Source organism: Hyperolius riggenbachi, chromosome 6 (assembly GCF_040937935.1).
Source record: "Hyperolius riggenbachi isolate aHypRig1 chromosome 6, aHypRig1.pri, whole genome shotgun sequence".
Taxonomy (NCBI): domain Eukaryota; kingdom Metazoa; phylum Chordata; class Amphibia; order Anura; family Hyperoliidae; genus Hyperolius; species Hyperolius riggenbachi.
Window position 1 is genome coordinate 177,580,644 of NC_090651.1, and position 72,089 is coordinate 177,652,732.

The following is a 72,089-nucleotide window of genomic DNA, read 5'->3' on the forward strand; positions in this document are numbered from 1 at the left end:
GTGTAGCCATGGCAGGTGGCAACCCCTGAGGGAATGCTTCCCTATTCCTGGTGATGCTGGTTGCGGGGTTCCATGAAGCACCCTTTCCGGAGTCCGGGAACCTTGCAACACGGGGTAAGTTGGGGCCCGCCTGGCCCTTTGGAGAGAGTAGATTTTCCACTACGTTATATCTCTCCACCAACTCCACCAGCCGCTCCGCTTTTTTGGGGTCTGCATGACTGACCCAGCGCTGTAGACCCACTGGCAAGGCACGCAGAAAACTATCCAGCACGAATCGCTCCACCATCTCAGGCCCGGTAAGTACCTCTGGTTGCAGCCACTTTGTCGCCAGTTGGATGAGGTCATACATCTGTGATCTGGCTGGATGATCCATCCGGTATTTCCAGCTGTACACCCTCTGTGCCCGGACCGCTGTTGTTACAGCTAGTCGGGCCAGGATCTCTGCCTGTAGTCGATCATAGTCGAGGCCGTCTGCAGCGTTGAGATCGTAGTAGGCCTTCTGGGGTTCTCCCGTCAGGAACGGTGCAAGGATACCAGCCCATTTGTCTTTCGGCCATCCTTCCCGCTCTGCTGTCCTTTCGAACGTTTTCAGAAAGGCTTCCACATCATCTGTGGGGGTTCGTTTCTGCAGAAAGTGACTGGCTCTCACCATCGCCTGGTTGCTAGGGGCAGCTCCTGCTGTCTCTCTCCCCTGGGCCAGCTTCTGCACCGCCTCAAGCAGTATTTTGGCTTGCGCTTCTGAGGCGACTCGCAGGGCTTCCGTGGCTTGCTGTTGAGTCACCATACACGCCTGCTGAGACACCATGCTCTGCTGTAGCTGCACAGTTGCTAAGGCCATTTGTTTCAGCACTTCCTCCATCATGCATACAAGGAGACTGGCCCTTTAAATGTCACTTTTTAAATGGAACTTTTCCTTTTCCTGCAGTGCTGCGCTGCCCGCATCCTCCACCAGTTGTGAAGTTTAGAGGGGGTCGCAGCCCGCACGCAGTACACAGATGTATAAAACAAAGTCCGTTTATTGTGCAGTAGAAATAAACAGCTTCAGTTCAGCAGTAATAAGTGGAAAATAACAGTTCAGCTTACTTCAGCTTGGTAAGATAAAGTCCAGCAGGTTCAAACAAAGTTCAGTTTTCATCAGGCCAACAGCATACAAACAACAGAGCAGGGTATGGCTTGGTTTCCATCAAATACTCCAATATTCCTTGTCAGGAGATTTTCATAGCATACATGCTACTCCTTCAACACCTCACCACACACTGCTTGTGAGGCTGCTTCTTAAGCATAAATTTGCATCTCATCAATACCATAATGAGTGAGACTCAGCCCCACTGACAACCAGGTGTGTACCTAGGTGGGATGGGAAGGCCCGCCCTTCCTTCCCTCCCATCCCAGGAGTCCGGCCCTGAAAAGAAAAAAACAAGCAGCAACTGCTTGCTGCTAAAATCCGGACTCCCTTCCTAGGACCACACAGGGTTTTAAAGTGACCACAGTCCAAATACCAGGGAAATATACCTCCCATCTATTACCCAGCCCCGATGGCCCCTACAATAGTTAATATTCATCAGACTAATTTCCACAAACACACTATACAGGAGTAGTAACAGTGTGCCTTCCAATATTAGGGAAAACACCCATTAGCACTTGGATTAAAGCAATTACTTGATTAAATACAATACCCTAATTATTTTAATGGGAAGTGTCAGTTGAACTAAGGATTAAAGGGACTCCGAGCTCACAAAAAAAGGAAAGTTGTACTCACCAGGGGCTTTCTCCAGCCCAGTGCTGGTCGGGAGGTCCCACGCCGGCGTCCTGGCTCCTCTCCTTCTCCCCGCTCCGGTATGGCTGACAGGCCGCAGCCCGGGCGACACTCGGTAGAGTGTCGGGCTGCAGCTTCCACGTATGACGCGGATTACGTCACACGCCGGCCGCCTCGCGTCATCACGGCGGCCGGCGTGAAAGTACTGCGCATGCGCGCTTTAATCGCGCATGCGCAGTACTTTCACGCCGGCCGCCGTGATGACGCGAGGCGGCCGGCGTGTGACGTAATCCGCGTCATACGTGGAAGCTGCAGCCCGACACTCTACCGAGTGTCGCCCGGGCTGCGGCCTGTCAGCCATACCGGAGCGGGGAGAAGGAGAGGAGCCAGGACGCTGGCGTGGGACCTCCCGACCAGCACTGGGCTGGAGAAAGCCCCTGGTGAGTACAACTTTCCTTTTTTTTGTGAGCTCGGAGTCCCTTTAAGTTCTCAGTCTCATAGCTCACTCAAATAATTCTATCAAATTAACATTGAAAATGTGGAGACCGATTTCTAATATTTAGAAAAAAAACTGTTTTGTCCTAAATTTACAGTCAATTGCACACACACAGCTAAGGCCCGGTTCACATTAGCGGTTGCTATCCGGAATCGCCGTGCCGGAGCCGTGCCGGAGCCGGACCGCATGCGGACCGGACGAAACGGACGCACGGCATAGCAATGAAAGTCTATGCGACCGTTCACATGCGTCCGTTTCGTCCGGACCGGAGCCGGACCGGATCCGGACTCCGGCGTCCGTTCCAACATGCGCTAATTTTTGGTCCGGCTGGTCCGGCTGACGTATCCGGACCGGAGCCGGAATGTTGCATCCGGCCAATGGAAACCAATGAGAACCGGAGAGCGCACAACACACTGGCTATAAAAACCGGATGTTATACCACACTTCCTATGCTGACTCTATGGTATGGTGGCCATTTTGGATGGGGACCACATGTCACCAGCATTCACAGAGTGGAGCAGCAGTGACTTCATGCTGGAGCTCTTTGGCAGCAACATGTCTGACGATATGTCTGATAACGAGGGGGTGAGGCCCTACACATCAGAAGACCTCATCCTACAGGTGCAGCAGGTACCAGCCCTGTGGGACAAGGGGGATGCGGACCACAGCAACATCAAAAAATGCAGAGGCCTGTGGAAAAAAATTGCCAAGCTGTATGTGGAGGACTTTGAGCACTTGAGCAAGAGACAGCAAGGCACAGAGGGTATGTTGACTAGAAGTTTTTGGGGGGGCTTGTGGTTAGCTTGTGATGTATTCCACTTTTGCTATGGATTTGTGTCACCCACGTGTTGCCCACCCACCCGTGGCCCACCCACCTGTTCCCCACCCACCTGTACCCCACCTGTGATGTATCCCACCCACCTGTGATGTATCCCACCCACCTGTACCCCACCTGTGATGTATCCCACCCACCTGTGATGTATCCCACCCACCTGTACCCCACCTGTGATGTATCCCACCCACCTGTGATGTATCCCACCCACCTGTACCCCACCTGTGATGTATCCCACCCACCTGTGATGTATCCCACCCACCTGTACCCCACCTGTGATGTATCCCACCCACCTGTGATGTATCCCACCCACCTGTACCCCACCTGTGATGTATCCCACCCACCTGTGATGTATCCCACCCACCTGTGATGTATCCCACCCACATGTACCCCACCTGTGATGTATCCCACCCACCTGTGATGTATCCCACCCACCTGTACCCCACCTGTGATGTATCCCACCCACCTGTGATGTATCCCACCCACCTGTACCCCACCTGTGATGTATCCCACCCACCTGTGATGTATCCCACCCACCTGTACCCCACCTGTGATGTATCCCACCCACCTGTACCCCACCTGTGATGTATCCCACCCACCTGTGATGTATCCCACCCACCTGTACCCCACCTGTGATGTATCCCACCCACCTGTGATGTATCCCACCCACCTGTACCCCACCTGTGATGTATCCCACCCGCCTGTGATGTATCCCACCCACCTGTACCCCACCTGTGATGTATCCTACCCACCTGTACCCAACCTGTGATGTATCCCACCCACCTGTGATGTATCCCACCCACCTGTACCCCACCTGTGATGTATCCCACCCACCTGTGATGTATCCCACCCACCTGTGATGTATCCCACCCACCTGTACCCCACCTGTGATGTATCCCACCCACCTGTGATGTATCCCACCCACCTGTGATGTATCCCACCCACCTGTACCCCACCTGTGATGTATCCCACCCACCTGTGATGTATCCCACCCACCTGTACCCCACCTGTGATGTATCCCACCCACCTGTGATGTATCCCACCCACCTGTGATGTATCCCACCCACCTGTACCCCACCTGTGATGTATCCCACCCACCTGTGATGTATCCCACCCACCTGTACCCCACCTGTGATGTATCCCACCCACCTGTGATGTATCCCACCCACCTGTGATGTATCCCACCCACCTGTACCCCACCTGTGATGTATCCCACCCACCTGTGATGTATCCCACCCACCTGTGATGTCTCCCACCCACCTGTGATGTCTCCCACCCACCTGCGATGTACCCCACCTGTGCACATAAAACATACACAATGACCAATTATTAAACATCAATTTATTGTAAAAAAATTAAGACATTTAAAATCACTTAAAAACTTGAAACTCCAAAATAAACACATTTCAACAAAACATATTAAAAACCAAACATTCACCCTCGTCCTGGTGGTGTGGTAAAATAAAGTCTCAGTTGGTCCCTGTTCCGCAGTGACACTACCCTTGGCCTGGTTGCATACCTCCGCAGGGGCATTAGTGGAAGCACATTCGGGGGTTCCGGAGTCTCTCTTTCCTCCTGCCGCACAAAGTTGTGGAGGATGCATGCTGCCTTCACCACGACAACTGCGTTGCCCGGTTTCAGCAGCATGGGCGTGTGGAACACCCTCCACTTTGACACCAGGATCCCAAATGTGCACTCCACCATTCTCCTTGCACGGCTCAACCGAGCATTGAAGTGTAGCTGGCTGGCATCAAGTCCCCTGTCTGGGTACGGACGCATTACATGGTCGGACAGGGCGAAGGCCTCGTCCCCCACAAACACATAGGGGTAGGCCGGTGCCCTTGTCCCAGGCCAGGGTCTGTCACGGGGGAGACGCAGTCTGCCTTCCTCCATCAGCCGGCAAAGGGTCGTACGCTGGAAAATTCCAGAGTCATTGGAACTACCGTACGACCCCACGTCCACGTACACAAACTTGTAGTCCGCATCTGCCACTGCCATTAGAACAATGCTGAAGTATTTTTTATAGTTGAAATAATGGCTGCCACTACCCACGGGTTTCTGAATCCGGATGTGTTTCCCATCCAGTGCGCCAACACAATTAGGAAACTTGCACTCGGTCCAGAAGCCCTGGGCGATCTCCTCCCATTTCGTGGTGTCCGGCACAGGCATGTATCTGGCCCTCAGTCGCGTCCAAAGGATCCTCGAAGTCCTCACGACGATGCCTGCCACCGTGCTCTTCCCAATACGAAATGTGACATGTAGCGATGTATATGTTTGTCCAGTTGCGATGTACCTACAAGAGAAATAATCGAAATCAATTTTTCATGTCGTTACAGGAGAAAGGTTCAAGACAAGGTGGCGCAATATACGTGATGCATACGTGAAATGGCTACGGAAGAAAAAACTTGCCGAACGAAGTGGCAGTGGCGGGGAAAGCGACAAAAAGACTACCAATTTGCCAAGCAATTGTCTTTCATCAATGCAAGCCTGGAACCTAGACTGTAAGTACCACTACTGTGGGCAGGAACTGAGAGCTCATTTTAGCAGACAACTACCATGACTTCGGCCATGTATTGCTATAAACTGGCCTCAATTCCCATGGCTAGCGAACTTTTCTCACAAGCTTTATCAAATGTTTGGTAGAAACGGTTGATAAAGTGTTTGCTAGTGTTTGCTAGCTCTGTGAATTGACGCCACATGCTGTTTGGCACACCAATAAATATTGTTTTTATCTACAGGACTGAAGACAATTTGGAGCAAGAGGAACCGACCCAGGAGGCACGGTTCAGCAGTGAGGAGAGCTTGGTGGATGATGACGTCGCCGATGTAACCTATTGCCCCGAGGAGAGGAGTAGGAGGAGGGAGTCCTTAGCTATCCCAGCTCTCTCCTTTGATGATGACTTGGTAGAAGAGAGCTTGGATGTTGAGGTTGCAGGACCGAGTGTGGAAGAAGCTGCACCTCCACAATCGACCGCTATGGAAGATCCAGGGGAACAAGAACAAAGTGAGGAGCACCGAGAGACTGCAGCACAACCAGCGCGCAGGGCAACCCCGACACAGGCCAGAGGACGGGAAGATGCTGCCACACCACCAGTGAGGACCACCCCACCAGTGAGGCGTCGAGGTACCCTCCCCCCAACAAGGAGAGAGACAGAGTCCGAGATGTCCGGGGCTGTCTCCGGACTTCTCGGGATTCTTCAGAGCCACCAAACTCTCATAACCCGGCAGTTGCAAGATGAGGACAGGGGCCATATCACATGGAGCAGTACAAGTCCCACATCACTTCACTGCAATGTGAGCTCGACGCTGTACATGGGCACTACAGGGATGAGCTTAAAATGATGCATGAGATGCACAGAGGAGAAATCGACCAACTGCATGCGCAGCATCATCAGTCGGTGGGCCAGCTGCAGAACATGATGCAGCAAATGCATCAACAAAGCAAGGAACTACTGAAATTGCAGGCACACCCGTGTTTTCACACTGTGATGTCTCTAATACCATATTTGGAAAAGGTGCCTTCCCAAAACATGATGGCGTGCCATTCCACTTTGCTGGAGGTGATCAAACAACACATGGACACGCCATTATTGCAACCACCAATTTTTAGACCCCCACAACCAACAGCGGTGCCCACCTGGCAATCATCACAGATGTACACCGGCTACAGAGGCAGTCAATATGGGCCACCGCTGTCAGGGTCCAGCTCATCCACGACCAGCACCCAAGAGAGTCCAGATTTCCAGGCAGCAACTCCCACCTTTTCTAGTAGTGGTGCCGATACAATTTGAAAAAAAAGTCAAATTTTTCCTGGACATGCTCCTCTGAATACCTCCGATCCTCGGAGGAAGGATACCATCCCAGGGCTTTTTAGCCCAACCTTTTCCCTGCCCCATCTCCTTCAACCAAGGTTCAGAGGTGTTCAGATGACCATGTCAGGGAACTTTTGTTTTTGCTGGACTTGAACTTTAGGGCCTGGTGTCCCCGAAAGACACTACCTGGGTCACAACCTTGTGCCTGTTGCACTGCACCTGTAGTCCTGCACCTGTGCCTTTGATTCCTCTTGTTCCTTACTTTGTTGTTCCTAATCACTTGCACAAGACCCTTGGAGCCATGGGTGAAGGACACCTTCACTGGTCGGTGAGAGGCCTAGCCTTTTCACTGACCTGTGTCCTTCATCCATGGCTCAGAGGGTCATGTGCCAGTGGTTAGGTTTTTAAAGCACTTCAATTTTAGGGCCTGGTGTCCCCGAAAGACACTACCTGGGTCACAACCTTGTGCCTGTTGCACTGCGCCTGTAGTCCTGCACCTGTGCCTTTGATTCCTCTTGTTCCTTACTTTGTTGTTCCTAATCACTTGCACAAGACCCTTGGAGCCATGGGTGAAGGACACCTTCACTGGTCGGTGAGAGGCCTAGCCTTTTCACTGACCTGTGTCCTTCATCCATGGCTCAGAGGGTCCTGTGCCAGTGGTTAGGTTTTTAAAGCACTTCAATTTTAGGGCCTGGTGTCCCCGAAAGACACTACCTGGGTCACAACCTTGTGCCTGTTGCACTGCACCTGTAGTCCTGCACCTGTGCCTTTGATTCCTCTTGTTCCTTACTTTGTTGTTCCTAATCACTTGCACAAGACCCTTGGAGCCATGGGTGAAGGACACCTTGACTGGTCGGTGAGAGGCCTAGCCTTTTCACTGACCTGTGTCCTTCATCCATGGCTCAGAGGGTCCTGTGCCAGTGGTTAGGTTTTAGAAGCACTAAAAATTTAGGGCCTGGTGTCCCCGAAAGACACTACCTGTAGTCCTGCTCCTCTGCCATCGGTTCCTCTTGCTCCTCACTTTGTTCTTGTTCCTAATCACTTGCACAAGACCCTTGAAACCATGGATGAAAGACACCTACACTGGTCGGTGAGAGGCCTAGCCTTTTCACTGACCTGTGTCCTTCATCCATGGCTCAGAGGGTCATGTGCCAGTGGTTAGGTTTTTAAAGCACTTCAATTTTAGGGCCTGGTGTCCCCGAAAGACACTACCTGGGTCACAACCTTGTGCCTGTTGCACTGCACCTGTAGTCATGCACCTCTGCCATCGGTTCCTCTTGCTCCTCACTTTGTTCTTGTTCCTAACCACTTGCACAAGACCCTTTGAACCATGGATGAAGGACACCTTGACTGGTCGGTGAGAGGCCTAGCCTTTTCACTGACCTGTGTCCTTCATCCATGGCTCAGAGGGTCATGTGCCAGTGGTTAGGTTTTTAAAGCACTTCAATTTTAGGGCCTGGTGTCCCCGAAAGACACTACCTGGGTCACAACCTTGTGCCTGTTGCACTGCACCTGTAGTCATGCACCTCTGCCATCGGTTCCTCTTGCTCCTCACTTTGTTCTTGTTCCTAACCACTTGCACAAGACCCTTGGAGCCATGGGTGAAGGACACCTTGACTGGTTGGTGAGAGGCCTAGCCTTTTCACTGACCTGTGTCCTTCATCCATGGCTCAGAGGGTCCTGTGCCAGTGGTTAGGTTTTAGAAGCACTAAAAATTTAGGGCCTGGTGTCCCCGAAAGACACCACCTGTAGTCCTGCTCCTCTGCCATCGGTTCCTCTTGCTCCTCACTTTGTTCTTGTTCCTAATCACTTGCACAAGACCCTTGGAGCCATGGATGAAGGACACCTACACTGGTCGGTGAGAGGCCTAGCCTTTTCACTGACCTGTGTCCTTCATCCATGGCTCAGAGGGTCCTGTGCCAGTGGTTAGGTTTTTGAAGCACTTTAATATTAGGGACTGGTGTCCCCGAAAGACACTTGGGCAGCTATGCCCTGCAACTCTTCCAGCACAAAGTTGGTGGTTGGTGTTCCTTAAAACTGACCGGGCTATACCATAGATATGTTATTTTTTGTCTTCCATGTTGGAAGAATGTTTCCATGTTGGAAAGTGGTTGTTTTTGCAATAAAAAAATTTGTTTTTACATACCTCAGTGTGATGAGTAGTTGTTCTTGTGGTGTGACTGCTCTCCTGAACGTGGTATCCTTCTTCCTAAGGTCATCCTTCACCATCTCCAAAAGGGTATCAAACCCGTCAGGAGATGGAAAGGAAGAAGCTGTAAATTATGTTGTGGGACAAGGTGTTGGGTGGAGGATGGGGGAGGTGTGTTTACAGAGGTTTGGGAGTGTTGTGGAGGGTGGGGGTGTAGTGTATAGCTAGGTATACAGGGGTGTGGGGGTCAGGGTGGTGTGTTTAGCTAGGTATACAGGGATGAGGTGTTGTGGGGGTGAGGGTGGGGTGTTTAGGGATGGTGGGGGTTGGTGTATTTAGGCCTAGATACTTACAGGGGAATAGACATCCGAGTGTAGCTGTAGAACTTCTGTGGGTGTCGTCTGAGGTCCCGGTAGAGGGCCTGGAACTCTCCCTTCCTCTGCCTCCTGGCTAGTAGAGGGTGCACCCACCATCTCCTGCGAGGAGCACGCCTTCTCCCCACATAGTAGTAGGTAAACAACAAGAAGGAGAGAATTCCCAGGTAATAAGCGTAAAAAATGACTGGATCCATGGTCCCAACTGCTGTCTCTGTATCCAAGGATGGTCTCCACACGTCCAGCTGTCTCCAACAATGACCCCAGAGCTTCTGCTGACCTCCCAGAACCCCAGGTATTTATACAGGTTGTTATCTCTTTAAGAATCCGGATCCGGACCGCAACCGTGTTCATACCGCACGGAAACCGTATGCAACCGGACCGGATCCGGACCGGATCCGGACTGGAACCGTACGGGTCAGGTCCGATCCGGCTCCGGTGCGGTCCGGACATCCGGTGCGGTTTTAGCAAAACTGCAAGTGTGAACGGGGCCTTACTTCACTCCAAAACAGCCAGATATGTATTATCACACAGCTCTCATTTAACGCTTGTATTCTCACAGACAAAATAACATTCCCTTGCATAGACTTATCTAGCATTGTAACATTCTTCCTCTCATAGCACTGGCTTCATTAACCATACGATAAACATGTACATGTTATATCAACTTCCCTGATTTTAAAATATCAACCTGTCAAACAGCTCTGAGACACAACACATCCTCACATGAGACATCTTCACATACAAATCAGCTTTATTCAACCAATTTCTCACTCCTATTTAAAATAATGCTATATCTCATAGAGTAAATATTCTTCATTTATTTATATAATTTTATTGTATTCCATTTATTGTCTTAATGATCTGCCAATATCTGTTTGTTTAACTAATCTACTCCCCCCTGTTTGTGCAGCGCACTAAAATATATTGAACATAATTTGCACTGTAAAATTTTCCATTATCTTCTTAAAGTTCTAAAAATTCAGTCAGACACCCTAGTAAAGGTCTGTACTTCTAGCCAATCTTACAAGATCTAGTATACAATCCCCACACACGTCAAACTACTGCATAATAAAATTCATCAAACAAACATAACCACCTGTCAGATACAGACTGCAGATTATGATACCGTACAAGTTGGCCCCTTTTTGAATGCATGAAATGGTTAAATTTAGTGAGTAGGTCCCAGTACAAGAACTGATCGGGATATATAGAGTGAAAGAAACATTCCGTAAGGACAATATTCCCTATTTTGATTAGAACTAGACAAGCAAAGGGCATAAATTAAAGTTCCCCAAAAGAAGCCTTCTGTCTCCATTCTGATAAACAGGGATTGCAGTCAGAATATGAGTGTAGCAGCTCTGCCAAGTTTGTACTGGGTGTCATATTTTTCATTTTTACAGTTCTTCTGGGCCCATGTGTTTTTAAGTTCTATGGGCCTACCTTATTAACCTTAAAAAATGATATGTTTAAGGGAAATGGGTTTGTTTACTGTATGAAGTGTGATAAGGATACTGTAACAACTATAATAACAGCTGAGGCGAGCGACACCACCGCCGCAGCTGCCTTCAGGTCTTCGCACGTTTCCCCGGCATCTGGGTCGCCGGGGGCCGAGGTGGTCTGGGGGGCGACAGCTGCGGCGAACGGTCCCGCCACCGCAGCTGCCCTCGTGTCCCTGCCCGTCTCTCTGGTGGTTAGGACGCCAAGGACGGGGCTTTCTTTGGCACATAGGGTCGCTGTCTTGTGCGGGCGTGCGCACAGACAGGACCTTTATGCCAGGAAGAGAGGTGTCAGCTGACCTGCTGGTTGGCTGATGGCAGAGGAGACTCACGGCGCCCTGGATTGGCTGATGGAGGGGGGCGTGCCGGTGAGGTCTCCTCTGCTTCTTAAGCCTCCGGGCTTCATTCACACTTTGTCTGTTGTAGTCAATACTTGGGTGTTAGCGCTCAGACCTTAGACTAGATCCCAGGTGTTGATGCTAAGGATTTCACACCTAGTCTAGGATATTACTATATTGTTACTGTTTATTTGTTAGAACTAGTTCCGAGGTGTTGATGCCAAGGACTTCACACCTAGACTAGGATATTATATAGATCTCCCGTGTATGACTATTGGCTATTACTCCGACTCTAATCCTGCTTTCTGATCCTGTACTTTTGCCTATCTGCCTTCCTGTTGCTGAACCTCTGTCTGATTACCGTTTACTCTCCTGCCTCACGATTCTGTACCTATACTGACCTCTCTGTTGCCGAAACTTGCCTGTCAGACTACTCTACTCATCAGTGGGCCCTCGCCACTGGTGAAGTGCTAGCTTCACCAGCGCCTCTGGTGAAGTTATTTTTTAGTGCAGTCCCGGTTGTGTCTCCTCGGCTGCAGTACTTCCTGAACCACCCGCTCCACGGGAGATTCGGCCTCTTCGGTAGTATTTTCTCCAGCTTGCTGGAGCTTGTACTCTAGTGCATGCTCTGTGTACTGATAGTACCTCACCAGCCCTCTGGTGAGGTCTCATTAAACTATTAAAGTACGATTGCACCAAATCACTACACACTCAGCTCTTTGGGCTTGATTCACCAAGCGGTGCAAAGTGTTTGCACGCTGGTGAAAAGGCCCTTATCACGCCTAAACTCACTTTAGGCATGATAAGAAGAAACTCGCGCGAAGTTACCGCGCGCAAAGTTTTGCGCGCGCAACCGCGCACGCGCGCGCGCAGCGGCCCCCGCTTCGCGCGAAGCTCCCATTAAGCCCTATGGGACTTTGCGCGCGCTCTCACGCGCGTACGCGCGAAAGCGCGTACGCGCGGTAACTTCGCGCGAAGAGCAGGAAAAATCGGTGATAACTCAGTGGTGAAAAGGTCATCACGCCTAAAGTCTTTTAGGCGTGATAACTGGGTTATCACCGCTTTGTGAATCGAGGCCTTTGTCTGTTATACTGGTATTATTGGTGATTCTGCAGATCACACATAATCAGGTATAGAGTCTGCATTATTGGTGATTCTGCAGATCACCACATAATCAGACATCTGAGCTACGACACAAGACCGTTACAGATACTATACTATTTCTAAGGGCTCGATTCACAAAGCGGTGATAACCCAGTTATCACGCCTAAAAGACTTTAGGCGTGATAACCTTTGCACTAGCAAAGTTATCACCGCTTTGTGCTCTAACTCGCGCGAAGCTACCGCGCGTACGCGCAAAGTCCCATAGGGCTTAATGGGCACTTCGCGCGAAGCACGGTGCGCTGCGCGCGTAGCGCACTGCGCTACGCGCGCAAAACTTTACCCGCGGGAGTTCGCGCGAATTCCTTCAGATCACGCCTAAACTAAGTTTAGGCGTGATAAAGGGCTTTTCACAGGCGTGCAAAGTGTTTGCACCGCTTTGTGAATCAGGCCCTAAGTCTTCTAGTTTCCCACAAATCCAACATTGTGAGGATGGGGCCCTTCATTCTTTCCATACCCCTATTATGAATCCCTTCTCGTAAACGTTTTGAGAAACCTACTGTATGTAAAGTAGGAGGTGGTAGACAATTTGTCTTTTGAAAACTGATATTTCTACCACTAAAAAAAGGCCAAAAAGTGTGCTCTGTACGCATTCCAGTGCTTTGGGACCAGAGATCGTAGAACTGGTATTGACACTTGGCTACATTCACACAGAAAAGAAAAATCGAAACTTATTAAAAGGCATACAATATCAGACTTAATTATGTTTACCTTCTTTATCAATCATATACAGCATAGACTTTATGTAGCTTTTCCTATTTTAACTTTCCCGGACCATACAACAACAGCTATCAACAAATTCCAGCTTTGATATATTTTGCTGAACATGCACACTATATATTGTCAAGCAGTCTCAGCTTACACACACTGGAAAACACAGTCATCACAGCATTCCCTGCATAACTCACACCAAGACTTCTCAATCTGCTAATTAGACAGAAAATACAACCAAATTAGTAACAACCATTCATAACCCTTCTTTCTTGCACAATCGTCTGTGATTCCATCACACAGAAGCTTCCTTACAGACAAGAGATATAATTTTCATTTTTTCCTCCTCCATTATTATTTTGTATTTATTCATTATACCCTAAGTTCTAGATTACCCAGCAAGCTCATGGTGAATTAGAACTCCTAGGAGTGTGTAAGGGGCTGAAAGAGACCAAAAAGCCTGCTTACTAAAATGCTATACAAAACAGAAGTTTGCCTCCTTACCACAGAAGGCATTTGCGATTATTGTACCCTCTAATACTATTATCCCTACTGGCAGTTCACGTAACCCTTGCTAGCCCATGATTTCTGTAGAGTCTTATGGCCCGTACACACGGGCAACTTTTTGGGCCTGTCGCCAGCACACGTGAGCTTGTGGGCAACAGGCCGGCGACAGCTCTTTGCCAGGTCCCTCCACGTACACATGCGGAAGAGGGACCAGCGGCGCAACGGAAGCTGTCGCCGACGTTCCTCCTCCCCCCGCCGGAAGCTCCGTATACCTCAATGGAGGTTGCTGTCGCTAGTCCGCGTACTCACGCGGACTAGCGACAGTTGCGGCGGAGTTGCGGCGGCGACTGTCGCCAGGCGATTGAGCAGTTCAATCGCCTGGCGACATCAGCGATGGGCGACAGTTCGGGGTGCGCGCCCGTGCAACGGCGCATACTCACGGGCGACCCGTGATTGTAGCCCGTGAGTATGGGCCATTAGTCTGTATACAGACGGTGATACTGCTGTTATTTGAGCTGATTCCTTAGGAGGGGGCATAGTGAGCTCACAGCTGCAAACAAGCTCTGCTGGTACAGGGGGGTTAATGGAACACTGCAGCAGACCTTTTCACTACCAAATGCTGATTTTTCCAATGTTAACCTGAATCTCTAACTCTAACATATTTGTAGCATGGACGTTTCGTTTAGTAACCATTTGGATCTGAACCATGTTGTTTTTCCCAGGAGTAACTTCTTAAATGTATACACAATTCAATTCAATTTTTGTTTTCTCAGGCCATTTACCACTATGCTAAATTAAACTTGTTTTACCATTTGGATGTCTATCACATATGACTTGTAATGGTGATTCCATATTCTGTATCATTTATTTAAACAAGAAAATATGTCTCCCAGATTCTGAAACTCTATAGCTGTTTGGCCTACACATAATTAATACACTCTCATAAGCAATATGTCTCTAGGTTCGTTGGAGGCTGCTGTATAACACTACAACCCCTTAGAATGTTCAACCAAGTACAGCCAGCCACACTTATTAACACACAAACAAACAAAACAACAACAAATAAAACATACAATTTAATTGTCCCTAAACTTTCCCTAATTATATAATTCCATAGATCTATTCTGTCAACCAGATTTTTTGGGCAACCAGCATAAAATTAATTATCTCAATTTACAAATATACCAAATTTTGTCATCAAATACTTTACAGTCTAATTCATCTACATGTTACGGATTCAACAACAGCAACTACAAATTTCCTCAAAGATCAATAAAAGTATTTCACAATTCACCTAGGTCTAAAAAATGGTCTTTGGTTCATATCATGAAGCATGCTCTTAAATATTACTTGCTCTGATGTTAACGCCATGGCTCAAAATAATTCCCATAGTGCACGTCTATTTTTTCTTTTCCTCCTTTTCCTTCCTTTTTTTTTTCCTTTCCCCACAGATATCTGTAACTTTTACTCTTCCACGTGGTATCTCATTACATCTCACCTAACTGGATATATCCCTTCCCACTATAGACTGGTGAGGATTTCCACTATAGGCTTAACCAGAGGCAATTATTCTCTGGCCATGATGAGTCTAATACCCAACCCGTTACCTCTTCCCGTTAAGAACGAGGCTTCCCCTAGGAGTTATCCAACTGCCTGCATACAGATAAGTCCTCTTCTGAGCCTATTGGTGACCATAAACTATGCAATCTGAGGTGCAATCAATCCCAGCCTCACCTCAACTATGCAGTACAAGGGACTGCTCAGAGAAGACTAGGATCAAGTGCAAAGGCTGCACAGTATACAGGCTGCGCATAAGTGAGAATTTCCACATTTCCTACAGACGTCTCTTCCCACTATTCACAGATAGTGAGGATTGCCATATTTACAAGTTCTTTCCACTAGATTATATAGCCAGTTAAACTATATATACTAGTGAGGATATCCAAAGTTTACAATAGTTTACTTCCAGACTGGTTCAGAGTGCCACCTTACAACCAAACCTTCTCTGGCAATTGCGCTCCAGGTACAGCACCAAGTGTGACAGATTTTAGCTAAGTGCAAGGTATCTGCTTACCTCTTGTGCACATTCACACTGGTAGCTTGTTCCCAGTTCACTGGACCAGATAGGCATCGGGTGTCAGGCTGGACCCTCCTGGCTGGCTCGCCAAACTGTTGTGAAATACCACAAATCGATGTCTTGGAAGTAAAGTATTGGTTTATTTACTGTACAGGAGACATGCACTGAATCATAGCAAAGCAATGTCTGACTTGCAAAGCTTGGAACAGAAGTTATATACTCCCAATTACACATTACAATCATTCCTCCTACCAATAACCTGATTGGATCCTCACAAAATCTCTAAGTTAACTATTGGAATACAGAATACAGCATAAATGAATACATGAATACATATTAATATTTAAGTGGATGAGATCAGTCAGTCGTTAATTATTATTAGAGGAATTGGCTTCAATAGTAGCTTGTTTAACCACTTCAGCCCACAGGTGTTTTCACCTTCAGGACAAAAGCAATTTTCCCCTGTCAGCACTCCTCCCATTCATTTGCCAATAACTTTATCACTACTCATCACATGTAAATGATCTATATCTTGTTTTTTTTTTTGCCACAAATTAAAGTTTTTGTGAGCTTTAATTGTTTTCAGTAATTACTTTTTTCTATGCATTTTGAAGGCAAATACACCAAAAAAAAGAAAAATACACTATTTCTCCAATTCCACCCCCTATAGTTTTAAAATAAGCAATGCTACTATAAATAAAGCCCACCCATTGTATTTGCCCATTAGTCCCAGCTATCACAACATTTAAATTATGTTCCTAGTACAATGTATGGCAACAATATATTATTTGGAAATAAAGGTGTTTTTTTTTCCTGTGGTTTATTTTTGTGTTCCATCAATTGTAAGCCCTTATCTACTAAAACTAATATAATTAAATCACTTCCAAAACCCCTCCCACCTCCCCCAGTTACCAAGCAAATTTAAAATATTACAAAAAGAAAAATCCATTAATAGTTGCCTTAGAGACTGTCACAGGAGCCCTAGTGGCTGACCGCACTTAGCCTTCTAAACGGTGCCAGCGCACAGATCGTGCGAACTCTGGTCGCAGTCAATGCGCAGGAACCGTTAAGAATTAACCGCAGACAACTCAGAAGGGAGCCTGTGAGACACGGGTGATTACAACTTCACCCACTGGTTCAGAGTAAACTGCCACCACCGCGGTTACCATGGGACCGTGGAGCCCACTAACTGACTGACTAGTCCTGCGAATAAAACGGTTAAACACACGGTATTCTGTCTAGCCAACAACAAACAAACAGTAGCGTATCTTCAGAGACCCGGGATCAGTTCTGTGTGTGCTGATAAGCAGGGTAGCGGACAGTGAATGACTTGGAGAAAGTCGTTTATTCACGCAATATAAATAATTAATATATACAGACAATTATTAAAATCAACAATTATTAAAATAGTAATAGCCAGTATAAAAATAAAAGAAGGGAGAAAAATACTTAGTTCCTGGAAAGATGTCCTTTTTGTGGGAAAAACAGAGTTCTGGGTTTCAATCAAGGTTCAGAGTTCAGACCAGGTGGATGCCAGCATATCCTCAAGCTGGCACCGATGAGTTCAAGATGTTTTCAGGGTGGAGGACACTGAGTTTGGCTCCTCTGCCATTCTTATGCCCCTGATTCAGTAGGAGGGAGTGAGGGCGGGCCCACACACCCCCTTAGAACATGAGATGAGTCCTCCCCTTGTCCTGGGGGACCAGAAATCATGCCTTAACCATATATGGGCTCTATCTCACAGAACCGTACAGGTCAGGGCAGATTTACTAATATTTTCAGGTCTGCCTCGATTTACCCAGCGCCCTGATACCAGACATGAGGGGTGGGACCCCTGTGGTATCATCAGGGCACTTTCAAACTGCCTAACTGGCAGTCCTTACCGCAGAATGTTCTGAAACTTCCTCAGAACCAGCATCGGGACTCATGCTACACTTCCCCCACGTTTGGCGAAGCTGCCATCTCAGGAACCCCAGAAATATGACAGATCTGGGAAGTTATGGATTATGCTATGATACTCAGGTTTATTCAGGATGTGTTCTAGCTGCTAACAGCTGACTTACCTTTGATCTTTACCAGAGAGCAAGGTGTCAAGACCTCCCGAGGATTCGTAGCCTGCCTGGCTGCACCTAGGCATCCTGATCACCCTTTGGTTAATTAACATCTACATGAGATCAGCTAGGTGTCACCTGGTTCCCAGAACAGAAAGGGAAATTGTGCCTTCCACAGGGAAGATGTTCAAGCTAATTAACACCTCCCCCCCCCCAGGCTTCCACTCAGCTAAGACAGATCCCCCAGCTGTTCCTAGGCAGAGGGATACTACACATCAAATCTTGGTCCTATTGATCTGAAGCGCAATCGATGCAGAGAATCGAGTGCGATCGCTTTTTCTTCACGGGCGGTTCCAGGACGCGTCTGCGGCCCCGCAACCGTCCGTGACAGCCCTCCCTCTTGTCTGCGGCTCAGACACATATCCGCAAGATGTGTGGCGGCGCCGCTAACCTGGCTGATGGGTCTCGAGCTGCCGGCACGGCGGGAAAACCCCTTGGCGCCTGCGGCTTGGTTCCACTGGACAGGTCGCGGTCTGCTACCTTCAGGTTTGGCCCGACATGGACCGTTCTGGACAGGGCATTGGCGCCACTGCGGTCGGATGTGGTGTCTGCCGGGACTGCTGACAACGGGCAGTGGTTTGGGTAGGTCAACAGCCCGCCCACGCAGGGGTTCCCTGCGAAGTGGCTGTGGACCTATGGGAACCCCGCGGGAATCCCTGGACCTTCCCGGCACCTGACAGACTGCACATGCTTTGCAGTGGTTTGCTACATCCCTGTTCATCCTGGGCCAATAAAACTGCCTCCGAATACCTGCAAGTGTCTTGCGGACACCAGAGTGTCCTGTCAGGGAATTATCATGTGCAGATTTCAGCACATGTCCCCTGAACACACTCGGGACCACAAGCCATTTAGTATTTGCATGTGATCTACCGGTAGGGGGCTGTACAGACTCACTGTACAGTCTCCCACCTTCCCAGTACACCTTTAAAGTGGCCCCGTCTGCGAGGGGCTCAGCGGCTTGCTGCCTGAGCACCTCCAGGCTTGGGTCACTTTGTAGTGCGGCTGAGAATACAGCGTTGTCAGTTTCAGCCAACTGGCTCATGTCACACGAGGCCAGCGGCTGAAAGGTCTCATCCCTGCGGTCAGAGGAGGGGGAGGAGGCCGGAACCCCCTCCACCTGTTCTGAGCTCGGGTTCTGAGCAGTGCAGCTGCGCGGTACTGCTAGCACAGGTACACTGTCAGAATGGCACAGACGGACATTACTCAAATAATCATTGCATGCAGTAATGACATTGACAGGTATAGACATTTTTTCATTACAGACAGGTTGTACAGGAAACTCAGGTACAGTTACGGCATCATCACAACAGACAGTCTGTACCTCAAACTCAGGTGCCTTTGAAGCAGACACTATTGAACCTGGTACCCTTGAACTGGGCACATTCAACCCACCTCCCCCTGGTGCTCCCCCAAGTGTATAAAGTACCTGGTGGTGGGTGGAGAGTCCGTCTCCTTCCGTGAGCGACAAGGCGGTCGTGGCAGGTTCATAGTAGGACACAAGCTTGCCCAAATCAGTCCCAAGCAACACAGGGACTGGGAGATCCTTCATAACCCCAACAACCCTTTCTTGGATTCCTAATCCCCAATCCAGCTTCACTGTCGCGTGGGCTATGTGAAAAAGGGTGCCCTCTACTCCAGTAAGGGCAAGGGATCGGCTGGAGCTGATGCTCTCCTTTGGCACAAGGTGTGAGTGAACTAACGTGATGTCAGCTCCGGTGTCTCGAAATCCGGTGACAACTTTGCCGTTCACTCTAACAAGTTGCTGCTGGTCGGTTCGGTCGCGGATTTCCTTTCCGCGGGCAAACAGGACAAAATCTGATGATCCAGGCTGTGGTTCGCTGGCGGGTTGCCTCTGCTGTGGATGAGGTACAGGTGATGCAGATGATCCAGGTGCTGGTGGTGTCTGTCTCCGCTCCGGACAGTCGAATTTCATGTGTCCGGGCTGGCGGCAGTAGTGACAGGTGACCTCTCCAGGCCCTGCAGGCCTGGGTGCAGAAGCTGTGCTGGATGGCCTCTGTGGCTGACGGCTCACAGGGGCAGGAGGTTCTGCCGAGGTATTGGGCTGACCTCCTCTCCAGCTGGATGGGACAGTTCTGCGGGTATCAGCCACCCGGGTAGTTGCAAAAGTCTCAGCAAGGTCTGCAGCGAAAGTGGCTGACGCAGGCTTGCGCTCCAACACAAATTGTCGTACATCAGCAGGGCAAATGTTCAGAAATTGTTCCAGGACTATCAAGTCCTCCAGGACATCATAAGACCCTTTGGTAAGGCCTAGAGTCCACTGGCGGAGTGTGGTGAGCAAGCTGCTGACCACATCTCGGTACGAATCAGAAGACTTTTTCTGCCAGGCCCTGAACTTTTTGCGATAGGCTTCTGGCGTCAGCTGGTACATAGTAATGATAGCGTCTTTTATAGCATCATAATCATTATCCTTTTCCGCAGGCAATTCTGCGAAAGCATCAAGCGCTTTGTAGCGCAGCAAAGGTGTCAGATGTCTGGCCCACTGGTCTTGGGACAGACGATACTGACGACATGCTTTTTCAAAAGACCGCAAAAACAAGTCTGTGTCTTTTTCAATATTAGCAAATTTAAATTTTGCACTTACGGGTGCTGCAGCTCCTTCAGCAGGGAGGCTGGGCGGTGAACTCCGGCTGGCCTGTTGAACCTTTGCCATGTTGAGCTCATGCTGTCGTCTCTCCCGCGCCTCTGCGGCATCCCTCTCCGCGTGGCGTTCAGCAGCAGCAGCAGCAGCTTTGCGTTCTGCAGATTGGCGCTCCCGTTCCTCTCGTGCCTCTCGCTTTTGCTCCGCCATGTACTGCAGGTACTTGTCCAGGTCAGTCTCCATCAGCTTTTGTAATGCCTGCTGCATTACCGGGTCAGCACCCATGGACAGTCCAGTACTGGCCGGTTCCAGGCGAGTACTTTCAGAAACTCTGGGATTGGGGTCCATACTGACAGTCTCTGGCGTAACTGTTGCAACAGGGCCCGCAGGATGCTCAACCTCTGTACGCCTAGGATCTTCAGCCTCTGGTTCCCCTTGCCTTGAGTCAGATGGGTCAGCGTCTACCTCAGCAGACACATCCAGCTCCCGCAGTTGCTGGGTATCCCATTGAAACAAGTCCGTTACCAGGTCCTGTTGTTTCCTGCGGCCGACGTCAATGCCTCTTGCTTGGCAAAGATTTTGCAGGTCCGACAGGCACATGTTCTTGTAGTTCCCGGACATTTCCATGCCAAATAAAATAAAACTTTTGGGGAGGGGTACTGGCTACACAGTCTCTCTGTATATATAAAAAATATATTGCCTTCCAGCTACACCAATGAATTAGTTCGTTTCTTGATAGCGCTAGCGCTATCTTAGATACTTTCAGCACAACACAGGTCCCAACCGCTGCCTAACACTGTCACAGGAGCCCTAGTGGCTGACCGCACTTAGCCTTCTAAACGGTGCCAGCGCACAGATCGTGCGAACTCTGGTCGCAGTCAATGCGCAGGAACCGTTAAGAATTAGCCGCAGACAACTCAGAAGGGAGCCTGTGAGACACGGGTGATTACAACTTCACCCACTAGTTCAGAGTAAACTGCCACCACCGCGGTTACCATGGGACCGTGGAGCCCACTAACTGACTGACTAGTCCTGCGAATAAAACGGTTAAACACACGGTATTCTGTCTAGCCAACAACAAACAAACAGTAGCGTATCTTCAGAGACCCGGGATCAGTTCTGTGTGTGCTGATAAGCAGGGTAGCGGACAGTGAATGACTTGGAGAAAGTCGTTTATTCACGCAATATAAATAATTAATATATACAGACAATTATTAAAATCAACAATTATTAAAACAGTAATAGCCAGTATAAAAAATAAAAGAAGGGAGAAAAATACTTAGTTCCTGGAAAGATGTCTTTTTTGTGGGAAAAACAGAGTTCTGGGTTTCAATCAAGGTTCAGAGTTCAGACCAGGTGGATGCCAGCATATCCTCAAGCTGGCACCGATGAGTTCAAGATGTTTTCAGGGTGGAGGACACTGAGTTTGGCTCCTCTGCCATTCTTATGCCCCTGATTCAGTAGGAGGGAATGAGGGCGGGCCCACACACACCCTTAGAACATGAGATGAGTCCTCCCCTTGTCCTGGGGGACCAGAAATCATGCCTTAACCATATATGGGCTCTATCTCACAGAACCGTACAGGTCAGGGCAGATTTACTAATTTTTTCAGATCTGCCTCGATTTACCCAGCGCCCTGATACCAGACATGAGGGGTGGGACCCCTGTGGTATCATCAGGGCACTTTCAAACTGCCTAACTGGCAGTCCTTACCGCAGAATGTTCTGAAACTTCCTCAGAACCAGCATCGGGACTCATGCTACACTTCCCCCACGTTTGGCGAAGCTGCCATCTCAGGAACCCCAGAAATATGACAGATCTGGGAAGTTATGGATTATGCTATGAGACTCAGGTTTATTCAGGATGTGTTCTAGCTGCTAACAGCTGACTTCCCTTTGATCTTTACCAGAGAGCAAGGTGTCAAGACCTCCCGAGGATTCGTAGCCTGCCTGGCTGCACCTAGGCATCCTGATCACCCTTTGGTTAATTAACATCTACATGAGATCAGCTAGGTGTCACCTGGTTCCCAGAACAGAAAGGGAAATTGTGTCTTCCACAGGGAAGATGTTCAAGCTAATTAACACCTCCCCCCCCCAGGCTTCCACTCAGCTAAGACAGATCCCCCAGCTGTTCCTAGGCAGAGGGATACTACACATCAAATCTTGGTCCTATTGATCTGAAGCGCAATCGATGCAGAGAATCGAGTGCGATCGCTTTTTCTTCACGGGCGGTTCCAGGACGCGTCTGCGGCCCCGCAACCGTCCGTGACAGAGACTTATCTTTTTTTATATCTATGTGGTAGGTATTTACTGGTTTGTTTGTTTTTTAATACAAAATCTGTGCAGGGTAATTTCACTTTTTGCCACTAGATGGCGATAAACACTCCTTGGTTTACAAGGCAGTGTTATAATGTTAACAAAGTAAAAAAAAAAGTTACATTCTTATGAATGGACATGACCTCTGATTGAGGTCATGTCCTTTCATCACAGGCATTGCGATTGGTTCAGAGAAGCTTTCTTTCTCCTCCCCAATCGCCGGCACGGAAAACCGCCGGGGTACACGGGCCGTGGCCCATGCAACCCGGCGGTACCGCTGTTTGAAAACTGGACGAGGATTCTCGTCCAGGTTGCCTTTAGCTGCGCCTATCTGGACAAAAATACTCGTCCAGATAGGCTTAAGTGGTTAATTTAAGGCTAGTTTGACTGGTGAGATTCACACAGCGCCATCCTTATCTACAAGAAAGACAAATCATCCCTAGTAGCACATTCCAAACCCATGATACCATGTGAAAGAAGAGAACTAGTCTTATACGTGTAACTGTATAGAACAAAGGGAGTGTGGCAAAATGGCTTACAGGTGGCCATTTTATTTATCAATTTTACTTCACTAGTAGGTATATGCAGTACTGGGTAGTACAATGTGCAGCTCACTGTCACACACACAGGTAGTCACTGAATCAGTTTGACACACAGAAAAAAAAAAAGATCAAAAGAACAGGATTAGCTATGAAAAGAGCTGTTGAATGAGGGGTGCTATTAAAGCAATAAGATTCAGCCAGGAGCAAGCTAACAAGCCAAGAGCCTAACTAATCTTTCCCTAGGAGAAAAAATCTGCAGCAGCTCGCCCTAGTCTGTCTATTTGCAGGCGCACGAGTGAGTGTAATGGCCGGCGAGCCTGCCTTATATAAGGGGGGATGGGGCTCCAGGGCTGAGTGTAGCCGGATTGGCTACAATGTGCCTGCTGACTGTGATGTAGAGGGTCAAAGTTGACTCTCATAGTGCATTATGGGGCGAATCGAATTTCCGCAAAAGTTCGCCTTCGCAAGCAAATGTGAACCACCCAAAGTTCGCCTGGAACCGTTCGCCGGCGAACCGTTCGGGACATCTCTATCCTTTAGTAGCCTCCACGCGGTGACCGTCCATCTGGCCGTGGTCCGCATACAAGCTGGTGGCGCATAGTGTCCAACGTCAGACGCTCTGCGCCACTAGCGTGTATGCGGCTTACCCACCGAGATGGACTGTCACCGCGTGGAGGCTGCTACAGGACTGGGTAATGTATACATTTATACATTTTGGGTGCATCGCCAAGGGGGACGTGGACGCTCAGCCAATTCCCTGATGTTTTCATGCTGAAATAGGACGGAAGTGTAGTGTATGGCCAGATTAGATTACAGAAAAATGTATCTGTAATCAGATGCTATTAGATATCAATTTGTCTCTTGGTCAAATCTTTAAGGGGGCCACACACACACCATACAATTTTCATGCAATCTGGCTGTACAATCAATCTCAAAGTGCTGTTATACTACATGGATGTTGTTAGCATTGTATTAAAATTGTACAGTCAGATTGCAGTAAAATTGTATGGTGTGAGGCCACCTTTACACGGAAACCCACCCAAACATACGTCCCACATTTCATTAGTACAAACACCTAACCCACAATCACTATAAATATCTGTACACTCCCCCCCCTCCCAAAGGCTGCCCCCCCTGCTCAAATTGTTGGTAAAAAATAACATCAATCAGCCTCTCTCACCTTACCTTGTTCATGCAAGCATCCTGACACAAGAGTTTGGTACGGACCCTTGCCCTACAGGATGTTAGCCTCAACAAGGTAAGGTTAGAGAGGCAGACTGCTGATATTTATTTGGGTAATTTGTTAATGTAGTTTAAAATATGAAGGATGTTAGCTGTTGGCTATTGTTATTAAAAATAATTAGGAGGGGTGTGTACTATTCATAAATGAACGTTGTTTTGTAATGATAATTTTAGACATTATATTTACATAGTATAGTACTTATGTACAATATTTGATCCCAACATGTCTTTATTTTATGTACACAGCTTCAAGACAGAGGAGGGCACAGATGGCTGCTCAGGCCCAACAAACGGCCCCACCCCAGCAACAACCCCATCAACAACCCCAACGCTGGGAAAGAAATATCATAATAGAGGACTCTTCCTCTGAAGAGGAGAGCACTCAATGAGGACTCAAACTTTAAAATTTTATATTGTTGTTTTGTTTGGGATTTGTTAAATTTGTACATTAATAATATTTAAAAAAAACAAACAAACACCTTTTTATAAAGGATTTTACAAAACTCAAACATGGCTTCATTATTATTTTAAATGAAGATGTAATGGACCTGGACACTAATGGAAAATGTGTATACACACAAAACATATATATGTCCATATATATGTTTTGTTGGCCCTTGCACCCCCACATCTGCACCCTCCTTCTCCTGCCACACACACCCACTCTAAGTTGGAATGTATGCGTTTTGTGTGAGTGGGTTCAACAACTGCAATGGTGGTGATGTTTGCACAATAACAGCACTTACCTTGCTATCACATTAGCTGGTTGTATACTTGTATTATTGGTGATTCTGCAGATCATCATATAATCAGGTATATATCTGCATTATATGTGATACTGCAGATCACCTCATAATCAGAATTCTGTTACTTGCTGACACCAATCGTTACAGAACAGCAGGCCAAAATGTCTATGGACGCACTGTGCAGCCAAGTTGGGGCCTTGACCACAGCGGTGAACAATTTAACCATGCTGGTCAATACCCAACAGACACAGATCACCCAGCTGTCTGGAGTAGTGCAAGCTCTCCAGCCAGCAACCGCACCAGTGCAGTCCCCTCCTGTTTTTGATCTAAAAATGCCTCTCCCTGTAAAGTTTTCAAGGCACAAATTTGACTTTCAAAATTTCATAAATCGTTGTCTCTCTTACTTTGAGATGAGACCTACTTCATCAGGAACAGAAAGTCAGAGGGTGACCCTTATTAAAACCTTATTATCAGGGGATTCACAGACATGGGCATACAGTCTTCCCAGTGATCATGAGGCACTATCTTCTATCCAGGAGTTTTTTAAGACTATGGCTATAATATACGATGATCCAGATATCGCAGTCACTGCTGAAAGGAAGCTAAAGTCCCGCAGACAGGGACGTAATATGGTACAAACTTATGCTGCAGAATTTAGAAGGTGGGCTGTGTCAGCTAGATGGGGACAGTTTGCTTTATTAGATTGTTTTTTAACGGGATTGTCTGACCCGGTCTTTGATGTGATGTTGGCTCATCCTGAGCCTAAAACTGTCGATGAAGCGATTGCATTGGCGGTGAAGATTGATCGCCGCATTCGTTATCAGAGGCAGACTCGTGGGAGGTACCCTGTGAGATCTAGTGTCAAAGTCTATCCGTCACTTTCTCCTCCTCCGGATGAACCGATGCAAATCGGACATTCCAAATTGTCGGAGGTAGAGAAAAACCGCAGACTGCCCTAAGAAGTCGGGAAACGCTGCTGCCTAGGTGTAGTTAGAGGTACTACCCTAGGCGAGCCAGCATTACCTCTAACAGATAATCGCTTACTCCTCCCCTGTTCTATCACCTGGGAGGGTCAAGTTCGGTCCACTCAGGCATTCGTGGATTCAGGCTCTGCAGCCAATTTTATAGACTATGACTTCGTTAAGAAATTTGGAATTCCCCTAATCCCATTAGACAGACAGATCTAGGTGACAGCTGTGGATGATTCTCCTATGCAGTGTAAACAGCCTCTTTCTCAGACCCCTGTACTGCTGTGTCATGTAGGGGTATTACATAAAGAAAAATTACAGTTTTTTGTGCTTCAAATGGCGACCTCCACTGTGATCCTTGGGATGCCGTGGTTGTAAAAGCATTTTCCTCAGATTGACTGGAGTTCCGGCCAGTTGCTAAGCTGGTCCTCCTTTTGTCATCATCATTGTATGGAGAAAGTTGCTGTTTGCGCCACCAAGGTTCAGGTGGAGGGGGTGCCTAGGCAATATGCAGAATTTGCAGATGTGTTCCGCCCCAAGTCTGCAGACAAACTTCCCCCACACCAAAGTTTTGACTGTCCCATTGACTTACGGTCAGGTTGTATGCCCCCTAGGAGTCACTTGTATAACCTTTCTGGTCCTGAAAAACTTGCTATGCAGGATTACATTAAGGAAAACCTGGCCAAAGGGTTTATCCGCCATTCTAGGTCTCCGGCCGGAGCAGGGTTCTATTTTTTTTTAAAAGGATGGTGGCCTTCGGCCGTGTATTGATTATCGGGGATTGAACAAGATTACCGTAAAAAATCGTTACCCACTCCCTCTGATTTGTTCTCCGAGGTGACTAATGCTAGTATCTTCTCTAAACTCGATCTGAGAGGGGCATACAACCTGGTATGCATAAGGGAGGGTGACGAATGGAAGACGGCGTTTAACACGCCCGACGGGCACTACGAGTACCTTGTCATGCCCTTCGGGTTGTGTAACGCCCCTCCTGTTTTCCATGAGTTGATCAATGAGGTGTTCAAAGAAGTCCTGGGGAAGTTCGTTCTGGTATATTTGGATGATATACTGATCTTCTCACCTAGCCTGACAAAACATAGGGAACATGTAAAGTTTGTTTTGAAAAAAACTTAGGCAGCATTCCCTGTATGCTAAGTTAGAAAAATGTCTTTTTGAGGTGTCTGAAGTTCCGTTTTTGGGGTATATCATTTCTACCTCTGGTCTTTCCATGGATCCAGGAAAGGTCTCTCCCGTTCTAGAGTGGCCACAACCCGTGGGGTTGAAAGCACTCCAGAGATTCATAGGCTTCGCTAATTATTATAGAAGATTTATTAAAGGATTCTCCTCTGTAGTAGCACCTCTCACCAAGCTCACCAAGAAAGGGGCGGATACTTATAACTGGTCAGCAGAAGCACACTCTGCTTTTTCATCATTAAAGCAGCTGTTTTGTTCCGCTCCTATCTTGCAGCATGTGGATATCACTCTTCCCTTCATTGTGGAGGTGGATGCATCAGAGGTTGGGGTCGGGGCTGTACTGTCACAACACTCTGGTTATCAAGGCAGGTTGCACCCCTGTGCATTTTTCTCACGTAAGTTCTCCCCCGCTGATAGAAATTACGATATTGGAAACAGGGAGCTTCTGGCCATCAAACTTGCATTTGAGGAATGGCGCCATTGGCTCGAGGGGGCAGAACATACGATCACGGTCTATACGGACCATAAGAATTTTGAATACATAGAAGGGGCTAAGAGACTTAGTCCTCGACAGGCTCGCTGGTCCCTATTTTTCTCGAGATTCAGGTTCGTGATTACCTATAAGCCAGGTAGTAAAAATGTTAAAGCAGATGCCCTGTCTAGATGTTTTGAGCCTGAGACAGTTCAGTCACCAACCCTTGAGAGCATTCTTCCAGAGAAAGTGGTCATAGCGGCCACTGAGACTTGGGAAGATTGGTCCACCACTTTAGGCCCCTATCAACAAGATGTTCCCGAGGGGAAACCTGAGGGGGTTCTATTTGTACCACTTCCCTTTCTCCTGCAGATCTTGCAGTTGTTTCATGCACATAAGAATGCAGGGCACCCTGGGGCTGCTCGGACACAGGATTTGCTTTCCAGATGTGTCTGGTGGCCATCTTTAGCTCTTGTTTGTAAAGAGTTTGTGAAAGTTTGTTCCACTTGTGCCAGGAACAAGCCATCCTGTCAGGCTCCTGTGGGTACTCTTCAATCATTGGCAGTGCCTAAGGAGCCATGGACCCATTTGTCCATGGACTTTGTGGGGGAACTCCCCAGGTCCGAGGGAAAAACGGTCATCTGGGTGGTAGTCAATAGGTTCAGCAAGATGGCTCATTTCATTCCTCTGGACGGATTCCCCTCTGCCCAAGAATTGGCGGATCTCTTCATTCAGCACATTTTCTGGTTGCATGGCATCCCGGAGAATGTGGTGTCAGATAGGGCGGTTCAGTTCGTGTCCAGATTCTGGAGAGCCTTTTGTCATCATCTGGGGATGGACCTATCATTTTCCTCCGGCCACCACCCACAGACCAATGGACAAACTGAAAGGGTTAACCAGTCCTTAGAACAGTTCCTTAGATGCTATGTTCATAACAAGATGAGTGACAGCGCTCCTCTCCTGTAGCTCAATTCAATACCTGCAAAAAATTAAAACATGCTCCACATAGTGCATTACTGTATATATACATAGAATCTCGTTACTCCCAGTGACAATAAGTGCAGCACACGTGATCATTCAGTGCTAAAACCACAAATCCAACTTCCCAGTATATTAGCCGCTCACTGGAAAAAATCCACCTCACATCCAGGTGGGTCTAGCGTTTTTGTGATCAACCAATGACTAGGCTCTTAGGCTCGTTCCTTCCAGATAATAAAGCTTTAATCCAGATTCATATAAAACACAAACAGATAAAAAATCCTCATAGCGTAACTAGATAAAAACAAAGTATGCAACCTGCGCTATACAGCGCACTTACTCAATCCTGGTGAGTGTCGCGCTTATCGGGTTGATTAACCCAGCGGTTATCCCTCATGTGGCATCGGCGTCCCGCTCCTCCACCGTGGTGTATCCGCTAGTTTACAATTTTGGATCCCGGCCAGCCGGCGAATGTTTCCGCACCTAGTGACGTCAGTCGCACCTGACTCCGCCCTACGCGTTTCGTCCAATGGACTCATCAGGAGCTGACGTCACAGGTGCGGCCGACGTCTTTTATGCCACTAAGTCCCACCTCTCCCTTGATGGAACGCATTGCGTCATATGACAGCGTAATTGGACTATCACTTCCTTTCTTTTGTTTTTCTTTCAATCAACTTTATTTGGAGGATTCCCCCCGCTCAATTCTATTTTTTTTAGCGCCATCTAGTGACTTTTGCGCTAACTGCTCTTATATTTTTGTTTGGATAGCTGGATTTAAAAGATTTTTTCTCTAGAACATGCCTAAAATTAAATTAAATTCACAAACATAGATTGCCGAATGCCCTCATGGTGATCTATTGCACTTTTGCTACACCCCCCGGCCCCTCGGGGCTAGTGTATTATATGTATATTACATCTGCCTCTCCAACCCCCAAATAATGACCTAGAATATCTATATATCTGAACCGCTGGGTCAAACTCCCTTTTGGGACATAATAGCAAACCAGTATGTATCTACATAGACAGTTTATGTATGCCCCTATTGCCTCTGTTTACATGCCCCCACTATACAATAGTGGTTGCCACAGAGGGAGAGTCATGTGACACCCTTGTTAGACTTTTAATTTACTCTGTGCCCCCTTGAGCCCTACATTTCCCATATCCCCTAGATCTGTGTGGTGCTGGGTCCCCTTTGTGTACATAGGGTGACAGGACTCTCGGCATTGCAACCTTTCACCATTTTACCTATACCCCCAATGTATTCTATTAAATATCGTTGCTAATAAAACAGTTGAGATCAAACTCTACATTTAAACCTCCTGGTACCAGTGTTTTTAAATAGTATATCCATCGACCTTCCGCTTGGGAAATGTCCTTCACTAAACTGGAGCCTCTCCACTTCTTAGTGTCTGCCTCTATCCCCATGAACCTCAAACCAGTGGGATCACAATTATGAAACATCCTGAAGTGGTTGGAAACATTATGGGAGATTAGCCCTTTTCTTATGTTGGCCACATGTTCCCCCATTCTTTTGTGCAATTTCCTTGTGGTCCGTCCTATGTATTCCAAATTGCATGGACACCATAGGATGTAGATGACTCCCTTCGTATTACATGTGATACATTGTTTGATTGGGTGTTGTCTGCCCGTGTTCCTAGATACAATGGAGGCTCCTCTTTGGGGTTTTGCCTCCAAGCACCCCCGGCAGCCCCGACATGGGAAGAAACCTTTTTGCCCCAACAAGTCTGTTTCCCTTATGCGTGGGGGGTCAATAAAGCTTGAGACCAACTGGGATCTAAGATTAGGGGCTTTTTAGTATATAAAAACTGGTCGGTTCGGTATGACCCCATTTAGGGTGCCATCTAATTGCAGGATATTCCAGTGTTTCCTAAACAGACGCTCCACATCCTTGTGTTGGGCATTATAGTCCAACAGGATATCGAACTCTCTGCTTTTCCTTTTATTAACATTGTCGTCTCCAACATGATTTTCCAAAAGGGTCCTTCTGTCTATGGTAGCTATTTGGTTAACCTGACGCTCTAGATCCATACTCTCATAGCCTTTTTCAATAAATCTGTTTACCAATGTCTGGCTTTGCTGCTTGAAATCTGCAATATCAGTGCAGTTTCGTCTTATACGCAGCAGCTGGCCCTTGGGAATGTTGTCCAACCACCTTCTGTGGTGGCAACTCCCTTTTGGTATGTACCCATTCTTATCTGTTGGCTTGAAGTATGTTTTTGTACTCAATCCGTCATTATGTTTCCTAATAACCAAATCCAGGAATTCCACCTGTTCACTAGCTACATTAAACGAGATCTTTACGGGGGTCCAATGGTCGTTTATTACTGCACAGAACTTATCCAATTGTTGTATTGACCCCTTCCAGACAAAAAAAAGGTTGTCAATAAATCTATTCCAACTTGCTATGTTCTGTGCCCCCGGTAATGATAAAATCTCCTCCCATTTATTCATATATATATTGGCTACTGATGGGGCGAACTTAGCCCCCATCGCACATCCTGTGATTTGTAGGTAGTAGGTGTGGTTGTACCAAAAATAGTTGTGATGCAATGAGTAGTCTAATAGTCACAATATGAATTTAATTTGTTCACTTTTCAGCTCCGCTTGCTGTATCAATGCTTCTTCTACCGCTTTCATTCCTTGTTGGTGGGGGATGATAGTATACAGGGATGTTACGTCCCCTGTCACTAGAATGTCTCCCTCATTAATCTGTATATTCTGCAACTTCTGTAACAAATGTTTTGTATCCTTCAATAAATATGGCAGGGTTTTTACTATACTTTGCAAAAACCAGTCTATATATTCCCCCACTCTTTGGGTCAGGGAGCCCACTCCACTGACAATGGGTCTTCCCGGGGGGTTCTCCACATTTTTGTGCACCTTGGGATTAAAATATATGACAGGTATGCGGGGGTATGTGGGCAGTAAATATTTCAATTCATTGGTGGAAATAATGGTGTCTTTTTCCCCTTGTATCAATATCCTTTTCAATGTTTCCTTGTATTCCACCGTGGGGTTTTTAGTTAGTTTTTTGTAGGTGTACTCGTCACTCAATATTCTATTCATTTCTCCGTTGTATTGCTTTGAATTCATTATTACTAACCCACCCCCCTTATCAGCAGGTTTTAAAATCAGATCTTTATTTTCCACTAATTCCATAATTTGCTGGTTAATTTTTCTACCATTTTTCTGTGCTTTAATCTCCAATGTATCTAGGTCCTGAAGGATGGCTTTCTTGAAAGTTTCAGTGGTATTTTCTTTCGTGTGGTCCGGAGGGTTAAATAGGGATTTGTTCTTCAATCCCGTGTGGACAAATTCTTGGGGAACCGGGTTCGCCCTTGTGTTAGGACCCCCTCTATTAAAAAAATATTTTTTCTGATTTAATCGTCTAATGTATTTATTGACGTCCAGATAGACACCGAATTTGTTTAATTTCTTAGGGGGGGCATAGTTGAGGCCTTTATCCAGCAATTTAAGCTGTGAGTTGGTTAAAGGGATCCCACTGATATTAAAGATCCCCTCTCCCTTTACTTGCGCCTTTTTATGTTTCTCTCTTCGGCCTCCCCAAGTTCCTCTCCTGTTCTTTTCTCTCCCCCTTCCCATTCTTCGTTTTGGTATAAAGAAAATACCACTGAAACTTTCTCTTTCAAATATTTTATTGAGAATTTTTAAAAAATAATAAGATACAACTCCAGTGAGGGATCAATATTCACCCTGAACTGGACAGCATGACAATAACCATGTTAGCTTAGCATACATCACAAAGGCAAAAGATGACATACCGCACAGTAACAATTAAAGGTGGGAGGGCAAAGAGCCACCCCAATATACATCTAGCAGGGGACGTCGACCCAGGACAGCCGATCTCCCCTGGCAGTGGTGGACTTGGTCCCTCAACTGACCCTTTTCCCTTCCCTGAAGGGCCTCCCACCCATAACCCACCCCCCACCCCCCCATCCCAGAGAGAAGGAGAAAAGGAAGGAAAGAGGAAAAGAAAAGAAAGGAAAAGAAGAGAAGAGAAAAGAAGGACTCATGCACCAGGACCACAGCCACACGCTCCAAGATTCTGCAGGGCACTCCTGACTAGGGTATTATCCCCTGCCTGTTATGGTAAGGTAATCCTTCCAGGGCTGCCAGATCTTGTCGACCCTTGCCAGCCTATCCATGAGTATTCCTGCCAGCCTTTCTTGTGTCATGAAGTTGTTAATCCTATTCTTAACTTCCTCAAATGATACCATTTGCTGTTTCCAGGCTCTGGCTATTGTTTGCTTGGCCGCAACAAAGATAAAGTGGCATAGTGCCCTCTGGTGTTTTGAGAGAGAATCTATTTTGAAGTGCAATAGAGCTGACCAGGGGTCCTTCTGAAGGGGGGGGGGGGTAAAAAACTGCTTGCAGCAGTTTATAAACTTTAGTCCAGAAGCGGGTTAGCATAGGACACTTCCAAAAAGTGTGAAGTAGATCCCCTTTAGTTGCGCAGCCTCGAAAACAGGAGCCAGACCCGCCCAGATGCACCAGTCTAGCTGGCACCCAGTACCATCTCATTAGGATCTTAAAAGAGGATTCTACCAGGTTCGTATTAATAGAAATATGATTAATAGTATCCCAAACTGACCTCCAATCTTCTTTATCCTTGGATCCCTTTAGGTCACGCTCCCAACTTTTCACGTAGGCATGAGAAAAGGAAGCCGGTGGGCTATTTAAAACAGAATATAATGAGCTAATGAGACCATGTCCCCCCGGGTTCTGGGCGCATGCCCTTTACCACTGAAACTTTCAAGAAAGCCATCCTTCAGGACCTAGATACATTGTAGATTAAAGCACAGAAAAATGGTAGAAAAATTAACCAGCAAATTATGGAATTAGTGGAAAATAAAGATCTGATTTTAAAACCTGCTGATAAGGGGGGTGGGTTAGTAATAATGAATTCAAAGCAATACAACGGAGAAATGAATAGAATATTGAGTGACGAGTACACCTACAAAAAACTAACTAAAAACCCCATGGTGGAATACAAGGAAACATTGAAAAGGATATTGATACAAGGGGAAAAAGACACCATTATTTCCACCAATGAATTGAAATATTTACTGCCCACATACCCCCGCATACCTGTCATATATTTTAATCCCAAGGTGCACAAAAATGTGGAGAATCCCCCGGGAAGACCCATTGTCAGTGGAGTGGGCTCCCTGACCCAAAGAGTGGGGGAATATATAGACTGGTTTTTGCAAAGTATAGTAAAAACCCTGCCATATTTATTGAAGGATACAAAACATTTGTTACAGAAGTTGCAGAATATACAGATTAATGAGGGAGACATTCTAGTGACAGGGGACGTAACATCCCTGTATACTATCATCCCCCACCAACAAGGAATGAACGGGTAAAAGAAGCATTGATACAGCAAGCGGAGCTGAAAAGTGAACAAATTAAATTCATATTGCGACTATTAGACTACTCATTGCATCACAACTATTTTTGGTACAACCACACCTACTACCTACAAATCACAGGATGTGCGATGGGGGCTAAGTTCGCCCCATCAGTAGCCAATATATATATGAATAAATGGGAGGAGGAGATTTTATCATTACCGGGGGCACAGAACATAGCAAGTTGGAATAGATTTATTGACGACCTGTTTTTTGTCTGGAAGGGGTCAATACAACAATTGGATGAGTTCTGTGCAGTAATAAACGACCATTGGACCCCCGTAAAGATCTCGTTTAATGTAGCTAGTGAACAGGTGGAATTCCTGGATTTGGTTATTAGGAAACATAATGACGGATTGAGTACAAAAACATACTTCAAGCCAACAGATAAGAATGGGTACATACCAAAAGGGAGTTGCCACCACAGAAGGTGGTTGGACAACATTCCCAAGGGCCAGCTGCTGCGTATAAGACGAAACTGCACTGATATTGCAGATTTCAAGCAGCAAAGCCAGACATTGGTAAACAGATTTATTGAAAAAGGCTATGAGAGTATGGATCTAGAGCGTCAGGTTAACCAAATAGCTACCATAGACAGAAGGACCCTTTTGGAAAATCATGTTGGAGACGACAATGTTAATAAAAGGAAAAGCAGAGAGTTCGATATCCTGTTGGACTATAATGCCCAACACAAGGATGTGGAGCGTCTGTTTAGGAAACACTGGAATATCCTGCAATTAGATGGCACCCTAAATGGGGTCATACCGAACCGACAAGGTTTTATATACTAAAAAGCCCCTAATCTTAGATCCCAGTTGGTCTCAAGCTTTATTGACCCCCCATACATAAGGGAAACAGACTTGTTGGGGCAAAAAGGTTTCTTCCCATGTCGGGGCTGCCGGGGGTGCTTGGAGTCAAAACCCCAAAGAGGAGCCTCCATTGTATCTAGGAACACGGGCAGACAACACCCAATCAAACAATGTATCACATGTAATACGAAGGGAGTCATCTACATCCTATGGTGTCCATGCAATTTGGAATACATAGGACGGACCACAAGGAAATTGCACAAAAGAATGGGGGAACATGTGGCCAACATAAGAAAAGGGCTAATCTCCCATAATGTTTCCAACCACTTCAGGATGTTTCATAATTGTGATCCCACTGGTTTGAGGTTCATGGGGATAGAGGCACACACTAAGAAGTGGAGAGGCTCCAGTTTAGTGAAGGACATTTCCCAAGCGGAAGGTCGATGGATATACTATTTAAAAACACTGGTACCAGGAGGTTTAAATGTAGAGTTTGATCTCAACTGTTTTATTAGCAACGATATTTAATAGAATACATTGGGGGTATAGGTAAAATGGTGAAAGGTTGCAATGCCGAGAGTCCTGTCACCCTATGTACACAAAGGGGACCCAGCACCACACAGATCTAGGGGATATGGGAAATGTAGGGCTCAAGGGGGCACAGAGTAAATTAAAAGTCTAACAAGGGTGTCACATGACTCTCCCTCTGTGGCAACCACTATTGTATAGTGGGGGCATGTAAACAGAGGCAATAGGGGCATACATAAACTGTCTATGTAGATACATACTGGTTTGCTATTATGTCCCAAAAGGGAGTTTGACCCAGCGGTTCAGATATATAGATATTCTAGGTCATTATTTGGGGGTTGGAGAGGCAGATGTAATATACCGTACATATAATACACTAGCCCCGAGGGGCCGGGGGGTGTAGCAAAAGTGCAATAGATCACCATGAGGGCATTCGGCAATCTATGTTTGTGAATTTAATTTAATTTTAGGCATGTTCTAGAGAAAAAATCTTTTATCCAGCTATCCAAACAAAAATATAAGAGCAGTTAGCGCAAAAGTCACTAGATGGCGCTAAAAAAAATAGAATTGAGCGGGGGGAATCCTCCAAATAAAGTTGATTGAAAGAAAAACAAAAGAAAGGAAGTGATAGTCCAATTACGCTGTCATATGACGCAATGCGTTCCATCAAGGGAGAGGTGGGACTTAGTGGCATAAAAGACGTCGGCCGCACCTGTGACGTCAGCTCCTGATGAGTCCATTGGACGAAACGCGTAGGGCGGAGTCAGATGCGACTGACGTCACTAGGTGCGGAAACATTCGCCGGCTGGCCAGGATCTAAAATTGTAAACTAGCGGATACACCACGGTGGAGGAGCGGGACGCCGATGCCACATGAGGGATAACCGCTGGGTTAATCAACCCGATAAGCGCGACACTCACCAGGATTGAGTAAGTGCGCTGTATAGCGCAGGTTGCATACTTTGTTTTTATCTAGTTACGCTATGAGGATTTTTTATCTGTTTGTGTTTTATATGAATCTGGATTAAAGCTTTATTATCTGGAAGGAACGAGCCTAAGAGCCTAGTCATTGGTTGATCACAAAAACGCTAGACCCACCTGGATGTGAGGTGGATTTTTTCCGGTGAGCGGCTAATATACTGGGAAGTTGGATTTGTGGTTTTAGCACTGAATGATCACGTGTGCTGCACTTATTGTCACTGGGAGTAACGAGATTCTATGTATATATACAGTAATGCACTATGTGGAGCATGTTTTAATTTTTTGCAGGTATTGAATTGAGCTACAGGAGAGGAGCGCTGTCACTCATCTTGTTATGAACTTTGCTGAACTCTTTGATAGCGAACACTCTAACTGAGATTATTTTAGGACATTTGTATTGACTATTTCGGGCAGGCGCAGTTTGCTTGTTAAGGTTAGATGCTATGTGGCTGGTGCGCAATTGGAATGGGCGAAATTTTTGCCATTTGCGGAATTCGCGCATAACAACTTGAAAAGTTCCTCTTCTGGCTTTTCTCCCTTTCAGGTGGTGACGGGAGATACCCAACGTTTTTCCCGTTGTCAGTGGTTTCTTCTCCTTTTCCTGCGCTGGAAGATTGGCAGGGAGCATTAAAGGAGATTTGGAGTATGGTTAAAAGGAATTTGGAAAAGGCCTTTCAGACCCAGAAAAAACAGGCAGATAAAATGCGGTCAGTGGAATGGGAATTCGTACCAGGAGACATGGTGTGGGTTTCAACCCGACATCTGGCTCTGAAACAGCCTTCAGCAAAGCTGGGCCCCAGGTTTATAGGCCCATACCCTGTTTCTAAAAAGATTAATAATGTCTCTTATGTCATTTCTCTGCCACCCAGTATGAAAGGTGTAAAATCATTCCATGTGTCTCTGTTGAAGCCGGCTGTGCATGTGGATTCCTCTCCCCTCCCCGCCCCCCCCCCCCCCCTGTGGTGATTGATGGTGAACCTGAGTATGAGATTAAACCGATTTTGGATTCTTGTACGGTGCGTAACTCGATACAGTACCTTGTTCATTGGAAGGGGTATGGACCTGAGGAGAGGTCTTGGGTGCCGAGTTGTCGCAGCACATAGGGTTGCAATGCCGCGTGTGCGCGCGCATAGACAAGACCTTTATGCGGGGAGGAGGCATGTCAGCTGACCGGCTGGTCGGCTGACATCAGAGGAGATGCTCGCCACTCCTCATTGGTTGATGAGAGGGGGCGTCCCGGAGGGGTCTCCTCTGCTTCTTAAGCTTCTCCAAATCACTCGCAACTTGTCTGCTGATGCGAATACTTTGTGTTAGCGCTCAGACCTTAGAGAGATCCAGTGTGCTTTGATCCGGGAGGAAACCGGGGATTTCACACAGTGATAGGATTCTTTGATAGCCATAATTATAATTGAATATTGTATTATTTGTGTATGACTCTTGCTCGTTCTGACTATTCTTACTCTCAGTGATTCTGCACTTCTGCCCATCTGATCTTGTTGCTGACTCTGCCTGTTATAACCTTCTTGCCTCTGCCTTCTGACTTTGTACCGTATCTGCCAGTCTGTTGCCAACTCGTTTAGTCTGACCACTCTACTCTCACCAGAGGGCCCTGGTCTCTGGTGAGGGGTTTTTGTACTGTTAGTGCCCACCAGCTCCACTGGTGTGGCCTAGCTAAATCTATCAGTACTACTGTTACACCAAGCACTTACCTTGCTATCACATTAGCTGGTTGTATACTTGTATTATTGGTGATTCTGCAGATCATCATATAATCAGGTATATATCTGCATTATATGTGATACTGCAGATCACCTCATAATCAGAATTCTGTTACTTGCTGACACCAATCATTACATGGACTATCCGATTTGATTATTATAAACGAATAAGATGAAAAACAGTGCCACAAAGTGCATGACCGACCGCCAATGCGACTGGTTTCAAGATGAAAATTGGTTGCATTGTGAATCGCATGTGCTGGAAGATGTTGGGCTGACTTGGTTGATCACATGTGTGGTGGGAACGGTGTGCAATTTGTGCACGATTGACCAATGCTTCTAAACCATCAACAATGTCCCCTCAATGTTAAATTTCACCCTGCTGCAAAATATACATTACCTGTCTGCTGCCTCCACTTGTCCCTCTGCTAGCTCCTGGTGCACTCCATTCTCCATACACACATTCAGCCACATTACTAATCAACCACATGGTGACCATGTTTGAAGAACAGAGTACAGCCAGAGCTAGTGGACAGGTAATGTACAAGAGGAGGCCGTGGGCAGCTAATGTATACCTTCTACTGACTGTACTATAAGAGCACTTGGAGATTGATTGTACAGCCAGATTGAAAGAACATTGTATGGTGTGTGGCCACCTTTAGGAGGACATACCCCCCTTCGATTTGACAGCAGATTGACTTAGACATAGATACCTCTATAATTGAATCTAATCAAAGACATATCTATTGATTAACCACACAATGAAGTTAGATTGGCAATACATTTCTGCAACAATCTGGTTGAAATCACTCATGTGCTTGCGACACTCCCTCATGTTATCTGCCTCCCTGGGCCCGCGGTGAGTGTTCCATACTCGCAAGTCATGCAGGCGTGATTCCTTGCCTGGTCCTCTATCCTGCATCTTCATGAATGCCACAGCGAACACATGTACCATGTGACGCCAGGGCATGTACTGACATCAGTGTATGTGGTGGTGTCATGTGGTACAGGAACGGTGCCAAATGAGGACAATGCCAGGCACTGGAAAAGGCCACGAATAAAGCCTTCATTACAGGTGAACATGCAACACTCAGCAAGGGCCCAGGAGGTTAACATACACTTGTGAGGAAGAGAGGCCAGGGGTTAATTACACATCAAATGGCGTTCCCACCACACACCTGATTAATAAGCCCTTGTGATCAATATTTCTCATTCCATTCTTATATATGTTACGGCCAGAACCCGAAATTTGGCCACTTCTATTTCTGGCCGGCTACTTCTGGTTCTGGCCGGGCAATGTGCGAAGTGGCCGCTGCGCTGCGGCCAATGTGAGGAATGGAATGATTCATGTAAAATGAATGTATCTTCTAGCCGCAGCGCAGCGGGCAAATGTATCGCAACCTAGTTAATTTAATGACATTAAGCCGGTGGCAATGAAACAGAGGAAGCCGCCGGCTTTTGCTCTGCCTCTCCCCCCCCCCCCCCCCCCTGCCTCTCTCTCCTTTTCTTATGGCCAGCCGGCAGGGACACGCGTGTCCGAGAGTCGTTCGTCGCGCCAGGGAAAGCAGAGCGGGGAGGCTGCAGACATTGCTTCTGCCAGCACCCGCTCTGCAAGAATGGCAGGCTTCCCTCCCGCGACGAACGACTCTGGAGGGGACACGCGTGTCCCCACCGGCTGCCAATAGTAAGAGAAGGAGAGAGAGGCAGAGCAAAAGCCGGCGGCTTCATCTGTTTCATTGCCGCCGGCTTAATGTCATTAAATGAACTAGGTTGCGATACATTTGGCCGCTGCGCTGCGGCCAGAAGATACATTCATGTTACATGAATCATTCCATTACTCACATTGGCCGCAGCGGCCACTTTGCACATTGGCCGGCCAGAACCCGAAGTGGCCGGGCAGAACTAGAAGTGGCCAAACTTCGGGTTCTGGCCGTAACATATATAACAAATAAAAACAACATAATTACAAAGTTTGTATCAATTAAAAAATATGCGACTTTAACATCGTTTCACAAGGCTACTTACTTTTCGCAAGTTTATTTTCCTCATTTTGCCAATCCGCATAGAATGAGGCAGTTATCTTCTCCCAAATGATGGCATTGGCAGCAGTGTCCTTATATTTAGGATGCTGCTGGTCATATAGTTGCGGCTTGGCTTGGACCCTAGCCACCAGATCCTCCACATCAAACAGAAAGCGCTTGCGCTATGCTTTTCCCTTTCCACTGGCACCTCCACGTGCTACTGCCTTTCCACAACCAACCATGTTGTAGTTGATGAGAACAAATACCATTCCAAAAAAACAATTATTTACAGTATAGTGGTACTAATTAATGATGTCTGACTAGTGCGACCTTATTAGCGCACTTAATTATGCATTCCGGTGCGACCTTATTGACGCACTTTATTATTCATTTCAAATCTTTATAAAATTGTAATCTAAATTATGGTTTTACCTAAATTTTACTACATACATCACTTCGGGCACACAAAATATGCATTATTATTGCATATAAATTCGAAAAACGACTGGAGCATGCGCTGTAGCTAATCAAACAAAAAATACATGTATTTGAAGTAGAACGAAAACAGCGCATGCGTCAGATAGCATGAAATCGGCGCATAGTCAGATAGAACGTTAACGGCGCATGCGTCACAATTTTTTTTCTCCAATATTCATTGTTGTCATTACTGAGCATGTGCAACATCTCCAACACTGCAGATTTATTGCTGAACGCAAAACATGCAGCACTCTTTCAAAACGCAGCATGTTACTCACGAATGCACTAATGTGCGCTGTGAATGTCGCACAGACTTTGCATTGCTGTGCGTTACTCTGCGTTGTGATCTTCCCTAACGTGCGACCTTAACGTCACACTGTGAAAGAGGCCTACAACAACAAGGATAAACAGACTGTGCAAACATGCATTAGCTCTCTCCAATCAAAGCCTATGCAAATCTGGAAAGGCTTCACTTTTATTGGCTGCTTGGGAGAAAGTGTTATCTCCCAGCTTCATATATCATGCCCTGCCTGTAAAAAATAAATTTGAGTTTATATTTAACCATTTCAGCCCGCGGGGATTTTTCACCTTATGCATCGGAGCAATTTTCACCTCCCTTTCATTCGCTAATAACTTTATCACTACTTATCACAATTTATTGATCTATTTCTTGTTTTTTCCGTCACTAATTAGGCTTTCTGTGGGTGGTACATTTTGCTAAGAGCCACTTTACCATAAATGCATTTTAACAGGATTAATAAGAAAAAAAATGGAAAAAAATTTATTATTTCTCAGTTTTCGGCCATTATAGCTTTAAAATAATCCCCGCTACCATAATTAAAACCTATGTATTTTATTTGCCCGTATGTCTCAGTTATTATACCATTTAACCACTTGAGGACCACAGTCTTTTCGCCCCTTAAAGGGGAACTGAAGAGAGAGGTATATGGAGGCTGTCATGTTTATTTCCTTTTAGACAATACCAGTTGCCTGGCAGCCCTGCTGATCCTCTGCCTCTAATACTATTAGCCATAGCCCCTGAACAAGCATGCAGCAGATCAGGTGTTTCAGTGGTTCAGACTTATAAGTCTGATCTGACAAGACTAGCTGCATGCTTGTTTCTGGTTTTAATCAGATACTACTGCAGAGAAATAGACCAGCAGGGCTGCCAGGCAACTGGTATTGATTAAAAGGAAATAAACATGACAGCCTCCATATACCTCTCTCTTCAGTTCCCCTTTAAGGACCAGAGCCTTTTTTTCCATTCAGACCACTGCAGCTTTCACGGTTTATTGCTCGGTCATACAACCTACCACCTAAATGAATTTTACCTACTTTTCTTGTCACTAATACAGATTTCTTTTAGTGCTATTTGATTGCTGCTGCAAGTTTTACTTTTTATTATATTCGTCAAAAAAGACATGAATTTTGTCAAAAAAATGACTTTTTTAACTTTCTGTGCTGACATTTTTCAAATAAAGTAAAATTTCCTATACATTTGAGCATGAAAGTTATTCTGCTACATGTCTTTGATAAAAAAAAAAAACATTCAGTGTATATTTATTGGATTGGGTAAAAGTTATAGCGTTTACAAACTATGGTGCCAAAAGTGAATTTCCCTATTTTCAAGCATCTCTGACTATTCTGACCCCCTGTCATGTTTCATGAGGTGCTAAAATTCCAGGATAGTATAAATACCCCCCAAATGACCCCATTTTGGAAAGAAGACATCCCAAAGTATTCAGTGAGAGGCATGGTGAGTTCAAAGAAGATTCTATTTTTTGTCACAAGTTAGCGGAAAATGACACTTTGTGACAAAAAAAATAAAAAAAAAAGTTTCCATTTCTTCTAACTTGCGACAAAAAAAAATGAAATCTGCCACGGACTCACTATGCTCCTCTCTGAATACCTTGAAGTGTCTACTTTCCAAAATGGGGTCATTTGTGGGGTGTGTTCACTGTCCTGGCATTTTGGGGGGTGCCTAATTGTAAGCACCCCTGTAAAGCCTAAAGATGCTCATTGGACTTTGGGCCCCTTAGCACAGTTAGGCTGAAAAAAAGTGCCACACATGTGGTATTGCCGTACTCAGGAGAAGTAGTATAATGTGTTTTGGGGTGTATTTGTACACATACCCATGCTGGGTGGGAGAAATATCTCCGTAAATGACAATTTTTTGATTTTTTTTACACACAATTGTCTATTTACAGAGATATTTCTCCCACTCAGCATGGGTATGTGTAAAAATACACCCCAAAACACATTATACTACTTCACCTGAGTACGGCGATACCACATGTGTGGCACTTTTTTGCACCCTAACTGCGCTAAGGGGCCCAAAGTCCAATGAGTACCCTTAGGATTTCACAGGTCATTTTGCGACATTTGGTTTCAAGACTACTCCTCACGGTTTAGGGCCCCTAAAATGCCAAGGCAGTATAGGAACCCCACAAATGACCCCATTTTAGAAAGAAGATACCCCAAGGTATTCCGTTAGGAGTATGGTGAGTTCATAGAAGATTTTATTTTTTGTCACAAGTTAGCGGAAATTGATTTTAATTGTGTTTTTTCACAAAGTGTCATTTTCCGCTAACTTGTGACAAAAAATAAAATCTTCTATGAACTCACCATACTCCTAACGGAATACCTTGGGGTATCTTCTTTCTAAAATGGGGTCATTTGTGGGGTTCCTATACTGCCCTGGCATTTTAGGGGCCCTAAACCGTGAGGAGTAGTCTTGAAACCAAATGTCGCAAAATGACCTGTGAAATCCTAAAGGTACTCATTGGAGTTTGGGCCCCTCAGCGCACTTAGGGTGCAAAAAAATGCCACACATGTGGTACCGCCGTACTCAGGAGAAGTAGTATAATGTGTTTTGTGGTGTATTTTTACACATACCCATGCTGAGTGGGAGAAATATCTCTGTAAATGACAATTGTTTGATTTTTTTACACACAATTGTCCATTTACAGAGAGATTTCTCCCACCCAGCATGGGTATGTATAAAAATACACCCCAAAACACATTATACTACTTCTTCTGAGTACGGCGATACCACATGTGTGACACTTTTTTGCAACCTAGGTGCGCTAAGGGGCCCAACGTCCTATTCACAGGTCATTTTGAGGCATTTGTTTTCTAGACTACTCCTCACGGTTTAGGGCCCCTAAAATGCCAGGGCAGTATAGGAACCCCACAAGTGACCCCATTTTAGAAAGAAGACACCCCAAGGTAATCCGTTAGGTGTATGGTGAGTTCATAGAAGATTTTATTTTTTGTCACAAGTTAGTGAAAAATGACACTTTGTGAAAAAAACAATAAAAATCAATTTCCGCTAACTGTTGACAAAAAATAAAATCTTCTATGAACTCGTCACACACCTAACAGAATACCTTGGGGTGTCTTTTTTTCTAAAATGGGGTCACTTGTGGGGTTCCTAAACTGCCCTGGCATTTTACGGGCCCAAAACCGTGAGTAGTCGGGAAACCAAATTTCTCAAAATGACTGTTCAGGGGTATAAGCATCTGCAAATTTTGATGACAGGTGGTCTATGAGGGGGCAAATTTCGTGGAACCGGTCATAAGCAGGGTGGCCTCTTAGATGACAGGTTGTATTGGGCCTGATCTGATGGATAGGAGTGCTAGGGGGGTGACAGAAGGTGATTGATGGGTGTCTCAGGGGATGGTTAGAGGGGAAAATAGATACAATCAATGCACTGGGGAGGTGATCGGAAGGGGGTCTGAGGGTTTGGCCGAGTGATCAAGAGCCCACACGGGGCAAATTAGGGCCTGATCTGATGGGTAGGTGTGCTAAGGGGTGACAGGTGGTGACAGGAGGTGATTGATGGGTGTCTTAAGGTGTGATTAGAGGGGGGAAATAGATGCAAGCAATGCCCTGGCGAGGTGATCAGGGCTGGGGTCTAAGGGCGTTCTGAGGGTGTGGGCGGGTGATTGGGTGCCCTAGGGGCAGATTAGGGTCTAATCTGATGGGTATCAGTGACAGGGGGTGATTGATGGGTAATTAGTGGGTGTTTAGGGTAGAGAACAGATGTAAACACTGCACTTGGGAGGTGATCTGACATCGGATCTGGGCGATCTATTGGTGTGGGTGGGTGATCAGATTGCCCGCAAGGGGCAGGTTAGGGGCTGATTGATGGGTGGCAGTGACAGGGGGTGATTGATGGGTGGCAGTGACAGGGGGTGATTGATGGGTGATTGATAGGTGATTGACAGGTGATCAGTGGGTTATTACAGGGAAGAACGGATGTAAATATTGCATTGGCGAATTGATAAGGGGGGGGTCTGAGGGCAATCTGAGCGTGTGGGGCGAGTGATTGGGTGCCCGCAAGGGGAAGATTATGGTCTATTCTGATGGGTAACAGTGACAGGTGGTGATAGGGGGTGATTGATGGGTAATTAGTGGGTGTTTAGAGGAGAGAACAGATGTAAACACTGCACTTGGGAGGTGATCTGACATCGGATCTGCGGGCGATCTATTGGTGTGGTTGGGTGATCAGATTGCCCGCAAGGGGCAGGTTAGGGGCTGATTGATGGGTGGCAGTGACAGGGGGTGATTGATGGGTGGCAGTGACAGGGGGTGATTGATGGGTGATTGATAGGTGATTGACAGGTGATCAGTGGGTTATTACAGGGAAGAAGAGATGTAAATATTGCACTGGAGAATTGATAAGGGGGGGTCTGAGGGCAATCTGAGCGTGTAGGCGGGTGATTGGGTGCCCGCAAGGGGCAGATTAGGGTCTGATCTGATGGGTAACAGTGACAGGTGGTGATAGGGGGTGATTGATGGGTGATTGATGGGTAATTAGTGAGTGTTTAGAGGAGAGAACAGATGTAAACACTGCACTTGGGAGGTGATCTGATGTCGGATCTGCGGGCGATCTATTGGTGTGGGTGGGTGATCAGATCGCCCGCAAGGGGCAGGTTAGGGGCTGATTGATGGGTGGCAGTGACAGGGGGTGATTGATGGGTGATTGACAGGTGATTGACAGGTGATTGGCAGGTGATCAGGGGGGATAGGTACACAGGGGAGGGGGGGGAGTCTGGGGGGAATCTGAGGGATGGGGGGGTGATCAGGAGGGAGCAGGGGGGCAGTTTAGGGTTAAAAAAAAAAATAGCATTTTTAGATAGTGACAGGGAGTGATTGATGGGTGATTAGGGGGGTGATTGGGTGCAAACAGGGGTCTGGGGGGTGGGCAGGGGGGGTCTGAGGGGTGCTGTGGGCGATCAGAAGGAAGGGGAGGCAGGATCAGTGTGCTTGGTGCAGACTAGGGTGGCTGCAGCCTGCCCTGGTGGTCCCTCGGACACTGGGACCACCAGGGCAGGAGGCAGCCAGTATAATAGGCTTTGTATACATTACAAAGCCTATTATACGTTTGTCATGCGGCGATCCGGGTGCTAGTAACCCAGCGGCGCTTACGAACGGCTGGCAGGCTACAGCGCGGGGGGGGGGGGGGGGGCGGAGCCAGTCGCCGGCGGCTGATTGCGTCACGAATGACGCGATCGCCGCATAACCACGCCCGCCGCCGCCACCGCCGTTGGGCGTATTGCAGTCGTTTGGGCCCAGCCCTTGCCGCCGCCCATCGGCTTAAGGCGGTCGGCAAGTGGTTAAATTTTGTCCCTATCACAATGTATGGCGCCAATATTTTATTTGGAAATAAAGGTGCATTGTTTCCGTTTTGCGTCCATCACTATTTACAAGCTTATAATTTAAAAACATGTTTGTAGTATACCCCATTCAAATGCATATTTAAAAAATTCAGACCCTTAGGTAACTATTTATGTCTTTTTTTTTTTTAATTGTCATTTATTTTTTTCCATTAAAATTTTTATTTGGTTAATATTTTGGTGTGGGACATAAACAGGTCATTTTTAATGTATCTGTGTAAATTGTAATGTAAAAAATGTGTTGCTGTAGTTTTACTATTTGGCCACAAGATGGTCACCTTCATTTTTATTTACCCTCCTTGTACTTCTCGCTAAGCGGAAGTACAAGGGGGATGCAGAAATCTGTCCGGGCAGAAGAACTGAAGCCTCACAGGTGAGTGCTTTGGTTTTTCTGCGGGGGAAAGGGATCGGTGATCGGAAACCATGTTCCCTTTCACTAATCCCAGGGCCACCGGGGGACACAATGGGGACGCGGGTCGCGCCCGCGATCGCGGGCGGGAGCGCGCCCAAGCGTGGGAGCGCTGCAGAGCTGCCGCCCGGACATGAGCTTCATGTCCGGGCGGCGGAAATGGTTAATTCTGATCAAATTGAACATTTATTTGATTTTTTGAGGAGGGATAGGAAGAAGTTTGTTGAATATTATACAAATCAAGAGGAGGAATTTATAAGAGCCTGTATGCGTGCAACTGAGTCTCTGGTGTTGCATAAACTCTGCAAGTGTGAACAGGCGCGGAGCTAGGGGGGGTCGGGGTAGGTCAAGTGCCCCCGGGCGCCGGGTCCCTAAGGGCGCCCAGCTGAGCTGATTTTTTTTTTTTTCTGCGGAGGGGAGCAGCGCAGAGAAGAGGGAGAGCTATGCGGACGGTGGAGAAGGGGGCCATCTCCCCCCCTTCTCTCACCTTAGGGCTCTCCCTCCCTCCATCGCTGTCCCCTCCGTTATTGTCCGGGTGTCTGGCGCAGCGGGCGGGACTCACCTCCGTCTCGCTCCAGCGCCGGCCGGAAGTTCGGGTCCCGCAGCCGCTGCTCTGGTCTGGACTAGACCAGAGTAGCGGCAGATCCATCCGCGCTGCGACGAGACGGAGGTAAGTTCCGCCCGCCGCTGCCAGCACCCGGACATTAATGGGGGACACCTGGCTACCTACTCTGGGCATATATACCCCTGGCTACATCTACTGGGCATATATACCCCCTGGCTACATCTACTGGGCATATATACCCCTGGCTACATCTACTGGGCATATATACCCCTGGCTACATCTACTGGGCACATATACCCCTGGCTACATCTACTGGGCACATATACCCCTGGCTACATCTACTGGGCACATATACCCCTGGCTACATCTACTGGGCATATATACCCCTGGCTACATCTACTGGGCATATATACCCCTGGCTACATATACTGGGCATATATACCCCCTTTGCAGCCAGCTCCAGCCAGCTCCGGATCTTCATCGCTGCCGACAGCCTTCTCATGCAGCAGTGGCCTGGATCCACTCTGCATGCCCTATCAACCTCGGAGCGCTCTGGGCTGCCTGGATCCACACCACCACCGCGTCAATGGAGGGCCTGATGCTGCCCCAGAGGAGGTGATGCTGCCCCCCTCCCAGTGGAGCCGGCTGCTGCATCTGGGCATCAGTGCCACCATCGAGGTAAACCTCCTGGCCTGCCCACCACTGCTGCCCCTGGCCCCCACGTCCACCACCACTGCTGCCCAGCCGGGGTGGCCCCCGGCCCCACGTCCACCACCACTGGGGGCCCCACGTCCGCCACCACTGCTCCCCACGTCCAGCAAATGTGCCCCCTGGCCCCACGTCCAACACCACTGCGGCCCAGCAAAGGTGCCCCCTGGCCCCACGGGGCCCCCACTGTGTCACTGTGTCTGCATCCTCATTACCAGCCGTGCGGACTTGAAATCAGGAGCGCTACTCCTCGGGCAACCTGGCCCGAGTGAACTCTGCTGTCCGCCTCCATCATGATACCCCTCAGCTTTCACATCCTTCTCTCTACTTTCGTGGACAATTGGTAGCACCTGTCTTGTTGGGAGCGTGTCGCTGTGTAGCGTCCAGTGCCGAAAATGGCAACGCTCATATCAGCTCTCAGGCTGCTCCTCCAGTCCCACTCTTTTCTGTTCCTGCTATTAGTGTATGTTTTTGCTATGGTTGTATTACGTTTAACTGTATGTGTATGCTGTAATGCTCTGTTTTTGCTTTTTATCGTTGCTTTATTGTTTATATGTATGTACCATGCTTAACTGTATGCGATGCTGTTCTCTGCTTATCTGTACACACAAGCTGTAATGTTGTCCTATGTATGCTTGTCCCATGTCTATGTGTAACCGTATGCTATTCCTGTTTTTTTTTCTTTTTCTTCGACGACCCTGTATGCGCCAAAACCAATTCCGGGTACAATCCACCGTTGTACTTGGCGAAAATAAATTCTGATTCTGATTCTGATTCTGATTCTGGCTACATCTACTGGGCACATATACCCCTGGCTACATCTACTGGGCACATATACCCCTGGCTACATCTACTGGGCATATATACCCCTGGCTACATCTACTGGGCATATATACCCCTGGCTACATCTACTGGGCATATATACCCCTGGCTACATCTACTGGGCATATATACCCCCTGGCTACATCTACTGGGCATATATACCCCTGGCTACATCTACTGGGCATATATACCCCTGGCTACATCTACTGGGCATATATACCCCTGGCTACATCTACTGGGCATATATACCCCTGGCTACATCTACTGGGCATATATACCCCTGGCTACATCTACTGGGCATATATACCCCTGGCTACATCTACTGGGCATATATACCCCCTGGCTACATCTACTGGGCATATATACCCCCTGGCTACATCTACTGGGCATATATACCCCCTGGCTACATCTACTGGGCATATATACCCCTGGCTACATATACTGGGCATATATACCCCCTGGCTACATATACTGGGCATATATACCCCCTGGCTACATGGACTGGGCATATATACCCCCTGGCTACATGGACTGGGCATATATACCCCCTGGCTACATATACTGGGCATATATACCCCTGGCTACATATACTGGGCATATATACCCCCTGGCTACATGGACTGGGCATATATACCCCCTGGCTACATGGACTGGGCATATATACCCCCTGGCTACATATACTGGGCATATATACCCCTGGCTACCTACTCTGGGCATATATACCCCTGGCTACATATACTGGGCATATATACCCCCTGGCTACATATACTGGGCATATATACCCCCTGGCTACATATACTGGGCATATATACCCCCTGGCTACATATACTGGGCATATATACCCCCTGGCTACATATACTGGGCATATATACCCCCTGGCTACATGGACTGGGCATATATACCCCTGGCTACATATACTGGGCACATATACGCCTGACTATATATACTGGGCACATATTATTCTCCTGGCTACATATACTGGGCATATATACCCCTGGCTACATATACTGGGCACATATACCTCTGGCTACATATACTGGGCACACATATCCCTGCCTACATATACTGGGCACATATACCCCTGGCTACCTGTTCTGTGGACATCTCTACCCCTGGCTACCTGTTCTGGGGACATCTATACCGCTGGCCACCTATTCTGGGGACATCTATACCGCTGGCCACCTATTCTGGGGACATCTATACTGCTGGCCACCTATTCTGGGGACAACTATAGACCTGGGGCTACCTATTTTTGGGGAACCACGTCAGATTGAGTGTATTTTGGAGAACTGCTGCCAGGTGAGAGGTGTCTACCATATTAAGGGGGCATTCTACCTATTTATGTGAAATGCTGTCTATTTATGTGACTCATGACTGCTGAATTTGTCTTGTTGGGGGCCTCATGGTTACTGAATTTGTCTTGTTGGGGGCCTCATGATTTGTTGGGGGCCTCAAGATCGCTGAATTTGTCTTGTTGGGGGCCTCATGATTGCTAAATTTGTCTTGTTGGGGGCCTCATGATTGCTGAGTTGGTTATGTTGGGGGTCTCATGATTGCTGAATTTGTCTTGATGGGGGGGCTCATGATTGCTGAATTTGTCTTGGAACATGCTGGAAGGTACATACTGAGGGAGGGTGGGTGAGCGTGAGCCTGCTAACCTCCATATACATTTGGCTCCACCCATAACCACGCCCACATTTATTATGTGACCACGCCCCTTTTTGGCGCGGCGCAACCTTGACTTTGGGGGGCGCATTAATAGTCTTTGTCCCCGGGCGCTGAAAACCCTAGCTACGCCTCTGAGTGTGAATCAGCCTCTAAGCTAACTGATGAGATTCTGTCCTCTCCTTTTCACTCTCTTCCTCCTGTTAACCCTTCATATACCTCAAACCATGTCCAATACTCACAGCCTGCAGCAGTTAAACAATTAGTACCTACATTTCCAGTGGTAACTAAGTCTATGAATTATGACTTACCTGTTTCTATTAACCAGAAGAAATCTACTCCTAAGCAAATGGCCATCAGATCTACGCCTTGGTCCACACAGTATCCAGTATCTGCATTAAAGTCTGCCCCGGTTTCAATGCTGACTCTGAAAAATAAACCAACACTCAAATACTTTCCTACAGCCTCCATCACTCCTGTGCAGCCTCCATCCGCCTCATCTCCTGTGCAGCCTCCATCCGCCTCATCTCCTGTGCAGCCTCCATCCGCCTCATCTCCTGTGCAGCCTCCATCCGCCTCATCTCCTGTGCAGCCTCCATCTGCCTCATCTCCGGTGCAGCCTCCATTCCCCTCATCTCCGGTGAAGCCTCCATCCGCCTCATCTCTGGTGCAGCCTCCATCCGCCTTATCTCTGGTGCAGCCTCCACCCGCCTCATCTCTGGTGCAGCCTCCACCCGCCTCATCTCTGGTGCAGCCTCCACCCGCCTCATCTCTGGTGCAGCCTCCATCCGCCTCATCTCCGGTGCCGCTTCCATCTATCTTGCCTTCTATACAGTACTCTGTTTTTACTTTGCAACCTGCAGAGACTTTGTTTCAGTTTTCAGAGACTTGCATTCAGCCTACAAAAATTTGCATCCAGCCCACAGAGACTTTGCTTCAGCCCACAGAGACTTTGTTTCAACCCACAGAGACTTTGCTCCAGCCCGCACAGGCTTTGCTCCAGCCCGTTCAGGCTTTGCTCCAGCCCACTTAGGCTTTGCTCTAGCCCGCTCAGGCTTTCCAGCCCGCCCGCTCAGGCTTTGCTCCAGCCCTCCCGCACAGGCTTTGCTCCAGCCCGCTCAGGCTTCGCTCCAGCCCGCTTAGACCATATCAGGGTTCCTTACAGGTACTCTGCCTATGGACCAGCCAGGTGCTTTGCCAGCGGCCCAGCTATGTGTTTTGCCTAAGGCCCAGCCAGTTGCCCTGCCTGATGCCAACCTGTCTGTTGCCCTGCCTAATGTTAACCAGTCTGCTGTTTTGCCTCTGGCCTACCAGTTTGCCTTACCTGTTACCAACCAGTTTGTTGCTCTGCCTGATGCCAACCAGTCTATTGCTTTGCCTGATGCCAACCGTCCGTTGCCTTGCCTGATGCCAACCCGTCTTCTTGCATTGCTTGATGCCAACCCATCTGTTGCATTGCTTAATGCCAACCTGTCTGTTGCCTTGCCTGATGCCAACCAGTTTGCTACATCTAACCAGTTTACTGACCTCCAGTCTGTTGTCCAACTTGGAGATTTACCTGACGCTTTTCTGCCTCCTGCCATCCTGACTGTCCAGCCTCCTGATGTTAAGCTCCAGTTCCAGCCAGTCTCAGGGTCCTCTGCTGATTCCCAACTTCTGAAGACTTCTGCTGCTGCCCAGCCACCACAGACTTCTGCTGCTGCCCAGCCACCACAGACTTCTGCTGCTGCCCAGCCACCACAGACTTCTGCTGCTGCCCAGCTACCACAGACTTCTGCTGTTGCTCAGCCACCACAGACTTCTGCAGCTTCTCAGCCACCACAGACTTCTGCTGCTGCTCAGCCACCACAGACTTCTGCTGCTGCTCAGCCACCACAGACTTCTCCTGCTGCTCAGCCACCATACTTCTGCTGCTGCTCAGCCACCATACTTCTGCTGCTGCTCAGCCACCATACTTCTGCTGCTGCTCAGCCACCCCAGACTTCTGCTGCTGCTCAGCCACCCCAGACTTCTGCTGCTGCTCAGCCACCACAGACTTCTGCTGCTGCTCAGCCACCACAGACTTCTGCTGCTGCTCAGCCACCACAGACTTCTGCTGCTGTTCAGCCACCACAGACTTCTGCTGTTGCTCAGCCACCACAGACTTATGCTGCTGCTCAGCCACCACAGACTTCTGAAGCTGCTCAGTAGAGATGGCCCATACGGTTCACCGGCGAACGGTACCAGGCGAACTTTCAGTGGTTTGTGTTCGCCAGTGAAGGCGAACTTTTGCGGAAGTTCGGTTCGCCCCCATAGTGCGCCATTAGGGTCAGCTTTGACCCTCTACATCACAGCCACTCCCCCCCCTTATAAAAGGCAAGCAGCACTGGCTATTACACTCACTCGTGTACCTGCAGTAATTAGTGAAGGGACAGCTGCTGGCAGACTCTCATAGGGAAAGATTAGTTAGGCTCTTGTAGGCTTGTTAGCTTGCTCCTGGCTGATTGTTATTGCTAAAATAGCACCCCTCAACAGCTCTTTTGAGAGCTAATGTTCTCCTGGTGTGTTTTTTTTTGTGTTGCCCACTGACACAGCATTATACAGCCCTATCTGTTGCAGCTGGACCTTGGTAATTGCTATTACTGTGCCAGCCAGGCCCTGCCTAACTATCTATACTGGGACACCTACCTATGCCTACCTAACTACTGGGGCACCTACTTACCTAAATGGGGACACCTACCTATGCCTACCTACCTACCTTTACTAGGGCACCTACCCATGCCTACCTACCTATACTGGGACTCCTACCTATGCCTAGCTAACTACTGGGGCACCTACCTATGCCTACCTACCTATACTGGGACTCCTACCTATGCCTACCTACCTATACCGGGACTCCTACCTATGCCTAGCTAACTACTGGGGCACCTACCTATACTGGGACACCTACCTATGCCTAGCTAACTACTGGGGCACCTATCTATGCCTACCTACCTATACTGGGACTCCTACCTATGCCTATCTACCTATACTGGGACACCTACCTATGCCTAGCTAACTACTGGGGCACCTACCTATGCCTACCTACCTATACTGGGGCACCTACCTATGCCTACCTACATACAAGAAGATAAAAAGGTCGTTGCTTCATTGTGGACAGACCAAATTTGATCAGCTGGACAGTCACGGTTGTTCTATCATTGAGCTACCACAGCCGGGCGACCATATGGGCTTGAACACCACCACGGCCTGCACTCTCGCCATGGTGCGCACCAGTCCAGCATGGCCGTCACTACGCATGCATGTTTGCAGTGCGTTACACAGTGCGTTTGGTGTGTCAGTGTGTGGCAGTACTCTAATTACACTCCCTGATTGATGTATACACATGCAAGATGTTTTAAAGCACTTTAGGCCTGCAATTTAGCATTCAATGTGATTTCTGCCGTTAAAATGCTGCTTTGCGTCAAATCCGGATTTTTCCCTGGGACTTTTGGCGTCTATCCCACTCCGCCATGCCCCCCTCCAGGTGTTAGACCCCTTGAAACATCTTTTCCATCACTTTTGTGGCCAGCATAAGTGTTTCTAGCTTTCACAGTTCGTATCCCCATTGAAGTCTATTGCGGTTCGCGAAAGTTTGTGCAAACCGAACCTTTCGCGGAAGTTCGCTGTAAGGAATTGTAAGCATATACATTGTCCGCCATCTTGTATCTCTGCCTCCATGTTAATATACATGTATAATAAATATTCTAAGCTTCCAAGTCTCTAGCTACAGATTAAAGAATATGGCCCATATGCAATTAACTTTTTCTCCTAGGTGTTATTTTCAAATGTATCAATAAAATGGCTTTTAAGCTACCAGAAAGCAAGAACATACACAAAATAATTCTGATAGTCCTTTTACTCCAACTTTTTGGTACTTTTTTAGTTGAAAAGTGCTGGAAAGTTATTTTAAATTGAAGTTGAAAAATTATCTCCTAGGAGAAAACTCAGGTGAAAATGTGAATTGCATATGGGCCCATATCTTTCATGCACCACTTCATATTCACTTCTGCTTTTCTGTCTATATCTGGCACATACGGGAAATGTCCAACCAGGCGCGGAGCTAGGGGGGTCGGGGTAGGTCAAGTGCCCCCGGGCGCCGGGTCACTAAGGGCGCCCAGCTGAGCTGATTTTTTTGTTTTTGCTTATCTTTCTCTGCAGAGGGGAGCAGCGCAGAGAAGAGAAGAGGGAGAGCTATGCGGACGGTGGAGAAGGGGGCCATCTCCCCCCCTTCTCTCACCTTAGGGCTCTCCCTCCCTCCCTCGCTGTCCCCTCCGTTATTGTCCGGGTGTCTGGCGCAGCGGGCGGGACTTACCTCCGTCTCGCTCCAGCGCCGGCCGGAAGTTCGGGTCCCGCAGCCGCTGCTCTGGTCTGGACTAGACCAGAGTAGTGGCAGATCCATCCGCGCTGCGACGTGACGGAGGTAAGTTCCGCCCGCTGCTGCCAGCACCCGGACATTAATGGAGGGGACAGCGAGGGAGGGAGAGCAGCTCTCCCTCTTCTCTGCGCTGCTCCCCTCCTGCTGGGGAGCCAGGGAGGGGGACACCTGGCTACCTACTCTGGGCACATATACCCCTGCCTACATATACTGGGCATATATACCCCTGGCTACATATACTGGGCATATATACCCCTGGCTACATATACTGGGCATATATACCCCCTGGCTACATGGACTGGGAATATATACCCCCTGGCTACATATACTGGGCATATATACCCCTGGCTACATATACTGGGCATATATACCCCCTGACTACATATACTGGGCATATATACCCCCTGACTACATATACTGGGCATATATACCCCTGCCTACATATACTGGGCATATATACCCCCTGACTACATATACTGGGCATATATACCCCTGGCTACATATACTGGGCATATATACCCCTGGCTACATATACTGGGCACATATACGCCTGACTATATATACTGGGCACATATTATTCTCCTGGCTACATATACTGGGCATATATACCCCTGGCTACATATACTGGGCACATATACCTCTGGCTACATATACTGGGCACACATACCCCTGCCTACATATACTGGGCACATATACCCCTGTCTACCTGTTCTGTGGACATCTCTACCCCTGGCTACCTGTTCTGGGGACATCTATACCGCTGGCCACCTATTCTGGGGACATCTATAATGCTGGCCACCTATTCTGGGGACAACTATAGACCTGGGGCTACCTATTTTTGGGGAACCACGTCAGATTGAGTGTATTTTGGAGAACTGCTGCCAGGTGAGAGATGTCTTCCATATTAAGGGAGCATTCTACCTATTTATGTGAAATGCTGTCTATTTATGTGACTCATGACTGCTGAATTTGTCTTGTTGGGGGCCTCATGGTTACTGAATTTGTCTTGTTGGGGGCCTCATGATTGCTAAATTTGTCTTGTTGGGGGCCTCATGATTGCTGAGTTGGTTATGTTGGGGGCCTCATGATTGCTGAATTTGTCTTGATGGGGGGGGGCTCATGATTGCTGAATTTGTCTTGGAACATGCTGGAAGGTACATACTGAGGGAGGGTGGGTGAGCGTGAGCCTGCTAACCTCCATATACATTTGGCTCCACCCATAACCACGCCCACATTTATTATGTGACCACGCCCCTTTTCGGCGCGGCACGCAACCTTGACCTTGGGGGGCGCATTAATAGTCTTTGTCCCCGGGCGCTGAAAACCCTAGCTACGCCTCTGTGCCCAACTGTATCGGCCTGGCTGAAACTTGATTATGCAAGTGATGGACACCTGCATTCTTGTAACAAACATGTTTTTATGGGGATTTTCCTCTGTAATTAGGTGAAAGGTTCCTTATCTATTGCGTCTGCGCAGCCTACATAATTTGTGTATAAAAGGATATTTGATTCTCATTAAAAGTTAACCTGTGTTCCAATTACAAAGCTGTGTGTGTCTTTTACTTGTAGTTAAAACAGGTTCACTGGTACCAGGTAGAAATCACAGAACATTATTTCTAGGTCATCTCTGATGGTCAATGGGTCCTGAAAGTGACCATTCCTTTCAGCTGGGGGCTCTTGTCCAGGATTATTTGAACACTTCACTACTTCAGGTGAGGTATTTGTGTGTCCTTTCCATCTGACTTTTAGGCCTGGTGCACACCAAAAACCGCTAGCAGATCCGCAAAATGCTAGCAGATTTAGAAACGCTTTTTCTTCTTTTTCTGCAGCGTTTCAGCTAGCGGTTTTGTGTAGCGGTTTTGGTGTAGTAGATTTCATGTATTGTTACAGTAAAGCTGTTACTGAACAGCTACTGTAACAAAAAACGCCTGGCAAACTGCTCTGAAGTGCCGTTTTTCAGAGCGGTTTGCAGTTTTCCTATACTTAACATTGAGGCAGAAACGCCTCCGCAATCCAAAATCTGCAGCAGCCCGGGAGTATGCGTTTCTGCAAAACGCCTCCCGCTCTGGTGTGCACCAGCCCATTGAAATACATTACCCAAGCGGATCCGCACCCGCAAGCGGATCGCAAACTGCAGCCGAACCGCTCTGGTGTGCACTAGGCCTAAAAGAGGAATTGACTCTTATTTCTCACCTAAAGTTTGTGTGTGTCAAATCAGGTAAACTCAGGTTTGGATAATATTCAGACTTGGTGTCTACATTTTTATAGTATAATTTTAAGTATATAGACCTTAATTTGAAAAACAAAAAATCAAAAAAAGGGAGGGAAAATTGGTTTGACTTTTGATAAGTCTAAATTTTAACATTTTTCAGACTTTTAGATAAAGTTTGAACAAATTGTTTGTCAGATTTTTGGTAAATTTGAACAAATAAATTGTGTGTGCCTGAGTCTGATCAACTCAGTAATACTTTCTTTAGGTAAGAAAGAATTTCTTTAGATAAGAAATAATTCCTTTTGGTAAAGAATATAAGAAATAAGCAGTGGCGTAGCTACAAACCTCTGGGCCCCGATGCGGAATCTGGATGTGGGCCCCCCCGGCAACAACAGCCCCCCCTCCCCCGACAACACCCGACGGATGCACACACATATCAAAATCCCTATAGCCAGCTATAGGTACCCCCAGTATAGGTAGTCAGGCATAGGTAAGCCAGTATAGTTGCCCCCGGTATAGGTGAGATAGGCAGGCGCCGCCGGTATAAGTTAGATAGATAGGTGCCCCCAGTACAGGTTAGCTAGGTGGGTGCCTCTAATATAGGTAGCCAGAATAGTTGCCCCCAGCGTAGGTTAGATAGGTAGGTGCCCCCAGTATAGGTTAGTTAGGTAGGTGCCTCCAATATAGGTAGCCAGTTTAGTTGCCACCTGTATAGGCTAGCTAGGTGCCCCCAATACAGGTTAGATAAGTAAGTGCCCCCAGTATAGGTTAGATAGGTAGGTGCCCCCAGTATAAATTAGATTAGGTCGGTGCCCCCTAGTATAGGTTAGATTAGGTAGCTGCCCCCCAGTATAGGTTAGATTAGGTAGCTGCCCCCCAGGATAGATTAGGTAGCTGCCCCCAGGATAGATTAGGTAGGTGCCCCCCAGTATAGGTTAGATGAGGTAGCTGCCCCCCAGGATAGATTAGGTAGCTTCACCCCAGGATAGATTAGGTAGCTGCCCCCCAGGATAGATTAGGTAGCTGCCCCCCAGGATAGATTAGATAGCTGCCCCCCAGGATTAGGTTAGAATAGGTAGGTGCCCCCCAGGATAGATTAGGTAGCTGCTCCCCAGGATTAGGTTAGATTAGGTAGCTGCCCCCCAGGATAGATTAGGTAGCTGCCCCCAGGATAGATTAGGTAGGTGCCTCCCAGTATAGGTTAGATTAGGTAGCTGCCCCCCAGGATTAGGTTAGATTAGGTAGGTGCCCCCCAGGATAGTTTAGGTAGCTGCCCCCAGGATAGATTAGGTAGGTGCCCCCCAGTATAGGTTAGATTAGGTAGCTGCCCCCCAGGATTAGGTTAGATTAGGTAGGTGCCCCCCAGGATAGATTAGGTAGCTGCCCCCAGGATAGATTAGGTAGGTGCCCCCCAGTATAGGTTAGATTAGGTAGCTGCCCCCCAGGATTAGGTTAGATTAGGTAGCTGCCCCCCAGGATAGATTAGGTAGCTGCCCCCAGGATAGATTAGGTAGGTGCCTCCCAGTATAGGTTAGATTAGGTAGCTGCCCCCCAGAATAGATTAGGTATCTGCCCCCCAGGATAGATTAGGTAGGTGCCCCCCAGTATAGGTTAGATTAGGTAGCTGCCCCCCAGGATTAGGTTAGATTAGGTAGGTGCCCCCCCAGGATAGATTAGGTAGCTGCCCCCAGGATAGATTAGGTAGGTGCCCCCCAGTATAGGTTAGATTAGGTAGCTGCCCCCCAGGATTAGGTTAGATTAGGTAGGTGCCCCCCAGGATAGATTAGGTAGCTGCCCCCAGGATAGATTAGGTAGCTGCCCCCCAGTATAGGTTAGATTAGGTAGGTGCCCCCCAGGATAGATTAGGTAGCTGCCCCCCAGGATAGATTAGGTAGCTGCCCGTCCCCATAATGGAGGGGGGGGCCGCAGCCGCGGGGAGGGCAGCCCGACCTCTCCCTCCCTTCCTCTCCCCGGGGCCCCCCCTCAGATGCAGAGTAAGCGGCTAACGGAAGCGCTATAGGCAGAACTCACCTCCGTCCCTGGTTCCAATCGCCGCTGATCTCCTCTCTGGCTGGCTCTGCATAGATGCTTACACACGCAGCTTCCTGTTTAGCCGGAAGCTGCGTGTGTAACAACATCTATGCAGAGCCAGCCAGAGAGGAGATCAGCGGCGAGTGGAACGCAGGGAGGTGAGTTCTGCCTATAGCGCTTCCGTTAGCCGCTTACTCTGCATCTGAGGGGGGGCCCCGGGGAGAGGAAGGGAGGAAGAGGTCGGGCTGCCCTCCCCGCGGCTGCGGCTCCCTCCTACCAGCGCGAATGGGCGCATGGCCCTCCAAACGGAGATGGGCCCCCCGGGCCCCTCCCCCGCCTCCTCAGGAGCTGGGCCCGGTCGCCAAGGCGACCGCTGCGACCACGGGCCCTACGCCCTTGGAAATAAGGGTTTGTTAGGCGCCATAGTACATATTGGTTATGTAACTTTAAATGGTCTGTGATTTCTATTATGTGTGTTTTATGGTGTCTATATGTGGAATTTGTCTTAAAACTGTCTGTCTGGTTGTTTCGTAAAAATCTGTGTTAATAGTAATTTGAGGAATTATAAAGAATAGATTGAGTTTAGAAACGATCCCTAGACTTGGATAATATATAAATTCTTTAATTATCTAGATAAGAATTGTCTATTGGTACGACAATTTCTTATACTCATGTTTGACATAGAGGTTTAATAAATGGCCAAGAAATTACAGTATAAAATAGAAATTAGATCAATGGGTCAAAGTATTGTCAAAATGTTTCTGATCACTATCCCTAATATAGATGATACTTGTGTACCTTTTGTTGCCAGAATATCTGAAAAAAAGTACTGTGTTCATCCTTGGACAGAAAATAATATTGTAGAATAGACAGGAAAAATGGGTTTTAGGCAGCCATTCCCTTGGGGGGAGGGAGGAACAGTGATGCTCGGATACCCCTTTTTATTATTCGAGTTTGGTCGAATTCGAATAGTAAATTATTCGAATTCGGTCAAATATTCGAGTCGAATATTTTTTACTATTCGATTCGACCTCGGACTTCGAGCTCACTATTCGAGTTGGTATTCGAGCTCATATATTGAATTGGCCTTAAATAGCTTCCAACACTTGTTTTGAGGGTGAATGATGCAAGAAACATCTTTTTGTCCAAGTAACAACAGCAAGTGATTATGTGGGGATGTTCCTTTAAAAAAAAAAAAAAAAGGTGGAAAGAGAAGAGAAGTTGTGTCCAAAATTCTGTTCAGTAGTGTATATACTTCTTCTTCTTCTTCTTCTTCTTCTTCTTCTTCTTCTTCTTCTTCTTCTTCTTCTTCTTCTTCATCTTCTATATCTTCTTCTTCTTCTTCTTCTATATCTTCTTATTCTTCTTCATCTTCTTATTCTTCTTCTATATCTTCTTCTTCTATATCTTCTTCTTCTTCTATATCTTCTTCTTCTATATCTTCTTCTTCATCTTCTTCTTCTTCTTCATCTTCTTCTTCTTCATCTTCTTCTTCTTCATCATCTTCTTCTTCTTCATCTTCTTCATCTTCATCTTCTTCATCATCTTCTTCTTCATCATCTTCTTCTTCATCTTCATCTTCTTGTTCATCTTCTTTTTCTTCATCTTCTTCTTCTTCATCTTCTTCTTCTATATCTTCTTTTTCTATATCTTCTTTTTCTATATCCTCTTCTTCTTATTATTATTTTTCTATTTCGTCTTCTTCTTTTTCTATATCTTCTTCTTCTTCTCCTTCTTCTTTTTCTATATCTTTTTCTTCTTCTATATCGTCTTCTTCTTCTTCACTTATTTCTCTTTTATATATTTTTTTTTAAAGAAATGCAGCTATTTTTGAGCGTAATAAATAGCTGGTGGCGCACGCATGTTGGAAGCGCCATTGTATGTGCTCCCTGGCAGTGGAAACACACAGACAGCAGAAGGTAAATTCAGCAGCAGCAGCAGGAGGAGGAGGATGATTGTGTGGCAGCAGGCAGTCAATGAGGCAGGCAGCGAGACATAATAGGCTGTGTGGTACCTAGCGGTGGTACCAGGCCGTAAATACACAGCATGAGGTTCAAGAGGCGGTCGTGAAGCCCACATCATGTCCAATACACAACTGGGACAACACAGTTTTCAACCCTGGCACCTCTAAAAATAATATCACAAAGTATTAAGTATTAAGTATTATATTAATATATATATATATATTTTTTTTTTAAAGAAATGCAGCTATTTTTGAGCGTAACAAATAGCTGGTGGAGCATGGTGGAAGCGCCATTGTATGTGCTCCCTGGCAGTGGAAACACACAGACAGCAGGAGGTAAATTCAGCAGCAGGAGGAGGAGGATGAGTGTGTGGCAGCAGGCAGTCAATGAGGCAGGCAGCGTGACATAATAGCCCTGGTACCTAGCGGTGATACCAGGGCTGTAAATAAACACAACAGGAGGTCCCAGACAGCGGTCGTGCAGCCCACATCGTGTCCAATACACAACTGGGACAACACAGTTTTCAACCCGGGCACCTCAGAAAAATGAAACCTTTTTTTTTTTTTAAATGTTTTTTTTTGTTTTGTTTTCACAGCAAATTACACAGATATAGCTATTGTTTGACGTAATAGCTGGTGGCAGAGTGGCAGCAGAAGGTAATTCTGTGTACCCTGGCAGTGGGAAACACAGACAGACAGCAGCAGCAGCAGGAGGAATGGAGGAGTAATGAGAGTAGCTATTGTTTGACGTGGTAGCTGGTGGCAGAGTGGCAGCAGAAGGTAATTCTGTGTACCCTGGCAGTGGGAAACACAGACAGACAGCAGCAGCAGCAGGAGGAATGGAGGAGTAATGAGAGTAGCTATTGTTGGACGTAATAGCTGGTGGCAGAGTGGCAGCAGAAGGTAATTCTGTGTACCCTGGCAGTGGGAAACACAGACAGACAGCAGCAGCAGCAGAAGGAATGGAGGAGTAATGAGAGTAGCTATTGTTGGACGTAATAGCTGGTGGCAGAGTGGCAGCAGAAGGTAAATCTGTGTACCCTGGCAGTGGGAAACACAGACAGACAGCAGCAGCAGCAGGAGGAATGGAGGAGTAGTGTGAGTGTGGCAGCAGGTAGGTAGGCAGCGTGACATAATAGCCCTGGTACCTAGCGTTGATACCAGGGCTGTAAATAAACACAACAGGAGGTCCCAGACAGCGGTCGTGCAGCCCACATCGTGTCCAATACACAACTGGGACAACACAGTTTTCAACCCGGGCACCTCAGAAAAATTAAACCTTTTTTTTTTTTTTTTTTTTTAATGGTTTACTTTTTTTTTTTTTTACAACAAATTACACAGATATAGCTATTGTTTGACGTAATAGCTGGTGGCAGAGTGGCAGCAGAAGGTAATTCTGTGTACCCTGGCAGTGGGAAACACAGACAGACAGCAGCAGCAGCAGGAGGAATGGAGGAGTAATGAGAGTAGCTATTGTTTGATGTAATAGCTGGTGGCAGAGTGGCAGCAGAAGGTAATTCTGAGTACCCTGGCAGTGGGAAACACAGACAGACAGCAGCAGCAGCAGGAGGAATGGAGGAGTAATGAGAGTAGCTATTGTTGGACGTAATAGCTGGTGGCAGAGTGGCAGCAGAAGGTAAATCTGTGTACCCTGGCAGTGGGAAACACAGACAGGCAGCAGCAGCAGCAGCAGGAGGAATGGAGGAGTAGTGTGAGTGTGGCAGCAGGTAGGTAGGCAGCGTGACATAATAGCCCTGGTACCTAGCGTTGATACCAGGGCTGTAAATAAACACAACAGGAGGTCCCAGACAGCGGTCGTGCAGCCCACATCGTGTCCAATACACAACTGGGACAACACAGTTTTCAACCCGGGCACCTCAGAAAAATTAAACCTTTTTTTTTTTTTTTTAATGGTTTACTTTTTTTTTTACAGCAAATTACACAGATATAGCTATTGTTTGACGTAATAGCTGGTGGCAGAGTGGCAGCAGAAGGTAAAATCTGTGTACCCTTGGCAGTGGGAAACACAGACAGGCAGCAGCAGCAGCAGGAGGAATAAAGGAGTAGTGTGAGTGTGGCAGCAGGTAGGTAGGCAGCGTGACATAATAGCCCTGGTACCTAGCGTTGATACCAGGGCTGTAAATAAACACAACAGGAGGTCCCAGACAGCGGTCGTGCAGCCCACATCGTGTCCAATACACAACTGGGACAACACAGTTTTCAACCCTGGCACCTCAGAAAAATTAAACCTTTTTTTTTTTTTTTTTTTTAATGGTTTACTTTTTTTTTTTTTTTTACAGCAAATTACACAGATATAGCTATTGTTTGACGTAATAGCTGGTGGCAGAGTGGCAGCAGAAGGTAAATCTGTGTACCCTGGCAGTGGGAAACACAGACAGACAGACAGCAGAAGGGCAGTACACAGCAGCCCACTGTGGATGTAAAATGTGTGGCTGCAGGCAACGTAATAGTCAAAGTGAACCAGGCTGGCTTAGTGAGCAGGAGCCAGGAGGTGGTAAAGGGTGGTAAGGCACATTAACGATGGTTCTTCCGGCAGCCAGTTCATGTCCCCCTCTCGCCGACAACAGGGGCCAGGAACTCGCCTTCCACCCACGCCTGGTTCATCTTGAGAAACGTCAGTCTGTCCACAGACTTGTGAGACAGACGTGAGCGTTTCTCGGTGACCACGCCACCAGCTGCACTGAAGCAGCGCTCGGACAGCACGCTGGAAAGGGGGCAGGACAGCACTTCCAGGGCGTACTGGGCCAGCTCGCTCCAGATCTCCAGGCGCTTGACCCAATACTCCATGGGATCAACAGGGGCATCGCTGTCAAGCCCGCTGTAGGACCCTATGTAGTCAGCCACCATGCGGGTCCGGAGGAGGATGCTGCTGCATGCACCTCCTCTCTAGTCACTGCTGCCGGAGCCTCTACAGTCCTGTAGAGCTCGTTGCTGAGAGACAGCAGGTCTGTGGGGCGCTTGCTGCTGGATGCAGGCACCTGCTGCTGCCTCTGTGCTGGCTGGACAGTGGGGGTGGAAGGCTGGGGGAAGGCTTCCTCCAAGCGCTCAACAAGGGCCTGCTGCAAGCTCCTTATTTGTTGCGCTGGCTCTCCTCCTGCAGGCGGCAGGAACTGGCTCAACTTCCCCTTGAGCCGTGGGTCCAACATCATGCTGATCCAGATGTCCTCCCTCTGCTTCATCTGGATCACCCTGGGGTCCTTGCGCAGGCACGTCAGCATGTGCGCTGCCATTGGGAAGAGGCGGGCCACGTGTGCTGGCACATCGACGGCAGTGCTGTCCTCATCCTCCTCCTCTGCCTCCTCAGCCTCATCCTCTCTCCACCCCCGCACCAACTCAGCTGCGCTGTGCTGATCCCCCTCATCAGCAGCAAGGTCAGGGACCTCCACCAAGTCCTCCTCCTCCTCCCCCTCAGAGGTGGACTGTGCAGCTGCTTGCCGCTCCTGCTGGTCCAAGGCTGCCGCTCCCTGTTCCAGCAAAGCATCGAGGGCCCTGTTCAGCAGACAAACCAGGGGCACCCACTCGCAGACCATAGCATGGTCCCTGCTCACCATGTTAGTGGCCTGCAGAAAGGGAGCCAGCACTAAGCACACCTGCTGCATGTGCCTCCAGTCGTCATCGGGGATGATGGATGGGATGTTGCTGGTCTTGTCCCTTTTCTGAGCGGCGGAAACAGTGGCCAGGGCAAGGTACTGGTTGACAGCGTGCTTCTGTTCAACCAGACGCTCCAACATCGCCAGGGTGGAGTTCCAGCGAGTTGGAACGTCAAGGATCAGCCGATGGCGTGGCAGCTCCAGCTCCTTTTGCACATCTTCCAGGCTCGCACAGGCTGCAGCCGAGCGCCGGAAGTGACGCACAACATTCCTTGCCGTTTCCAGCAGTTCGCCCATCCCCTGGTAGGTGCGCAAGAACTTCTGCACCACCAGGTTCAGCACGTGGGCAAGACAGGGGATGTGGGTCAGGTTTCCCCTGTCAATTGCGGCAACCAGATTGGCCCCATTGTCGGCCACCACCTCTCCGACTCTGAGGCCTCTGGGGGTCAGCCAAATCCTCTCCTGCTCCTGGAGTTTGGCCAACACATGGGTTGCTGTCAGTTTGGTCTTCCCAAGGCTGACCAACTGCAGCAGCGCTTGGCAGTGGCGGGCCTTCACGCTGCTGCTGAGGCGGGGGGTTTGGCCAGGTGTGCCGGAGGATGGCAGAGGATCGGAGGAACCTGCTGCAGTTCCCCTGACCCTGCGGGGTGGCACCACCCACTGTGTTGCTGCTGCTGCTGTGCCCGCTGCTGCTCTCCCATCTTTACCCCCTTCCACCAAGCTGACCCAGTGGACAGTGAAGGACAGGTAGCGGCATGTCCCGAAGCGGCTGCTCCAGGAGTCCATGGTGACGTGGACCCTTTCACCAACCGCGTGCTCCAGCCCTCGCTCCACATTGGCCATCACAAAGCGGTGCAGTGCAGGAATGGCCTTGCGGGCAAAGAAGTGTCTCCTGGGGAGCTGCCAGTCTGGGGCTGCACAAGCAACAAGCAAGCAGTGCACGCATGTCGCTCCCTTCCTGCACGAGCGTGTACGGCAGGAGTTGGGAGCACATGGCCCGTGCCAGCAAGCCGTTCAGCTGCCGCACGCGACAGCTGCTGGGAGGCACAGCCCTAACCACCCCCTGGAAGGACTCGCTCAAAAGGCTCTGGCGTGGCCTTTTGCTAGCACGGGAATCAGCGGACACAGCAGAAGAGGCCACTGAGGACTGGCTGCCAGAACAGGCCTCAGTGTCGGCGGCAGGAGTTGCAGAGGGGGGAGGAGCAGTGCGTTTCCGCACTCCTGCTGGTGCTGCTGGAGGAGCAGGAGGGCGGGTGGCTGCTGTTGCTGCTGCTGCTGCTGAAGGCTGTGCAGTGATGGGTGTGGTGCCACTGCCAGCACCAGATGCCTTCAGCCTCTGGAACTCCTCATGCTGGTGGAAATGTTTCGCAGCAAGGTGGTTGATGAGCGAGCTGGTGCTGAACTTTAAGGGGTCTGCACCTCGGCTCAACTTCCGCTGACAGTGGTTGCAAGTGGCGTACTTGCTGTACACTGTGGGCATTGTGAAAAATCGCAAGATTGGTGACAAGAACAACCCCCTACGGCCTGGAGCCGCTGCTGCCTGTCTCCCTGTGGTGGTTGGGGGGGGGAGGGGGCTTGGGTGCAGCTGGTGGTGGTACTGGCAGATGCTGCTGCTGCTGCAGCTGCTGCTGCTGAGCCTGAGACACCAGCAGGCTGTGGGACCTGCCTACTGCTGCCAATGCTTGCAATGATGCGCCTCCTTGCAAGGCCCACAAGCGCATCCTCCTCCTCCTCCTCAGAGCTGCTGACGACGACATCACCTGGAGCTGGTGGCACCCAGTCTTTGTCTGTCACCGTGTCATCATCATCCTCCCCCTCCTGAAACATGTCCTGCTGGGATGATGACCCCCCAAACTCCTCTCCTGATACATGGATGGGCTGCTTGACTGTCGCCACAGTCTTGCTGTCCAATCCCTCATCCCCCAAAGTGCCCATCAGCATCTCCTCCTCCAAATCGCCAACAACAGCAGACAATTGACTCATCATGCCTGGGGTCAAAAGACTGCTGAATGACAGGTCGGCGACTGACGGTGAACTGGCCTCCTCCCCAGGCCCTGCTGGGCGGCTGCTGCGAACAGGGGTGGTGGTGGTGGTGGTGAGGGTGGAGGCCTCAGATGCAGAGCTGATGGCGGGCTGCTCATCCTCCGTCATCAGTTGCACCACAGTGGCTGCATCCTTTTCCTCAATGAGACGTTTCCGACCCAGCTGGAGGAAAATAGGAGCAGGTACTACACGCTGTTGCTGCTGCTGTGTCTCTGCAGCGTGAGTTGCAGATGCTCCTGCTGGGCGGCGCCCAAGGCGTCCATGGCCAGTGGCTAGAGGCGGAATGTTAGCCACTGACGCAGCTGCTGCGGAACTGTGCATGGTGGCGCGGCCGCGGCTTGCCACAATGCTGCTCCCTCTCCTCCTGATTCCTTTGCTGCCCTTCCCCTTGCCCAAACCGCGCTGGCTGCCACTTCCAGACATCTTTGATGTTTTGTCCCTAGTACAGTAAGTAGTAACAGTAAGTACAACTAGAAATTACAATAATCAGTAGTAATCAGAAGGAAATAGAGTGTGTGTACTGTACAGACAGTGCACGCACGCACACACGCAGGAGCTAGCCTATGAACAGTGACTGAGTGTCCCTAGTACAGTAAGTAGTAACAGTAAGTACAACTAGAAATTACAATAATCAGTAGTAATCAGAAGGAAATAGCGTGTGTGTACTGTACAGACAGTGCACGCACGCACACACGCAGGAGCTAGCCTATGAACAGTGACTGAGTGTCCCTAGTACAGTAAGTAGTAACAGTAAGTACAACTAGAAATTACAATAATCAGTAGTAATCAGAAGGAAATAGAGTGTGTGTACTGTACAGACAGTGCACGCACACACGCAGGAGCTATGAACGAACAAACAGTGACAGTGAGTGTCCTAGTACAGTTACAGTATACTACAAAATACAATCACTCAGTAGTAAAGGACAGCAGAAACACTGGTATAGATGAGAAATAAACTAACAGAGGACAGGAGGACAGCTGTGCCCACACAGGCAAGGCCCTGAGGCCTAAAGCTGTGTAAGCTTGCCTGCAGCAGCTGGCTGTCTCTATGTAACACACAAGCTACTAACTAAAATACAATGTCTATCTAACTAACAACAATATAGGTGTATATAGGAGGTGTATGTGAGCAAAAACGCTAGGTGATTGACCACAATAAAGCTCTTGCTAAGCCAAAGCACAAAGGAGCAGATCTCTCTCTGTACAAAGTCAGGCAAGGACGGAAAAACGGAACATGGCGGCCGCTATTTATAGGGTAGGGGCTGGCCAGGGTCCCCCTCTGTGATTGGCTGCCGTCAGAGGGCCTGGGAGCCCTCTGATTGGCTCTAAGGACATCAATCTGGGCTATGACGCTATTCGAGCTCGGTATTCGAGCTCGAATAGCGCTGTTTGCTCGAATAGTTAGAAATAATTAAGTTGGTTAATAGCAGGGGTCGAGTGCTGTGTGAACGCGGGTGGACGGCGTCCACTTACTTTTTCCTCAGCGTGGACGCCGTCCACCCTGACTTGTATGGAGGGGAGCAGCGCAGAGAAGGAGATCTGTGGGCACAGTGGGGAAGGGCGGACGTCTCCTCCTACTTCCCTCACCTAGGGGCTCTCCTTCCTGGCTCTCTCCTCCGGTATTTTTAAAGTTCGGCCGGCGGCTAAAGTGGGCGGAGACTTAGTGCCGTGCTTCCAGCCGCAACTCGCAAGGGACGCTCTGCTCTGTGAGCGGCTAGAGCTAGTCTGGTCTTGAGTAGACCAGACTAGCCGCGCGCAGAGCAGAGCGTCCCCTGCGAGTTGCGGCTGGAAGCACGGCAGTAAGTCTCTGCCCACTTTAGCCACCGAACTTTAAAAATACCAGAGGGGAGAGCCAGGAAGGAGAGCCCCTAGGTGAGGGAAGGGGGGGGGGGGGAGACGTCCGCCCTTCCCCGCTGCACCCATAGCTCTTCTTCTCTGCGCTGCTCCCCTCCTGCTGGGGGGGGACACCTGGCTACCTGGGGACATATACCCCTGCCTAAATATACTGGGCACATATCCCCCTGGCTATATATACTGGGCACATATCTCCCTGGCTATATATACCCCTGACTACATATACTGGGGACATATCCCCCTGGCTATATATACTGGGCACATATACCCCTGCCTACATACTGTATACTGGGGACATATACACCCCTGACTACATATACTGGGCGCATATCCCCCTGACTACATATACTGGGCACATATACCCCTGACTACATATACTGGGCACATATACCCCTAGCTACATATACTGGGGACATATACCCCTGACTACATATACTGGGCACATGTACCCCTGACTACATATACTGGGCACATATACCCCTAGCTACATATACTGGGGACATATACCCCTGACTACATATACTGGGCACATGTACCCCTGACTACATATACTGGGCACATATACCCCTGACTACATACTGTATACTGGGCACATATCCCCCTGGCTACATATACTGGGTACATATCCCCCTGGCTATATATACTGAGGACATATACCCCTGCCTATATATACTGGGCACATATACCCCCTGGCTACATATACTGGGAACAGCTATACACCTGGCTACATATACTGGGGACTACTACACACCTGGCTACTTATGCAACATATACACCTGGCCACCTATTCTGTGGACATCTATACACCTGGCTACCTATTCTGGGGACATTATACACCTGGCTACCTATTCTGGGGACAACTATACTCATGGCTTCTTATACTGGGGACACCTGTAGACCTGGCTACCTATGCTGGGGTACCTATTTTGGGGGAACTGCTGTCAGATTGTCTGCATTTTTGGGGAACCGCTGTTAACAGAGTAAGTGTATTTTGGGGAACCGCTGCCAGATTATGTGTATATTAGGGGAACGGCTGCTGCCAGATTACGTGTATTTTGGGGAACTGCTTCCAGATTGTGTATGTTTGGGGGACCACTGCTGCCAGATTACATGTATTTTGAGTGTTAGTTACGTGTATTTTGGGTGATCCGCTGTCAGGTTTCGTGTATTTTGGGGAACTGCTTCCAGATTATGTGTACTGTCATATTGTCTATTTTGGGGGAACCACTGCCATATTATCTGTATTTTGGAGAAACTTCTACTAGATTACGTGTCTTTTTGGTGAAATGCTGTCAGATTACATCTATTTTTGGGGGATACACTACGGCAGAGTTTAAACTTCCCGGCAGACCTTTTACATCACTGCTAAGGTCATGTATATTTGGCCCCCATCCATTACCACGCCCACATTATGCTTGACCACACCCATTTTTGGCGCGCCAGGTTTTCGGAGTGAGTCCACTCACTTCTTTTCCCAGGACTAGACCCCTGGTTAATAGTGTTTGTTGGTAGTGTCAGAATTCCTTTTTAAGTTAAGAAAGGTTTAAAGATGCATTGGGACATGTCAGTTTCTGAAAAGGCATGATTTTTTTTTCTTTAGTGATTCACATCAACACCTGTTTGCGGGTTTTTTCCTTTTCTAGCCAAAAAGAGGAAGTAATACTTTGTCGTTTCTGACTGCCAAAGAAAAAAATGTGCTTTTTAAAGTTTATCATCATATACTGTAAATTAAATGCAATGCATGTGTGTAGAATATATATACATACAGTGGCTTGCGAAAGTATTCGGCCCCCTTGAAGTTTTCCACATTTTGGCACATTACCGCCACAAACATGAATCAATTTTATTGGAATTCCCCATGAATGACCAATACAAAGTGGTGTACACGTGAGAAGTGGAATGAAGATCATACATGATTCTAAACATTTTTTACAAGTAAATAACTGCAAAGTGGGGTGTGCATATTTATTCAGCCCCCTGAGTCAATACATTGTAGAACCACCTTTTGCTGCAATTACAGCTGCCAGTCTTTTAGGGGATGTCTCTGCCAGCTTTGCACATCTAGAGACTGAAATCCTTGCCCATTCTTCTTTGCAAATTAGCTCCAGCTCAGTCAGATTAGATGGTGTAACGATTGCGGAATCGTCTCCATGGTCAGCGCACCAGACGTGCGCTGACGCGGCGGATTTCCTCCACAAGCGTATAATTGAGGACACCCAGGCTAGGTGCTATGCACCTGCAGAGGGAAATTCCTGTCGGCAGGTGGAGCTGTGGAGTGCAGAGGAACAGCTCCTCTGCCCTACCACACACGCCAGACAGGAATTGTACGAAGGGAAGAAACGCAATAGCAAGAGAAGCGATTGAGAGTGAGCACAGAGACAGATTGTGTGTGTGTGCATAAAATTAGTCGCCAACCCTCGACTGAGCACACACCACAGCAGATAAGAAGCAGGAACGCGATCGCGAGAGGTGCGATCACCAGACGTGACACAAGGTACAGCAAGGCGGAGCACGAAAGTAGCAAAGGCACAGCAAATAATACAATAAGGAGATACGGAAAATAACAAACGCTAGCTAACCGCGAACACCGCACTCATTCGCAACAGTGCACGCGGTTATGCGCGGTCTCCACGTGATAAGCACAATAGAGACAAGCACGCCTAACTAACCATTAACAGACAAACATGAAACAGAGGACGCGAGCGCTTGCTTAACGGTTACCTCACCGAGCCTCCAGCAAGCGCAGCAGACAAGACAGACACACGAAAACAGGGACAAGCGACAGAAGGATCCCCAGCGCTAGCGAAAAGTGGCTAGCGCGATCCCAGAAGACAGAACAGAAGGATCCCCAGCGCTAGCGAAAAGTAGCTAGCGCGATCCCAGGAGACAGAACAGAAGGATCCACAGCGCCAGCGAAAAGTGGCTAGCGCGATCCCAGAAGACAGAACAGAAGGATCCCCAGCGCTAGCGAAAAGTAGCTAGCGCGATCCCAGGAGACAGAACAGAAGGATCCCCAGCGCTAGCGAAAAGTGGCTAGCGCGATCCCAGGAGACAGAACAGATGAGGTAGGCAGAAACAACCGCTGTTCCAACCTACACTCCAGACTCAATCAGAAGGATCCACAGCCGCTAACGCTAGGGCTTGTGCGATCCAAACACAAGACAGACGGAACAGACAAAACAGATAATGCAATCCTAACTGCACTAGGGAACTGCCTAGTGCATCCCCACGAATTACACTAAGATAACTTCAACAAACGAGAATG